Source organism: Pectinophora gossypiella, chromosome 4, assembly GCF_024362695.1.
Source record: "Pectinophora gossypiella chromosome 4, ilPecGoss1.1, whole genome shotgun sequence".
Classification (NCBI taxonomy): domain Eukaryota; kingdom Metazoa; phylum Arthropoda; class Insecta; order Lepidoptera; family Gelechiidae; genus Pectinophora; species Pectinophora gossypiella.
In genome coordinates this window covers 11,942,564-12,014,652 of record NC_065407.1, presented here as the reverse complement: position 1 = coordinate 12,014,652, position 72,089 = coordinate 11,942,564, and the positions used below count along the sequence as shown (strand labels likewise).

The 72,089-nt window shown below is 37.6% G+C and overlaps 2 protein-coding genes and 4 non-coding genes across 6 annotated transcripts; 3 read left to right on the top strand and 3 right to left on the bottom strand.

The window, feature by feature from the left end:
• Nucleotides 1–2,279: 2,279 nt before the first annotated feature.
• LOC126366043 (uncharacterized) lies at nt 2,280–5,881 on the bottom strand. Its single transcript, XM_050008939.1, has 2 exons — nt 2,957–5,881; nt 2,280–2,894 (listed from the first exon to the last, which is right to left on the bottom strand). Exon 1 carries the CDS (start codon nt 5,432–5,434, stop codon nt 3,425–3,427), a length of 2,010 nt encoding a protein of 669 aa, XP_049864896.1. The 5' UTR covers nt 5,435–5,881; the 3' UTR covers nt 2,280–2,894; nt 2,957–3,424.
• Nucleotides 5,882–59,538: 53,657 nt separating this feature from the next.
• LOC126366449 (uncharacterized) lies at nt 59,539–60,366 on the bottom strand. The gene has a single exon (XM_050009556.1). The coding sequence runs from the start codon at nt 60,364–60,366 to the stop codon at nt 59,539–59,541; it is 828 nt and encodes a 275-aa protein (XP_049865513.1).
• A 4,187-nt stretch (nt 60,367–64,553) lies between these two features.
• On the top strand, nt 64,554–64,641 carry Trnay-gua (transfer RNA tyrosine (anticodon GUA)). The gene is given in 2 exon segments: nt 64,554–64,590; nt 64,606–64,641. It is a non-coding gene; the product is annotated as a tRNA-Tyr (tRNA).
• A 73-nt stretch (nt 64,642–64,714) lies between these two features.
• On the top strand, nt 64,715–64,802 carry Trnay-gua (transfer RNA tyrosine (anticodon GUA)). Its single transcript is given in 2 exon segments — nt 64,715–64,751; nt 64,767–64,802. It is a non-coding gene; the product is annotated as a tRNA-Tyr (tRNA).
• A 71-nt stretch (nt 64,803–64,873) lies between these two features.
• On the top strand, nt 64,874–64,961 carry Trnay-gua (transfer RNA tyrosine (anticodon GUA)). Its single transcript is given in 2 exon segments — nt 64,874–64,910; nt 64,926–64,961. It is a non-coding gene; the product is annotated as a tRNA-Tyr (tRNA).
• A 3,067-nt stretch (nt 64,962–68,028) lies between these two features.
• Trnay-gua (transfer RNA tyrosine (anticodon GUA)) lies at nt 68,029–68,116 on the bottom strand. Its single transcript is given in 2 exon segments — nt 68,029–68,064; nt 68,080–68,116. It is a non-coding gene; the product is annotated as a tRNA-Tyr (tRNA).
• Between the last annotated feature and the right edge of the window lie 3,973 nt (nt 68,117–72,089).

The following is a 72,089-nucleotide window of genomic DNA, read 5'->3' as shown; positions in this document are numbered from 1 at the left end:
AAAGAAACAGAAAAATAATAATAAAATACAAAATGGTCGTAACAGTCATGTGGCGGTGGTGGACGTCCTCAATAAATGGACCTAGCTCAGCATAAGCCGCGGCGTGAGCCACGACCCTGGTATTCTGCGGGCCCAGACGAGTGAGGCATGGACATCGTGACTCGTGGTAATAGATCCCCTTACACGTTAATTCTTCTTTTCGTTAGACAAATCAAAGTATGGAGAACTCTAATTCGTTTTTTCATTACTGGAATCATGAATGAAAGGTTTTCCAACCAACCTCGCATTGACTCTTTGAGACATTCCTTTTACCTTAACTTTACATTCTTTACATTCGACGCTTTAAGCCCGCACGTCTCGCACTTCTGAAGCAAAGTTTCATATAAATTTTGTACAACAAACCTTAGCTGACGTTAACTTCGTATCTTTGTCTGATGCTCACGTGGAGGGGGGAGAGTGGGATGGGAGGGTGAATTCCAACTAGCTTTGTGAATCAATCAGGAATTAATTGCGAGCCCTCCAAGTCGAGAGTTGATTCATAGTGCTCCACTTGATGCAACTATATCACTCGTCGATTGAAACTGATTTTACGTGTATCGGCATTGTTACTTTTGAAGATGTAGTTCATTATTACTGTCTGGTTATCTATGTGTTATATATTTTTATTGCTTTTTTTGCCTATATTTTTTCATAATTAATTATCACGTGCTCAGCAGTGAAGGAAAACATCGTGAGGAAATCCACATTCCCGAGAAATGCATTTTCGGAGGTATGTGACCTAACCTGTATTGGAAGGTGAGACAGGCAGGCGCTTCTGTAAAAAACCGGACTTGTCAAATCTTCAGATTAGGTAAGCAGACCCTGTGAAAAACGGGATAATGCTAGGGAGATGGTGACTGTAATTTAAGTTTCGCACCGAGTTAAAGTCTAAGCCATGAATAAGTAGCCAGAAAGCAACTATCGTGTTGGTCTTATGATAAATATGATGTTAGGTTATTTATTATAGGTGGAAAATCATCATGTTAAACACAAATGTGAATTCAGAACCCATAGTGGATTCTAGAAAAAATCTGACGCAATAACAAGTGATTAGCACTTAGATATATCAGTGAGTATGTGTGTTTGCAAAAGAAGTTTAATTTTAGCATTTTATTTAGTTTGTTAGTAGGGCTGGCAGAGGCGGATCTAAAAGTTTGCCCTGGACATATACAGTTACCAAATTGGAGATGTCCTTAGAAAAGATTTAGTACGATCTACTCTACACAGCGCGCGTGTATGAAACGATTGATGATCGTGAAGGAAGCAAGAGAAGTGTCAGGATCGAAACAAATGGAATTACAGCTCCGCTTAGGCTCTGCTTACCCCGGTGGAAAATATGCTTGAGTTTATGTATTTGTATAATTTCAACGCTTATTACATTTAAAAAAGCCTGTTGCAAAACTGACAGTATAAAAGTAAAGTACGAAGTATATACCCAAAGCCATACGTTTACGTCTAAAGCCAAACAGTTCCACAACTCTCCGCGAAGTTAGCGAGTGGAAACTTTTAACAGTGCGATTGTTTTGATTCGACGCACCGCGAACGTCAAAGGTAAAGTTTCAAGTGGTTGAAGTGGTTCGTAATAGAAACGATTGTGCCATTGAACGTTTCTGGTTTTGTGGCGAAATACCAAATTAATAGGGTGTAATTTTGTTCAACTTTTATTGCTTATAAAAGGAAATTAATCTTTATAATTGTTATGCTGTTCTAATTTCAATGCTGCCTTCGTTGCATGGTTTCATGGAGCTTTTATTATAGTGGAATAAGACTTAAAAATAGGGTCCAGATTTAGCCATACTACAATAGCTAGAACCACACTAGGGGCCACAGAGCCGCACTGAAAATCGGCCCTCAAAATCGTGTAATGTTATTAGTGTTTCTTTTGCAGCGGCATTATGTTTTTATACAAAACATACATTTTACTTTATTTAAACACACACACAAATAAAAGGATCTCTGGTTTGGTACCCGTATCCATGGCAACCAGACGCAATGGCACGCTTTGTATCAAGTTAGTCTGAAGTCGAGAAGCAGCCGAGGTAAGAGCCACTCGTCCGAGGAATTCCGTAACTTAGCAACGGTTCGTGGAAACCTTAGTTGATTCCATTTGTTAGTCCGTTCTGATTCGGTGCAGTGCACGGTTATTTACTAGTATTAAGATTATTGGTGTATCATTTTCAATACTAAGAATAGGGTTAACTATATGTGGGATTTTGGGTTTGCTCAATTAAACAGTCAAGTACGGTTCAAACACTTATTTTTATTTTTAACCTCCGCGTAATTACACCACCATCGTTTTCGTCCGCCATCCGCTATCTCGCCTTCCCTTCTCACTCCTTCTATCACTCTCACTCATTCACACTCCTTCACTCAATCTATCATTTCTCTATGCATCCCTTCTATACTCTATACCTTCTGTACTACTCATGTTACTCGTCTACTTCTCACACAATCATCTCAACTCACCTGTCACTCACTCAGCCACACGCCTACACTCGGCCGTCCTGACATAAAGCTTGCCCTCAAGCTTTACAAATGGCTCTACACCAAAACATCAATGACTCTATTACAATGACTCTATTACAATTACTCTACTACATTGACTCTATGACAATGACTCTATTACATAAACAAAACATTCTCGTATAACAACTCATTCATACACTATCACACCTCCTAAAATTCTCGTTACAATTATAAATCTTAAAAAAAATACAAAAACTCTATAGGCAAGTCAATAGGTATTAAACACTGTTACACAATACTAAGTCTTATCCACCCTAGATATTCTCAAAATATTTTAATGCAAAAAAGTTACATTCCACACTAAAACTCGTCTAAGAAACAAGACATACCTACTGATGATGATGATGATGATGATGATGCAGTCATCTGCGCAGGAATACTTTTTACATACCTACTACAACTTATGTTTAAACTGAAACACCTTCAAATATATTTTTTATAAAAGAACATCTAAAACAAAACTATTTCCTTCAATTTTATTTAAACAATACAGCTTGTGTACTTCGACAACAATCTAAACATCTAAATATCAAACAAAACTAGATAAAGTTCTCATATGTTGTAATAACAAACTAACTATAAAATTCAGTACAAGTAAGTCTTATCAGGGAAACTGTAAACACAATAAATGAATTTCTTAACCAACAGTCTTAATTATTTCAATAAACAGTCTCAATATTCATTATCTTACTTATGACATGTAAAAATTTACACCCTAACTTTTACATAACAACTCAAACAAAAACAAAGCATGGTTACTGGGTCTGAACCTCAGTATAATTTTAAAGAAAATACTAATTAAAAGTGATGCGAAATAATGAAATAGTAAACAAAAAAAAATAAACCTCTTCAAGCCTCTCTAGCCAATGCCATAAGGATACATCTGCATGAAGTCTGCACTAGCATCGGACTTCTTCATCTTCTCAACGTCACAACAATCTCTCCATCTGACTTTAATAGACTTACAGGGTTCTAATAATTTTGGCATTAATTTCATACTGCTCCTAAACTGAGTCCTTTTAGCTGCTCTCTCTCTTTCCTGTGTACTTTCCTTTCTAATCCTATCATAATTCTTCTTATTTTCTTCTTTTCTTTTCAACTTCTTGACTGTTCGTTTCAATTCTTCTCTATTGTACGTGTAATTTTGGTTTTCTTCTCTTAATAACCATAAATTGCTGCTGCTTTTCCTCCTGAGTAGCACTAACAGGTTAGCATCATTGGAGGTACTGACTTTAACACCTTCTTCTCCAAGCCACTCCAGTCTTTCTAACTCAACCTCTTCTTGCTCCATGACTGTCAAACGTCTAAATCGCCGGGGAACAGGTATTTCATCCTTCAAAACATTCTTCAACTCTGTAGGAGATACTCTCGTCTTCGTCGGGGTATAGGAAGTGTCCAAGGACTCAACTTTGTCTTGTATGGAATTGCTCTTCACTTCACAACCTAAAAAGTCAACCTCAGCAGGAAAATGTTTGATTTTTGTTGACCACGAATCGTCAAAAGAAGGCAAAAAGGTGACTTTGTTGTGATCCAGTAACATGACAGTTTTCTGCAATAATTGTTGACCAATAATCATATCGTACGGCATTACATGAATTGGCACAATATTAAACTTTACGTCCGTAAAATATTTACCGTCTATTGTCACAACAGTAACAAAACAATCACACGATCGCACGTCGCTTGCGCCGAATCCCGATAATATCACGTCACACTTCTCTGGTTTATCGATGTTTAACTTCTCATAACACGTCGCAGACATTAAGTTCGCTTCACTTCCCGTATCAATAAGCGCGCAGACCGTTTTTCCATTAACTTGTACAGATTTTAACGGCCGATTTCTTCCATTAACTTCTTCGTTTATCATCATAACTTGCGAATATGCACCGGTATGTGATCTGTCAAACTCAACTCCATTCTTCACGTCATTCTCGTTCATCTCAGTGTTGCCAGTATTCGTATCTATATTCCTACCATTTTCTGACACTTTAATGCACCATTGTTTCGCCGACTGGACCGGTCTTCGTTCACTCACTTGCTTTGCCGACATGTCGCATTGCGACAGGGGTTTCGCCGAACCGCCAGATGTCGCTGTCGCTGCTATCACCATTGGATTTTTCGGGCAATGCAATGCAATATGGCCGAACAATCCGCACTGGAAACATCTTAATCCTTTTCCACGATGTGGGCACTGTGATGAAACATGATTTTCTTCGCCGCAATTATAACACTTCACACGTCTATTTTCCTGTCTTCGTCTTGCTGTATTATTATCCTGTTCTCTTGTCGCATTATGTCGTTGCTTCACACTTTTACACACATGTTCATAGATTTTAAGCTTCTCTTTCAGGTCTCCAAACGTCGATACGCCATACAACATAATCTTGTTGTTTTCATAGTCTTGTATACCGTCTACAATATACTGTATAGTAATGTAATCGGGTAATTTTCCTCTTCTGCCGAGCTCCTTCATAGCTAACATATACTCGTAGCATGTTTCGTTATTCGTCTTCTTCTTCGTACTTAGGATTTCGTGTAATTCTTTTTGGTTAATTGTATCAGAAAATTCCTTCATAATCGCGGTTTTCAAATCCTCAAACGTCTTGAAAACACGCTCCGACTTCAGCCATAGCTCCGCCGTCGAACACAATGATCGCCTCGCTATAATAAGCTTTTGTATAGGCGTCCAGTTGAAGATCTCGCCATTATCTTCAATTTCTTCCACCCATCGTGACACAGTATACATCTTGTCATTTCCCGAGAATTTAGGTATGATGCCGTCGTACATCATCGAGTAATTTGGTACAACCGGTACCGATTCTGGATCTGGTTGTCCACGTCGTCCGCCCTTCATATTTTCCGTCGTCATGATAATCGAAATTAATCGAGCCGTCTGATCGATAATTTCGCGTCTTCGTCGTCGTCTAACTAGCCACTCGGTGCCGTCTGCGCCTCGTGTCCGTCGTGAAAATTTTCGCCGTCTGCGAACGTCGTTGTCCCACCGTATCCTGTCCAATTAATGAGCACCCATCCCGGACGAGCCCCCAAAATGTGGGATTTTGGGTTTGCTCAATTAAACAGTCAAGTACGGTTCAAACACTTATTTTTATTTTTAACCTCCGCGTAATTACACCACCATCGTTTTCGTCCGCCATCCGCTATCTCGCCTTCCCTTCTCACTCCTTCTATCACTCTCACTCATTCACACTCCTTCACTCAATCTATCATTTCTCTATGCATCCCTTCTATACTCTATACCTTCTGTACTACTCATGTTACTCGTCTACTTCTCACACAATCATCTCAACTCACCTGTCACTCACTCAGCCACACGCCTACATATATTACTTTTTTCAGTTCTATTAACCAAAGGTGTGTTCTTATTACAGACAGATAGAGTAAAATAGAGTAAAATTTTAATACTTTGATAGGAGTTGTCATTTATTGTAGTCTTCAATTTGTTATTTATGCTTAACCCGGTGGGAAATAAGCGTGAGTTTATGCATGTAACATGTGGAATCTATTTAAAGAATAATATTTATAAACTACAATCATCTCAAACACTATCAAACATCTGTTGACAATCATTAATAATAGTAAAATGTTGTTAGTACTAAAGCTAGTAAAAGCCGAAAAAAGCTAGTAAAAGTTATATCGTAAGTAAATCATAGCTTCATAAGACTGATACAACATACGATAGCGACCGTACGTTGAAGGTTCGTAGCTAATTGCCTAAGTGGTATCGACAATACGACCGAGTAGACGCCAAATATTTTACTTTTTTTTAAAGAATTAATTCTGTCACCTAGCTGAGGTAAGGGAGAGGGGGGTAGCACACCCCCCGCACTCTACAAAAATCTCATTCTTATCGTTTGAGCGAGACAGACAGTGCCCGCACGCTTCCCTAGATACTTCTTACCTGCTTACGACTCATCATCATCTCCCTAGCATTATCCCGTATTTTACAGGGTCCGCTTACCTAACCTGAAGATTTGACACGTCCGGTTTTCTTACAAAAGCGACTGCCTGTCTGCCTGTCACATACCTCCGAAAATGTCTCCTCGAGAATGTGGGTTTCCTCACTATGTTTTCATTCACCGCTGAGCACGCGATAATCATTTATGATCCAAACATGAATTCGAAAACAAATCCGAAAATCATTGGTTTAGGCCTGTGCTGCTGCTTCTTTTGTGATCTTAGTGCTTACGACTAGACTAAAGTAAGACCCAGAGGGGGTGAGGTAGGTGCCTGATTCAAAATGGTGTGGGACGGAGAATTCTATACGTAGGAAATCCGTAACTTAGCAACGGTTTGTGAAGACCTTAGTTGATTCCATTTATGAGTCGTTGCAGTGCGCAGTAATTTACTATTCTTTATTCTATAGTTAGTGTATTCTTTGTGAGACTGTCCTTTGTTTGGTAAGGCCTTTTCAGGCTTGAATCACCTGATTGACCGAAAGAGATGATTCCGTGCTTCGGAGGGCACGTTAAACCGTTGGTCCAGGCTATTAGCCGTAAAAACACCTCAACCAACCCGCATTGGAGCAGCGTGATGGAGTATGCTCCATACCCCCTCCGGTTGATTGAGGGGAGGCCTGTGCCCAGCAGTGGGACGTATTTATGGTGGATATGTTATGTATTCTATAGTTGTGGTTGCTTCACACAAATCTGATCTATGTGTTGGACGAAACCAGTCTCGAGTCTAGAGGTTGTATCGTCGATGCTAAGTGGTCTCTCCCGAACCCCTAGTCAGCTAGCCCTTTGGCTAACTCCTTGAAAGATAAGGGGTTTGTTGTTCGTCTCCAAATCTCCCGCCTAAGATAACAGTGTAGCTATTAACATCTTTGGATTGTTAGTGTTTAGTGCCCGCGGGCTGTTTGGGAAGGGGTAAACGCACTTGGGGATTATGTGTAAACTAGTATATTATAATTGTGCTGTGAAAACTTATAACTGAACGACGAAGCTGGACACAGGCCTCCCCACAATCAACGGGTGAAAACTTATAGTTTCATAATCATTCTGTAAATAAGTAGTATCACTTTATGTTCAATAATTTTAGTAAGTACAGTGCAGTGATACAATGCAATTGCATAAGAAGAAAACTTCTATCACCACTTGATGACAAGAACCGTGGTAGCTCAGTTAGATGAACGCTTCAGTCACACTGTGAGGTCGCAGGTTCAAATCCCAGCACAAGCTAAACCAATTATTATTCAAATTCATGTTTGGATCATATCACAAGCTCAGTGGTGAAGGAAACATTGTGAGGTAACCCATAGGTATTACCGAGAAATGAGTTTCGGATGTATGGTTCCTAATCTGTATTGGGCAAGTTTCCTCTTTGGGGTGGAAGGTACGATGAGTTAGACCGGCGATCAGTTTTGTAAAACAATGGACTTCTTAAATCTTCAGCTTAGGTAAGTGACTGGCAAGTTCGTGAGAAACGCGATAAAGCTAGGAAGATGATGACTTGATACCACGTGTTTGATAGTCCAAAGCTTATCCGGCGGATAGGCTATCACACAGTTTATCAGCCAGTTAATTCAATACGAACAAACAAAACAGTTTCTCCTATATGAAATTAATAAAGCACACAGATTAATATTAAATGAATCACAAATTACACTAATTATGTATAGACACACACGAGAAAGTGAAAAGAGGGTCTTGACGTGTCTTGACGCTATCCAATCACATCAAATATTTACAAATACGTCTTCAAAGATGTGAAAATTCGCTAAGCAACTTTAATATTACATGTGCTGGTATTCTGTTGATGTGTTGTGTTGCGAGAGAGCGTAAGCTGTTGAGAAATATTCTAGTAGGTATGTTAAACGATGCGAGGGTCTATATAATTCAGGACGTTTGCGAAGAATCTTTTTGAAGCGGTTTCATTCCTGATCCTGATGAGTTTGTTATCAAAGTTTGGGGTCATTAATAAATCACTGAATTTTCGACTAAGCAACTTCAAAACATAATATACTTAATTGTGAAGAAATCTACTAACTTCTTATTACGGAACTGTATACATGAAGGTTTAAGTAGTCAAAAAAGCGAAGAACTAAGGCCAGGCGCGCACTACGAGTTTTTCACCGCGCGGCAGAAAAAAGCAGCGGCATAATGTCGCACTGTAATACTGTATCAAACAGTTTTAAATTGTATTGTGCGCACTTGACGGCAGAGCCACCGCAGTATTAACGTGCAAAATTATGCCGCTGCTTTTTTCTGCCGCGCGGCGAAAACTCGTAGTGCACGCCTGGCCTAAGTAATATATACTATTCGATAGACGGCCTCTGTAATCCAGCGGTTGAGCGTAGGGCTTATAAAAAGGTGATTTTTTAATATCGAACGTCTAATTTGATTTTCTAAATCTAGTATTCCATGGTACTTTCCTTTGGAATTGTATTTTAATTTATCTCCAGCGATCAGCGCTATTCATCATCTCCGTAATGTTATCCCGTTTTCAAAGGATCTACTTACCTAACCTGAAGATTTGACAGGTCTGGTTTTTTACAGAAGCGACTGCCTATCTGACCTTCCAACCCGAAGGGGAAACCAGCCCAATACAGCTTAGGTCACATACCTCCGAAACGTATTTCTCGGGTAAGTTTCGTGGGTTTTGATCAGCACTATTATAATGGTATATTAATCATGAAACAGTAACACCATTATGTACATTAGACATACATTACCCGCGAACATAGACACATCAATAACGCCAACTTTATGATGATGAATAATTCACTATATCTAAACATATAACCTGGCCTTACAATCAGTTACACCGTGCCATCCGCAATAATTTTCCCTCAAATCTGACGCAAACATGACCGATATTCTCAAACCAATTTGCATGTCCTGCCTCCTTGAATAAATTAGACGAGCTACCTGCCCTCCTAGTTCTCCTCTATGAATATGTAAGACAATGGCTTCCAAATCTTAGCCTCCAATTAGGAAGGGTCATTAAGTCGATGGTTGATTACATCTGCCGAGACGAATGGGTAATGGATATGCATTAAAATTATCGTCCCAACTAGCTTGACAAAGGTACCTCGGGGCTTTTAATAATTTATAGGTGATTTCAAGGCCCTATCTCACTATGACTCCAAAGTTGCGTTTCCATGGTTTCCTAGTGAGATAGGGCCCTTAAAATACGTTGATACCTACTTGAGCAGGTTAGTAAATAATTCCAAGTTTCCAGTCTTATTATTATTAATTATGTCGTTTCCATATCTCGGGCCTGTGGAGTCCCGGACTTTTTAATCTAAATGTGATGGGACAACAATTATTATTAATATTATTTTTTAAATAATAATAATATTACAGAAAATTGCATACGTAGTACAGGAAATGGCAAACCCGTAAAAGTCCATCTCGATGCCTGGTTTTCGCAGTAGGTAGGTGCGTCACAATTTTTCCTTATATTTTTTAAAATATAAAAAGAAAGGGTACAGCAAAATTACACAATACAATTCACAAAAGAAAATAGTGAGTATACCTACGGCACTTTATAGCAATATCAATATAATAATATTCTTTTTAAACGGTCCTTTGATACGATTCGGTACTTAGTCACTTTCGTTTAAACCAAAAATACATGTAATTTTATGTTAAAATTACCAGTTTGGGCTGCATATACGTATTTTTTGACAATATGGCCGTGACAATCTATCATATTTTCAATTCCACACAAAACATAGTTTTAACGAACCAACCGGTTTTCGGCATCGGACGCTTCAATATCGGAATACCAAACCCTATTCCATTAAGTGTACAAGAGCAGGCTTTCGTAATGGGTATTACTAGAAATACAGCCGACATGTAACGTTGAATTCAACAGTCCATAAGAGATACTTCTGATTTTTTTTTTGACGTGACTTATTGTAGATTTGTCGCAGATGGCATTAAGTACTTGGCCGGACAAATATGGTTACAAATATGGTCCATATCTCAGGTCCATATAGTCCAATCAATAAAGTGGTTGTAGAGTGCGTGAGAGAGATCCTAAGCGATTTCTTCAGGAAAATGTTCAGGGTGTTTAGGGACGCAACATACTAAAAGTGCCCACGTCCAGGCGAGCCGAAATGGGGAGAGGGAAGAAAGCTCCCATTTCTGGGTTTTTTGCGAATATCTCAAAACGGTGTGTCTCAGAGAAAAAAGTTCTTCCAGTGGATGATAGGTTATAAACTACATGAAATCGAAAACAAAATCAGAGACTGGCAAAATCTGACCCTCGAAAACAATGAGCAAACTTTCATGTTCGTGGTGATAGTTAAACAGGTTTTTTTAAGTAGATACTAGAGAAAATCTATCACCTATTATTATAGGTGATAGATATACCTCATTATGGACTTTCCAGGTTATTTTCCCCAAAGAAAATATAGTCGGCGCTGTTCAGATTTTACTTGATAATATTCCATTTTCTCATCGCTCGGAGTATATAATTATTCAAAAATATAAAGTAATGGCAGAGGCATTTATAAATACAATTGTTGTTTAATATTTGGGTCAGATACGATTAGAATTATGATGCTACCCATATTGATTCGAATAATTATTTAAATGTATGTGCGTTTATAATATATAATAATATCCGAATGAATGGATTGGAAGGTCAGATAGGCAGCCGCTTCTGTAAAAAACTGGACCTGTCAAATCTTCAGGTTAGGTAAGCGGAACCTGTGAAAAACGGGATAATATTAAGGAGATGATGATGAGAAAATCACATATTATTATTGTATAAAAGATTATTTTGAAGATTAAAGAAAAGAAGAGTTTTGAGACTGTAAATTTATTTTTGTTAATTATTTTAAGTTTGTTTTTATTTATAGATTTAATTATGACGTTAGTTGAGTTAGTAAGTAGGTTATATCAGTTAATTAAGTACCTACCTACTTACCTCCTAAATTTTCGCTTGCTTATATCTAGCGGATCATGTGAAGTTTTATATACTTAGAACATAAAACCTACAAACTGTTTACTAAACTATGAATCCTGTACGAATAAATGATTTGATTTGATTTGAAATGGCGCTTGAGAATTTCACTATAACGCGACTATATGTCGAAATGGCCAGTTACATGTGTGTAAACAGCCGTATATGTCTAGCAATATCAATATCGGTTATGCGGCCAGCGGTCAACGTAGCCGGCACTTACCCGCCGGTCACCGTAATCTCGTTACACCGTTTAATCGATTCGCCATCCGCTTGAAAGTCGATACGTCTCTCTCGTTATTCGATTACCCTGTAATTATCTGCAACGTGTTATCACCTCTGGCAAGGAAAAGTTACATATTCAAAAAGGGAAGGTTTCAGGTGAGGGTGGTGAAAAACTTTTAGTTTATCCCTTGTTAAGTCAAGCGATAAGATACTGTCGCACCCTTTTGCGATGAGATACGGCATAGGTAATATGAATTCTCACAACGTTGCTGTGTTAAAAAGTTAAGGTCTGTATAGCATACTAACCTTAAATTAGAATAGGATGTAGTCACCAAGATTATTGGATGTTTTTTTTTTATTTACTAGTTTTGATTATATTAATTATAGGCATCGAGCTACGAGAAATTGAGCTGCTAATATTCAGAACAAGAAAATTAAAACAAAATACTTAAATTAAATACGAGTACTCGTGCTACCCGATAATAAATAAACATCGTCCGCCGACGCAAATCCACACATAAAGTCACGTTTTTTTAAAACAACATACACTGGTAGTTCAAGTTGAATACGCGTTATTCAACGAAAAAAACTAAGCCATTAATAATTATTTTTTATTAATAAAAACCAAGAAAAAAGTAAGGTACTTACCTGTACACTCGCAAGCAAAATAGGCGCGATAAATAAACCTAGCTTAGCGTCATGTGTTTTCTAACGAGCTAATTATTCCGCTGTGCTCGTCGAGTGGTCGTACCATAAATATAAAGAGCAAACACGGTATTAGCACTGGTCACGCTGCACTCTGTTTGTCCTACGGCCTAAAACAACATGCGTTTGCGGCCACCGGTGAATTTGTTGCCGTTGGTCACTCGCTGACTCAGTGTCCGCGATATGTTGACAGTACAGTCAAGTGCTGAATAACTTTAAACTTTATTTTAAATTTATACTTTATTTTCAATCGTTTTCAAGGACGAAGGGATACGTCTACGAAAATAAAACTTTAATTAACTACACTAGACTTAACTAAATAGCACTTCACTAAATTATCAGAAAATAATATAATTTATTGATAAAGTAAATACAATTAATCACTTAAAATAAAAATTACAACTCAAAAAAAATGCACAAACAATGCAGGTCAATCTAAAATACCGCGCCCTCTCGTACCTGGTTCAAAGGTGCCCACCACTAAATTACACACACTAATCAAGAACGTAACGGCCCCCGTAGTCCAGTGGTTGAGCGTTATGCTCACGATCCGGAGGTCCCGGGTTCGAATCCCGGTGGGGACAAATCACAAAAATCACTTTGTGATCCCTAGTTTAGTTAGGACATTACAGGCTGATCACCTGATTGTCCAAAAAGGAAGATGATCCGTGCTTCGGAAGGCACGTTAACCCGTTGGTCCCGGTTATTACTTACTGATGTAATTACGTAGTCGTTACATGAGTCATGTCAGGGGCCTTTGGCGGCTCAGTAATATCCCTGACACCAGGGTTGATGGGGTTGGTAATCCACCTCACAATGCACATGATAGAAGAAGAAGATCAAGAACGTACAGGATTACTCCTAAGATAGGCATAGCGCCAAGTCAGCAATATAAAGCCAACCGAGGGATTCTGTCCTTTCTAACATGATGAACAATTGCTATAGGCGATAAGCTGAAAAGTTACCAACGTCTAATTGATGTTAGGACTTCGGATCAACAGTGGTTGTCTTCTGGTTACTTGTGACTCTGCGCTGAGCGTGAGTTCATATATGTGCAAAATCGTCAACTCGATGTTTAGCAGCTAAACGCCTTTAGTGTTTTCCTTAGTCTGGCAGATTATTTACCAAATTCGCTCGTCAAAATCTGGTATTTTCATTTACCTTAACACTTTCGTTCATGACTGTCCAATACGTGACTATGCTTAAACGTTATACAGAGTTAGGATACTTTTTTATATAAAATATTATTTTATTTGGCAATTAAAAGTAACAAAATAATTTTCTCGTATAAAGATGTTATTTTAAGAGATGTTAATCGATATAAATTATTACAAGTATTATTCATAGATACCTTTTCGTGGGGTTGGTTTTATTTAATTTATGGAATTACACATTTGTTATATTTACATATTCTTAACTGAACTTTAATAATATTATTATAATATTGAGTATAACGTCGAGAAAATGTACGTATCAAAACATTGTTGCTTTGTGAAATAGAGTAAGACGAGAAAGGAAGGAACATTCTGAAACGCAACTAATTCTTTTTTAAATATTTCATCGAATAAGGATAACAATCTAACAATTCCAAACGCGGCACACGAATGCAAATCACTGTTTGACTTTGAATGCAAATATTGACATCAACACCGATAGGGCAGCGAAATGAAAACAGTCACGGTTAGTTTTAGCCAGTTTTGGCTAATGTTCGTATGGCAACATTGGATATCGGCAAGTGACACGGCCTAAACAAACGGTAATTACGGGACCACGGCACGTGATTCCGTCGCAATTATCTGTGATTGTGAATAACGTGTCTACATTTCACCCTTTGCATGTTATTTACAGACAACCTATAAGTAACACAACCTAAGCTCACGACTATATCCCAATTGGGGTAGTCAGAGGTACATCCATCGCAAGATGAACTAAGTATCCACGCCTCACCGAACTTTCTGATAGACAACGTGTAGTTAATTAAAACTACATAATATAGGTCACGACTTATATTCTCTCTCTCTCTCTCTCTCTATTTAAGAGCTGCGCTCTTGTCGGTGGAGTAACCGCCATTCCTCTCTTCTTCCCGCCAAAACCTTCACCTCCCGATACGACACGACCTGCACCTTCTCTTTTATTTGTTTCATAAATGTTATCCTAGGTCTACCCCTTCCTCTTTTCCCTTAAATTTTTCCTTCTATAATGTTTGTTATAAATAAATCGTGTCGTATCAGGTGGCCAATCATATAGACTTATATTATGTAGTCTTAATTTACTACATAACATACACAATACAATACAAAAACTCTTTATTGCAATTAAAATAAATATTAAAAATAAACAATTCTAATCAGTTAAATAGTACAACAGGCGGCCTTATTTCTAAGGTAACAATCTCATCCAGGCAACCTTAAGGCTTGGGCTTGAACATATAATATATTAGGATAGCGATAATAATAATAGTCTGAAACTCAGGTCGGAACTAAGGTATGAAAAAAAAGACTATATTGCTTAGTGTACATTTTATTAGTAACAACAAATTTTTTTAACGTATCTTGATCTGTTGGTTTGCTTCAAAAGACATAAACAAGAATGATACCAAGTAGCTGTATCGATAAAAGCCTTAAAATTTACACTTTATAGAAGAAGATTTATACGTTCAAATAAGATATTCTACCTCCTCCAGCGATGCATTGTGGATGCAGCGAGCTTGCACACCAGCGTGGGGCGGATGACTGATCGTCTCTTCGTGCCCACACGACACTGCTCGATTATGTACATAGCAGTTCTAAGAAGAACTGGCAAAAATTCTAGTTTTGCACTAAGGACAACATGATATCATAAGAAAGGATTAACAGCCTCCGTGGTCCAGTGGTTGAGCGTTGTGCTCACGATCCGGAGGTCCCGCATTCGAATCCCGGTGGGGACAAATCACAAAAATCACTTTGTGATCCCTAGTTTGGTTAGTACAGGCTGATCACCTGATTGTCCAAAAAGTAAAATGATCCGTGCTTCGGAAGGCACGTTAAGCCGTTGGCCCCGGATATTACGGTCGCCAGAGCCTCGTCCGTTATCTAGCAGGGAGCACCGCGGCGTCCAGTGGACACCGCCGCCAGCGACTCATAATGAAGCACCGACGCGCGCAGGTGAGGTTGGCAGTTGGGCCGGATATAGGTGTTCTTTCCGTAATAATACTTACTGATGTAAGTACGTAGTCGTTACATGAGTCATGTCGGGGGCCTATAGCGGCTCAGTAATTACCCTGGCACCAGGGTTAAACGACACACGATAGAAGAAGATAAGAAATGATTGCAATTTTCAAGATTTTTTGGTAAATTAAGTTGCAAATAACGTTCATACAAATGTTACCCTCCTGTTATTAAGAGTTTATAATATTATAATAAACGTAAGCTTATGCACACAGAACCGAGAAAATAGGAGTTGCGGAGCAAGACGCGGTATGTTATTTGCGGTCTCATATAAAATCCCGCGGCCAAGCCGCTTGTCCCGCATTTCCGGATAATTGATTATAATTATGTAATAAGTATCAAAGTCGGTCCAAAAATCACAAACCACAAATAAACAGTAAACAATACAAGTACTTACAAGCCATAAAACACTCCAAACGGCGCACAAACTCTGCTGTCCCTCGAGATCTTCAACTTGCTGACCCTCCAACTTACCCAGTAAATACCGGATCCGGATCACAAACTATCAAAAACTTAAGCAGTACTCCCACTTGCGGCCGCCGGACCGGACAGGACCCCAGTTGCAAAGTCAGTGACCAGGGACCACATGCCGCATCCATTAATTAAATGTGTTTTCCATGTTGCTTGCATATTCATCTTATTAGTAAGTATCATATTAATCAACTATAGCCTCATAGGGGTAGGAAGCAAGATAATTTTTATATAATAATTTTACTTTTGCCTTTGCCAATTGTTTTTGTGTCTGAGATCATCATAATACCTATACATAGACAGTCTATACACGTTCCACCATTTCTGGGCACAGACCTCTCGTCGAGGGGGTATTATGCTTAGATGACTAAGAATGCCGAGTTATAATTATTTACCTGTAAATACTCAAACCCTAGCAACTTGAAAGTTGATATCCCGTAATACGCAGACTAATATGAAACTAACAGCCAAGCAGCTAAGACAGTGCCTTAGCTTAGAGTTAACGTCAAACACAATTTACCAACTCGAAGCTTTCCTAACATAGCTCCGTCAAATTCTTAACCCGTCAAGGTGAAACTTAGTCGAGAGGTTTCCAAGTTATACTTAGAGCAGGAGTAACAGATTGGCTGAAGCCATTGCACGAGTCACTTCCAAATTCAATTAATCATAGTTCGGATTAGTTCCTCTTTGACGACCTGTGGCCAGACGTGACTGTCTTGCCTAATCGGTATTCGATATTCGTTTTTGGAATTGAATTCCATATTTGAATTTCATTATTCTATCTCTATAGTTATAGTTTCATCTTCACATAAGACTTATTTTATTATTTGACAGACGATCAAAGTCTTTTGCTTTGGAACGTTGGTAGAAAGCCAAAAATGTTGTGTGAATATCGTCGCGAACAGTTATAGAAAAATATTTCCGATATTTATCAATACGAAAAGATATTAGGTTAACTTTTGAATAAATCTACATAATTATAGCTAAGTACCTAGAATAAGATCATTCTATTTAACATGTCGAATAGCAACCAATCACTTGACTTATACATCAAAGAACCTTTCACTCTTTGCATTGGAACGTTTCAAGAATCCTTACTAGTAAACTGCCAATTACAAACTTACAGAATAGGTAACTTGTTGGTCAGTAGAGGCTAACAAGTTAATTTGAAACGGAGGCGGGCTCCCGGGAATCGAACCCCGGACGCTGTAAGTAGCAGATTTATTAAGAGCCCACTCCTAAATGCCGACGGGCTTTAAAATTAAATCACGCTTTAGTTTCCAACTAAACCCCTATTGGCTTTGTTTAGAGATAGTGGCGCTGGCAAACTTGGAGCGCCTTATTATTTGAAATTAATACCTATTTCAACAATAGGTAAAGACGTTTATGTAACAATTATTAAATTCAAAACCCGATGATAACGGAAACTGGTCCTTTCGGAGTCTGATAATTTAGTTTTCTTCATTATTTTAAAAAAATTCTACACTTCCATAAGGTTTAAACATATATAAACCACACTCGACAACTCTACACCACTACTCTGTAGATTACTCTGGCCCCATCCCACTCGCGTCAGACAGAGTACTGCGGGATGAAAGGCAAGAGGGAAACCACTGCCCTATTTATCCCTAAAAAGTAGCATGAAGAATGCTACACCGACAAGAGCGTGGCTCTTAAATTTGTGATAAAACCACACTTGATGCCTAGTCCTATCACGGAGTATACAGTTTCACAGGACAACAGGCGGTCCCATCTGATATTATTTAAAAAGTAGCGCAACTATAACTTCATCATCATCATCACCAGCCCATTAACGTCCCCACTGCTGAGGCACGGGCCTTCCCTATGGATGGATAGGGAGATCGGGCCTTAAACCACCACGCGGGCCCAGTGCGGATTGGTGGTTGGGCCAACTATAACTTATAATGAACAAACTACTTACCTAGTTATTTTTCTCTCATGCGGGTTATGAAGTCATTGACCCGCATCAATCCTGGTTTTAGAGTTACTATCAAGCCGCCAAAGATCCCTATCTACTTACGAGCAAAATCTAAACTATTGGATACCGTAGTTCCTTTATTGGTATAACATAAACATTAATAATATAACTAAACGGCCTATATAGCCCTAAAGTTTCCACAGGTGATGGAGTTGTCCATGAAACATGCTTTAAACATAATGACATTAGTTGACAGGTGCGTTCAGGAAGCGGGAAACGAATCTTTTTTTTAGCTTTAGATATGAGCTTCGAAAATTGTGACGATGCATACGTCCCTCTTCTGGGCTCCGGCCTCCCCTCAATCAACCGAAGGGGGTATGGAACATACTCCACCAAGCTGCTCTACTGCGGATTCGTGGAGGTATTTTACGGCTAACACCCGGAATGAACGGCTTAACATGCCTTTCAAAGCACGAAATCATCTTACTTTATCGGACAAACAGGTGATTCAAGCCTGCATTGTCCTTCCCAAACAAAGGACAGTCTCACAAAATGATTTCGGAAAAGTCCCCATCGGGAATCGAACCCGGACCTCCAGATCGTGAGCGCAACGCTCTAACCACTGTCCACGGAGGCTGCCTTTATTCGTACACTTTTACGAGAACAAAACCGTATACCTACGCAACACAGAACGGAACTCTTTCATTTGTCCGACGGCAAGTTCACAACAAATCCAAACACTAAATAAAAGAAGTCAGAAAAGTACCTATTTCTTTCTTTCATCGGCGCCGACTTCCGGGGAAAGTAGCTAGCGGAACTGCTAGTACTTCCTTTCACCGTTCCTAAAACCAGCACTGGTAATATTATTACGAATTTTCTAGAAAAATACATTAAAACTTTTTATCATAAACAAGTGAAGCGAGGTGGAGTATGCTCCATACCCTCTCAGGTTGATTGAGGCTTGTACCCAGCAGTGGGACGTATTACTATTTATGTTATGTTATAATAAACTAGTGGGAAAATAAATTAAATTAATGTTTTTTTATGATACCTAACTACTTTATGGTTGTACAATATTGAATATATCAATATTACTTTTGCCTTAAATTCTACAGCTCGATTACCGTTTATGTCCACTAGGGTAAATATTCTCAAAATAGTAATAATTTTGTAAAAAAATGTTCTATAATGAATAAGCTCATGACTAAATCCCTATTGGGGTAGTCAGAGTTTACATCCATCGCAAGACGAACGAAGCAAATGGAATTCTATGTATAGTATCTGCGTACCCCAGTGGAAACTAAGTACCCACACCTCACAAAGCTTTCTGTTAGACCAAAGGCATTTCCAGTTTTGTAATAAAACGATAAAATACAAACTAGTTAAATATTGATCATATTCACGTAATCAATGCATAAAATAGACAGGATGACCTAAAACATAGTTAAACAACTGACCTGTTAATAATCCAGTGTAACTAAACAGCTTAATAAACAATTTTGTTAACGCAACTATAACATAAACAGAACAAGTTATAACAAGGGAATATTAAATAAACAATCAGGGTATCGATTTCAGTTGAACAACAATATAATCGACCCTAATTTATCTCGAGTTTGGACAACGAATACTAAATTAATTGTTAGTCAAGACAAACAAAAGGTGAAGCTAATTCTATACAACTACATATTTCTATTAAGAAAAGGCACAGGGAATGATATCGGTAAACTGATTTTCACTCACAAAAACTTGTGTCATAAATTTCCGTATGGCTTCATGGCTGGCGAAATGTTTGTACTAAATTCTCGTAAGTATTGTTAGACTGTGTTTGTAATACTGTAATTCCTTTAATGATAATATAGACTTTTAAAATCAATCAATCACTCATATTCATTCAACTTATTCAATAGTGTAATTAATTAGTAGTATACTTCCGAGGTACAAACTGTAACAATAGCGGAATATTGCATTGAGACAAACCTGCAAGGTTTTTAGCAATGCGATTCAATTGTATCATAATGTAAAATGTTTTCAACAATAAATAAATAAAAAAATAAAAATAAACATAAAACATAAACAGCCTATGTACGTCCCACTGCTGCGGACACAGACCTCCCCTTAATCAATCGGAGGGGGTATGGAGCATACTCCACCACGCTGCTCCACTGCGGGTTAGTGGAGGTGTTTTTACGGCTAATATCCGGAACCAACGGCTTAACGTGCCCTCTGAAGCACGGAATCATCTTACTTTTTCAGACAATCAGGTGATTCAAGCCAGAAAAGTCCTTACCAAACAAAGGACAATCTCACAAAGTGATTTCGACAATGTACCTATCGGGAATCGAACCCGGACCTCCAGATCGTGAGCCTAACGCTCTAACCACTAAACCACGGAGGCTGTCAATCAATCACTCACAATAACTTAATAAGTACCTACCTAATGTAATGAATGACCCGTAACATCGCGTTATATTGAAAACTATGTATGTCTGTGTGAAATATCGCATGTGATTTTCTTCAAAAAATCCTCGATTATTTTAAATTAGTTTAAATTTGAATAAAAAATTACAACACATTATTTACATGGATTGAAACTAGCGTGTAAATTACAAGATTCTTTAACAAAAAAGCTTCAAAAAACGACCTACCTATTTTGACATATTGTGTATCAAAATAAGTAGCAATCTAAAAAATAGAATATAAATAGAATAGTTTATAATTTTTATGTATTTGTACTTTTTATTTTTTTACAATTTTTATACTTATTTATTGTTTATTATTATTTATTTTTTCTATGGACGTTATTATGGTCTGAAAATAAATTATTTGAAATTGAATTAAAACATGTATTGTCAACGACACCACGATACCGCACCACTGTGGTGTCGTTTACAATTTTTTTGTACGTAACCACACCACAATAATGAGTTCTAATACAAAACTTACGACAGTTAGTACGGTTTCGTGGTGTCGTTGAGAATACATGAGCGAAAACCGTGGTTAGACAGATTATTGAAAACGGCCATATAAATATAGAAGCACTGTACAAAGGCGTATATTGAGACATCAGTTTTGCCAATCCAAGACAATGACCGAAAATAGGGTGCACTATCTGTATATTAATTTCCTGAGAAGGAATCAATAGGCATAGTAGCTGACAAGACATCGGATGAAGGCCTACGAACGTGTTTGATGTTTTGCGAGGTTGACAATAATAGATGGGGCGACTAAATGACAGAAGGTACGATAACTATGTTTATGTAAATTAGTGAAGTTGTGAATGTATTGTGATAAAAAATATTAACTCGTGCGTTACTGCCCCTGTTACATAGCTGGCGAGGAGTAAGTGTATATATAGTACACACACACACACACGCACACACGTTATATGTTAACAAGGGCACAAATTTAAAACACATAATAACGGGTTCTTACCGCGTTTAAAGCAGGGATATGAGACTCCCGATATTTCGACACTGTTGCAAGTGCCATGATCACGGGATGACTGACCCGTTATTATGTGTGGCATATATTCACATATTCCACAGCAGGTTCAAAAATCTAGGGTTTATTAATACACAAGTGAAAATAAAAATACTCTGTAAAAATCCGTCACACCCTGTTCGAAGAAAGCCTGTTCGATTCTAATTTCAGGCTCGGGTTCTAAACCAATGGATTCGGCTAATGAGTTTGAATTATTTTTTTAGAATTTTGGACCATAGAGAATTGGTTTTATGTATGTCACAAGTCTAGGCATAGTCACATTAACATCGCGAATAGTCGAGTTTTGATCCAGAATCCGGATCCGGCGCATGGAAATAATAAAAAAACCTACATCATTTAATGTAAGTATTTTAGACATCATGCTTGACGCAATTAAATTCCAAGCTTAATCGTTTACTAGAGGTATTTCAATTTATTCCCAACGAAATTAAATACTCGGCGAACTAAATTGCGAATAACAATTTCGGGTAGTTCGAATTCGGTCTGGCTAGACCGAATTAATACTAAACACCGCTATCTGTAGCGGGCAGGTGGGCCGGCTCAAGTTTCTAACTCCATCGGATTGAGCCTGAAATATAGACTGACAGGCTTCGCCCGAAATCGGAGTAAGGAAATCAAAGTAGATACAGGTATTAACATACCTGGAAACACCTGGGGAGAAGAGTAAACCCTTCCACTGCATATATGTAGTTTCGTAGCTAACTTGTCGCTTTATTATAATATTTTGTTAAGAATAATTGCTTCAGAGTCCCAAAACAATGTACAACTGTCTGAGCAAAAGGCGTCGTTGTCACTCGTTTATGTCAGTTTTCTGTATAAAATTAAAACAATTTTATATTTGAAAATAAGTTACTTTAATCTAATGTACAGACACAAGAAATAAGTTCAACAAACAGACCCACTACTATTTAGTCACACGGCCTCACAGGCTTGATATTACAGTGTTTGGTCGGCAAAAGTTCGCCACTTTTTCAGTAGGCAACTCACTAAAATTTTAATCCAACTGAATATTTCAATATCACATGTAAATCGAGTCGTAAAACTCTTCAATATCGTTCACTTTATAACACTGTAAAAGGGAATACACACTCAACGTACGTATAATCAAATACGCCGAGCGTCAGTCGAGTTGGAATACGAGTAGAATTTTTTCGCTCTTAAAAATTGCGATCACGTTTCTAATATAGTGAAAACAATATTCTAGTGACCGGGTGATTTCTGCACAGATGCTTGCCCTTCCAATATTATGTACGGTAGGGCAAACTTTTTCATAGCTTTGAAATATGAGTGTCACATAAAATATTTCGGTAGCGGGTTATTTGATTTTGACAACTGAGGTATACCTTAGTTATTTTTTTTTAATCTTTTTATTATTACTTTTTATTTATCAGGGACTGATAAAGCCACCCCCGAAGAAAAACTCAGTACAAATGAGTGTGTAGTTATATAACTTACCAACCAAAACTTTCCATTCTTGTATCTACTACATACACGGTTTCACCATGTTATGTGGAGTAACTGCTTTGACATGTTTTAGGAAGAAAAATATATTAAAACAGTAACAAAATATCGTATAATATTTTCACTAACACTGGTGACCATTACAGACGGCGATACGGCTCACCACCACCTATCACGTTGGTCTAACAGAAAGCTCGGTGAGGTATGAGTACTTAGTGCGGTGGATTTGCCTCTGACTACCGCAATTGGGATAAAGTCGTGAGCTTATCTTATGTTACATCCTAATGCTTACCTATAGCCTATTCAACACAAGAGTACCTTCGAATCAAGAGATGTAGTTCGTGATAAGGAGAAAGAAGTCGATATAAATAAAGTAAGTATTTAGCAAACAGAACATTTATTACTGCCTAAAATTCCGTGTGCATAAAATCGCTCTACCTTCTTTCGCGATAGCGTTGAGATATCATAATTTGGAATCGCATATATCGCTCGAATTCGCGTTTTTAATGCTCAAGGGGTGTGCTTCGATCGGCATCGATATAAAAACCACATTAATCTGCACTTATCTCGGCTATATTATTTAATGACGCGATGTTCCGCGGTTATTTGTAACATTTATGGGGGAATAGAACCGTTAGATGATGCATTTTAAGATAAGGACTGTTTTACGTGGGATGTGATGTCGTTATTATGCGTGTAAGTGAATGTTTTATATATCTTTTCTCGGTGTCAGTGTTATTACAGAGCTACCAAAAGCCCCTGACATGGCTCATGTAACAACTACATCAGTAAGTAGTAACCGGGACCAACGGCTTAACGTGCCTTCCGAAACACGAATCATCTTACTTTCGGACAATCAGGTGATCAGCCTGTAATGTCCTAACCAAACTAGGGATCACAAAGTGATTTTTGTGATATGTCCCCACCGGGATCCGACCCCGGGCCTCCGGGCTGACAGCGACAGTCGAAGAAGATATAGGTAGTAGATAAAATAGTTTTTTATGCATTATAAATTTAGAGGTAAAGCACAAAAAAAAAACAATAAACAAACAATGTACGGACCCGCAAGTTAACTATAACCATTTATCACGCAATACGATTATTCCACAAAACTGTTTCCTTACTGGGCGATTTGCATGAAATATAAAGGTGACCGCACACATAGTTCCGTTGTTTATAGCGGTCAGCCGTTGTTTTGTTCGGTCGTTTCGTTGTTCCCTTTCGCATTCCTGTCTTCGTTCCTTTATTGTCTTACTTTCCGCTTATGACAACTAAGAGATTTATGTTTCGGCAAATTGTTGTATAAAGACATTGTTTGCTGTGTGCTGAAATCTGTTTAGGAATATTCTCGTGTTTTCGTTAGCTATACATTTGGTATTGGGTAACAAATGTACTTAGTCGAACGCTAGACAACACTTACTTAAATCACAATAATAGTAATGGGGCTAGCTATCGACTGTCAAATAATGTTTTAGCTAAGTAATTAACTGATGATCACTTGAATAGGGAAATGAACATTAAATATCTCCTTGCCGATTTTTTACGCATACCATGAAAAGCCATCTGATAATCACATAGAACCCACTGATGAAGCCTTATGCGGCTTTTTGGCGGAAAGGTGCACGACATAGTTGCTTTCTTCATTGAATAATCTAAATAATTAATACGAAGTGGTGTTTGTTTTGTGGTTAATGATCGCATTAAGTTAGTCGGAAAACATTCGCGATAGTGTTATTATATCGGAATACTCAATAAACAAAGTGCCAAGAAGCCGCTTCATAACTCGAAAGTTTATGCAGACTTTTGAGTTAATTCTTTTGGTGGTTGGAGTAGGTCTGCTCCGCGGGTGGGGGGCTTAGGTTTCATCATTTATCGTCCATCATTAAGAAAAACAAAATACATAAGCTGACTTGGCTGTATGAGCATTGTTTCCTTTGCCTTGCCCTTCGGGAAAACCAAAACAAACAAAAAAAATAAGGCCTTGTGCTTTTAAATATTTTTACATGTCACAATAAAAAGTAGTTGAAGTGGTTGGAATCACTATAGTATAGAACACGAAATAATAGAAATACGAAGATAATTTTATGTATTGGAAAGCTTGAAATTGTCATTACAATAAGATCAATAAAATTTAAAACAGAAATATTCACGAGACAACAAAGAATTCTAAAACAATTATCACAATTACGGGTACTTCCCCATCTTGTCATTTCACACCTGAATTGACACCACATTTTCTCGATGCGACAAAATAAAATTCTTTTCTATTATTCGATTATATCGAGAACTGTCAATTGGCTGTCATATTGGGAACAATCGGTGCTCGATCACTTTTTGTCCCCGGTAATGCCGGGAAATAATGAAGGGAAGGTATTGAAGTCCAAAGTGGAATTATTAAAAAACCATTAGATATAGGGCAAGGAGCGTGATGGATGGACTCTCAAATCCGATCCATTTCAATTTTACCGTCCGGATGTCTCTTTATAAAGGGTGTGGACTGTCCCTAGGGTTGTTGGACTGTGTGGTAATGTTTTAAGTCGAGCGTGGTCGGCTTAGAAGTATGCTGTGTATTGACGCCTGTCATTGGAGGTAAATTTAAATGTTCTTTTTTTAAATAATTCTTTCGAATGAGTGAGGCAACCTGGCATCTGCTCGTAAAGTGTTTAAAAGACAAAGTAACACACTAATACCCGCATTGTTGTAAAACAAAGACTAAAAACAATACCAGGTTTAAAATGTAGTCCTCGCCACGAAAAAAGTCCTCTGATTTTAATGGAACTACTTAATATTGATAACTCATCATAATAGGGTAGTTTCCAACTAGTCAAATCACTTACTTTTTACTAAACGTCAAAACACGAAATTGCTATGAAATTGGTGTGAAAAGGCAACCTGTTACGTCATAGAAAAACGTGCCAAAATGACGCACTTATTATTACATTATTTTTTCATTAAAATTCATAAATAAGTTAAATATTCGTTATACAGGATATGTCCTTTGCCGAAGGTTGTCTGGAAGAGATCGCTCTTAGCGATAAGGCCGCCTTTGCCCACCTTAGAATAAGTTTATCCTGTAAATGTTTTGTGAATTTGTGTGCAATAAAGTGTTTTATTATTATTATTATTAAATAGTAATAAGAAAACGTTTTTGTCACCTTTAGTCTTTATTTAGTAATCAGGGATTAAAAATTCGCATCAAAGCTATTCATCTAAAAAAACAATATTGCTATTTGACATTTTGTTTGCATTGCGCACTTACTTTTAAATACGCGAATGTCAAATTGCTATATTGCTTTTTAGATGAATTGTTTCGATGTGGCCTTTTTAACCCCCCTGAATTTCATAATTTATTTTTGACCTAGAAAACTATCCAATTCTATGCAATATCTGTGACACTAGCGCACGGCCGAGGAATTTCTTTCATGGTCTTCCTTTTGTTATAAGGCGTTTTACCACAACCATCTGTATTTGTAAACGACTTACTCATGGCAACGGATCTATAAAACATACACACTTACACAAGCTTACTTTAAAAAAACACATACATAGTTCGCACTTTTAAAAAGGCGCAAAACTTTATTACCTAACCTTTTCGCAGATAAGACCAGAGCACAAGAAAGAATAATTTGAAAAAGAAAAGCAGCCAGTGGTTTTATTTACTATTAAAGAGTTTTTACAACGGCAACACTTTTGGAACATTTCCGGGAACGGCACATCACTGAATCCCGACCCGGTATGCCCTAAAAAAAGATAAAGTAAACTAAGTTACCGTTACGCAATAACTGGTACGCCATTACTCACGAGTAACTAGGAGTGATGAGCTGATAAATCACACCTAGGCGCCGATTTATATCGCAATAACACATAACTGCCGCCATAAACATCAGGTATTATCAACTCTTTATGATATTTTATATCTTGCCGAGATTCGGTCTTGCTACTTTCGGGTTTCTAACTACTGTTTATGGTACGTATTTAGAAATGTTTTATTTTAAATCAGTTAGAATTAAGCTTCCAAAAAATATCAAACTATTATTATTATTGTTATTTTGTTTCCTTGGTACAAGAATAACAACATATTTAAAAGTAAATAAATAGTAGTAGTATACATAGAAGGCAGGCTTATTTAGCCCAAAGTATAAAACCAGCATAAAAATGATAACTGCGTGTATACCTTATGCTACGCCGTAGCCAAAGCGCTACGCGAACGCTACGAATACTAAAAGCCCGTCCGTTAACCGAGCTCAACTGTATAAAATAACCATCTACGAAAACCGTCGTTTATCCCCAAAAAACTCTCTTTGTGAGCCAAACTCTACACTCTACATCCCTCTTATGATACGTTTATGTACTTTGAGATTTTATGTGGACGTTCTAACGCCGCGCACGAATTTTATTGGGTTTATAGAATTTTATGACGCCATAATCTATGGAGTGGCCGCTGTTTTTCATTGTTTATTGAATTTAGTCCTTCTGTTAAACTGTCAATGGGGACGGAGACTTATGTTAGAGTTTAGTGGTGAAAGTACTTTTCTTTTTTGGTGTTGTTCGTATTTACAATTAAGTACAACTCTGTGTGCGTGTGTAACTGTCACTTTCACAGACAGAATGTTTACAGGCGTTATGTCCCGATCCTAACTGTCATACTATTATGAATGAAAGGACAATAACCGGTGGTCAGTGTCCGTGAAAGTGTTAAGCAAGGAGTCATTAATTTATAAAGTGAAAATTTTCAGTCTCTGTTTCTTTTAAACTATAAATTACTGCAACATACAATACTACAAGTACAAAAATTGCCACTAAGTATAGTTTTGGGTTTTGCATAAAAACAAGTAAAACACATGCTTTAATTATTTTAAGTATGCATATGCGTTCTTTTTTATGTTATTTCATAAATAATAAAATTACAGTTAAATAAAACAGCTGTAAATAGCGGAAACTTTAAACAGAACTATGTTGATATCAACGCAAAAGCGCGGGTCTCAGCGGAAAATCTGGCCGAGCCTGTGTTTGAAGCGGGCTTTAACAGTTTGACGGCGCACTTAATGTATTTATACCGGGCACCGGCCAGCGGCATCTGTGGCTAATGATATCGCCGGACCCCCACCCCCCTCTAGCCCACTAGGGGGGGCAATAGCCCACCATGCAGCCCCCATGACTCGGTCATTAGTTAAACACGCACAGTCGCCCGCATGTCGCAAGTTTATCTTTGGCTGAGCTGTAGGTATGTGGACTCGATTAGCCCTTTGATCAAATAATCCAACGATAAAATAGGGTTAGAGGAAATTAAATTACATTAAATGTCATTGTTGGTGTGCTCTCGCTGTGAAATTGGAGATGAGTGGGTAGATCAGTTGACCCAGCTAGATAAACGTGAAGCGTGGTTCTGTTTAATTAAATTTCTCCATGCAATTGTAAGTATATTACGTTACTTATTACTACTTACTGACGTAAGTACGTGGTCGTTACATGAGTCATGTCAGGGGCCTTGGCGGCTCAATAATAACCCTGACACCAGGGTTATTACGAAACGATACAAGACAAGACGTTACTCTCTTAACCAAGTGCAGTATCAGAAGTGTTTCATAAAATAACAGCCTCTTTGAAGGTCCCGGATTCGAATCCCAGTGGGAACATACCTAATCACAAAATAACCTCGTGGTACCTAGTTATGTTAGGACATTGCAGACTGATCACCCGATTGTCATGTTTGATAATCAAATACGGATCTAACGTTTTTACTATACGCACCACTGCGTGGCACTTCCAGTGGTGTCAATGGTATAACTTTTCCGTGATGCAAGTGCTTCATTGGCTAAAAATCTAACTGCAGACAGCGAAAACATGCAGTATTTTTTTTGTACATTTAAAATCATACACACATACATAAACTTACGCCTACACACATACACCCACCCACACACAACACATACAAACACACATACATTTAAAATCAAGATACGAATTACTAATAAATTACATTAGAACTAAGAACTACTGGTGTAAACTAATACAGTGGACTCGACCATTATAGATGATGATGCGGCCACGGTTGATCTATCAAACAGCTCGGTGAAGCGTGGGACCTAGTTCATCTTGCGATCAACTAAGTTCTTTGATTAGTTGATCTTGTTCAGCGTCGTGGTTCACGCCGCGACTTGTGCTGAGTGAGGCCCTTTTATCTCAAGTCAGGACATTCCATCACCTTATATAATCATTTCGACGAACATCCGTTTTGCTTTTTTGTAATTGTTTTGTGAAAATTTTAAATGATATTATTGTCTTGTTTTTGTGTGTCGTCCTTTTATTCAAATTCAAATTATTTATTTCAAATTAATATCGATAATTATAAGTAGTTTAGATTAGATTCCGTTATTAAAATTTAAATTAAATTAAATTATATAAAATCAAATAAAATTAAAATTATCAATGTCCTAATAAATAGAATAAAATTAATATTATTAATAAAAATGTTATAATAAACTGTTTCTATTCTATTCTATTTTATTCGATCGATGTTCCTTTGACAACTCAAATTGGAAATATAGTTGTCTACTTATGTTGTCAATGTTATGTTAAGCTGGTGGAAACTTTCGAAAATATTCCACTTAAACATTTTAATTACATGTGAGTAAGGTCGGGTAAACTACGTGGAGTGGACAGGAAGATTCGCTCGTTACTCCCAGGTGGTGGTGAGACAAACCACCGGTTACTCTAATTGGCGGTCGCCTACTGCCGTCATACCACTTCGTGCATGGATTAGACGCTCTGACTGAATTTAAGACTTTTCGGTAAGTATGTAAGTAAGTTATTTTATTACCTTTTCTCAACCGTAATACTTACTTAGATTTTAGGGGCAGATGTAGGTGCGTCAAACCAGAATGGAGATAGCGCCTTGAGGTCGACACTTTCCTACACGTCTCAAAACAAATTGTATGAAATATCATATTTTTTACAATATTAAATCTGTACTGACTAACGCTAACTATTTTATTATCATCGCTCGAACATAAAGAATTCAAGTAAGTAGGGTTCGTTTACTTTCAAATTATCTACAGCAGATTCTCTCCAGTATTGAATTGTCCGTCTCTTCTATCGTGAAATCAAAACAGTCCAGAGCCATGTCTTGTTTATAAGCATAAAGGTATTACCCGACTTGTGCGAAACGGGTGCAGCCCGCTCGCCGTGGTCACTCGATTAATACCGACATTAATCTCAGTCCTCGCCCCCGGTTGTAATTTATGCCGTCGTTTTGACAATTGATGGCCAAGACATTTCGTTTACACTACGATAAAACACTTGAAATTTAAATTAGAATTTTCAGGGTAAAATTATTGAAAGATAAAAAAGTTATAAAAAGTAATTTGTGCTTTGTTCTCTTCTTGTTGTCATATTCTGGTTATCCTGTGTACATTAAATAATTAAATCGATATTTTTTTTTTGGACTCAAGTTATTCAGTTGATAGCATAGAGCAACACGAGCCTAAGCTAAGGAAGTGATCTCTCGAAGTAAATTTCAACACCTATTAAAGTTCACCAATGACACACACACACCTTAAATCTAAGTAATTGGTTGCAATATAAAAACATACTTAATTTTCAGACTTTTAATTAGGTACGGTCACGAGTACTTTGAAACCATGTCACATTAACTTTTTTGACAAATTAAACCGTAAGTCTCATTAAATGTCAAACATGATAGTGCGACAGGGTTCTAAAGTGTGTACATGATATTGCTCATGACTGTACCCTAACTGGATTTATAAGACAAATTAAAACTCCATGTTTAACAAGTTTCATAGTCAATTAAAAATGTCAATCACAAACGCAAGCAGCACCACGGCGGTTGGGAGTGCAGCTGAGCGGCGAGATGCGGCGAGAATTAATATTCGTGCGGCCGTCAGTGCCAGGGTTCACGCATGCCTTGCCTTCGGCGACCCGGCCGAGACTTCATTACCCACAGTTTGGCAATCCAATGGCACACTGTAGTAAGTGCATTAAGCAACTAACTTGGAACGAGGGAACTATAAATATCAGATATTTTAAAGAAATCTTCTTCTTCTATCGTGTGGGTTGTGAGGTGAATTACCAACCTCATCAACACTGGTGACAGGATTATTATTGAGCCGACAAAGGCGCCTGACATGGCTAATGTAACGACTACTTACTTACATCAGTAAATAGCAACCGGGACCAACGGCTTAACGTGCCTTCCGAAGCACGGATCATCTTGCTTTTTGGACAATCAGGTGATCAGCCAGTAATGTCCTAACCAAATTAGGGATCACAAAGTGATTTTTGTGACATATCCCCACGTGAGGATCGTGAGGCTAAAGCTCAACCACTGGACCACGGAGGTCATTTAAAGAAACCAATAGCACACTGTTCTGCATTAAGCAACCAATTTGAAACTAGAGAATTATAAATCTCAGGAGTTTTTCAGAGATCAGTAGCATATTAATGAAAAGTTGAAATATCAGCGTCAACAATCAACAAACATTTCAAGGGGTTAAAAAGGCCACATCAAAGCAATTCATCTCAAAAAGCAATATTGCTATTTGCGCACTTACTTTTATGCAAACATCAAATTGCAATATTGCTTTTTAGATGAATTTATGAATTGCTTTTATGTGGCATTTTTAACCTCCTAGGACCCGGATATCGGCACATACTACACAGTCGATTAATTGTTTAAAATAATCGATGCACGAAGGTTCGCGCTCTCAAACCTGTCTTAAATTTTGTACCGGGTCAGAGACCTCTGCACTCCTCATTTGTCCGGCCAAGTAGTTAATGCCATGTGCAGAAAATCCACAATAATTCACTTCAAAAATAAAATAAATCTGACGAAGATAAAAATTGTTTATTTCAACAATTTCATCATGAAGATTCACCCCATTTGCATTGCATTTAGCAGTAAAGTTAAATGTTTCTTTATACTACACTTACCAAGTGGTGATCTGCAAGGGAATTAATATTGGCGAGCGGCCGTCAAGGGCAGTGGTTCACGCATGCTTTGCCTTGCCTGTCCCGACCACACTCATTATATTAACCACAGATTATGAACTCTTCGAAGAATTTATAAATTGTATTTCAATTGCATCATACATATCCCTAGGTACAGGTCCAGTTTTTTACCTTCCAAACCGAAAGGAAAGGCAGTCTAGTTACAGGTTACGCCACTTTCCTCCGAAAACACATTTCTCGGGTATGAAGAGTGGAGTAAGTATTTTGATTTTCTTAATTGCTGGAGCAAATAACACACGATAGAAGAAGAATAAAACGTATAAAATGTATTCTAGAAGAGGTATGCAGAGGTGTTAAATTACCTACCTATATATAAAATGAAAATTAGAAGTTATATACTAAAAAAGTTATGTTTCAAATTAGAAATGTTAGAAATTTGAAAAATAACTTTTTTAGTACATAACTTCAATTAATTATAAAACTTAATTTAATTATTTAAATATTTAACAGGCCGGAACAAACATTCCGAACACGGATTAGGTAAGTAACTATGCGAAATATTATCAAAGGGGAACTATTATCATCAAAAACTCATTAATTCCTTTACGATATTAGTTTTGGCTGACAAAATTATAAATTCGACGTTGACACAAGGACCCTACTGATACGGAATAAATTTTCAACTTAATTTAACTAGACAAACACAAAGCGCCGAATAAAGGGACCAACTTCATTCCATTATTGAGGTGGAAACTAATGATAAGGTAGTTACTTTACTACGAGTTACGAATCAAAAATACATCCCTTTATATTTTCACCTTAAAATCAGTTGTATAGTTGGTTATAATACATACACAAACATACATAAACTCACGCCTATTTTCCACCACGGTAAGCAGAGACTATGAAATCCTAACAGACTTCTCTTGCTTCCTCCACATTCATCAATCGCTTTATACACGCACGCTGGTTCACAGTACGGTCACGAGTACTAATATGTTAACACTTTGAAACCATGTCACAATAACTTTTTTGACAAATGAAACCGTAAGTTTCATTAAATGTCAAGTTTGATAGTGCGACAGGGTTCTAAAGTGGGTACATGATATAGCTCATGACTGTACATACGTGCGTGTATGTGCTTCTAGGTCTTCCTCTGCCAGCCCTACCAACAATATGGCTATAATATACCTGATTGGTTAGAAATATGAACGAAATGAAATGATTGTTAATTTTTTTTAGTTTTGTGCTAGAAATAAAGCATTTGCTCTTTGCTTATAGGTATTTAGTACAAGACAAGTACTTACCAACACAAATCAATACAAATACGTCTTTATTTTCATTCTACACCATTCATAAAAAATAATAAAAAATTGATTATTTCAAACGGACGTATGTTCTACAAATATACCACATCCAGAAATTCGGAGGGTGACAATATTTACGTGCGCCGGGTTCGGATTTCGCGCTCGAGTGTACACCGCATCTGTCGCCGACTGTACTCTGGCCCGCCTCTCGTCGTCCGCGCCGTCAGATATTTTGACACGCGCGGATATGCTGGATTTTAATTTAAAATGTTGCTGTAAAAAAATATTAAAATAGGATATTATGTCACATTAAAAAAATAGGTAGATTAGTTAGACGAATCTTTAAAGGTAGAGTGAATGAGCATGTAGTAGGTAAGCGTGTGCCACCTTAAACCACATCTATACTTACCATCAGATAAGATTAGGGCGATTCTAATTGTAATAAAAAAGTTCAGCAGTATAGAAGTGAAAAGGTAACAGACCGAATTATCTACTTTCGCATTTGTTTTTACGTGTTACGTAAAGAATCAATCGACCCTAAAATATGGTACCTACTTGTCTCTGTTTCGTACAGAGAACTTGTTTTTTTCTGTTCATGCATAACATACATGGAACAAAAGTATCTGCACTCGACACTATTTATTACACAGGGCGTTAGTGACATCGTAACGAAAGCTTTGAGGGATAATTGAGCCCATGATTCTGAATGGATATCAAGTGGAATTTTCCGTCGCAAAAGGATGGAACTGAAAATAATTTAAAAAAACACAAACAATTTGATGAGGAAATTCCGCTTGATATCAACTCAGAATCGTGGTCTGAATCATGTCCCTCAGTATACGTTACGGTGTCACTAACACCCATACGTACTTTTATGGCTACCTATATATACTTGTACTTACGGAAAATTCCACTTGATATTCATTCAGAATCATGGTCTGAATCATCCCCCTCAGTATTCGTTACGACGTCACTAACACCCTGACTCCTCATAAAATCGGAACACTTCCAAAGTTTTGTTCAACAAAACACGAGTTTAATTAAAATGAAGAAAATTGAATTTGGAATATTTCTTTAAAAGTAGACACGAATCTATTAAAATATTTTTCCGATAATCCTTACGAAACGTAACTTGCGAGGTGTTTCTCTTTTTTTTTTAATTGAGTATTTGTGTAAACAGTGGTCACTAATTAGTCGGATCTTCAACATCGGGTAATCCGAAATTAGTTCAGTATCAAAACGTCCAGGGCCAGTTAATATGATTACGTGTCGGTTACGTTGTAAATTGAACGCGACAGTCTGCGGTTTCATAACTGCTGCTATCAGCGGCACGCACGTTACACGCTAATTCAATTATCATACGCTTTGGCCGGTTACCTGCTGCAATTCGTATATTTACAAAAATATTTCACATTGAAATTAGCTTCAAAACGTATCTTCGATTCTGTTCCGCAAACAAATCCCCTGGTAGTTGCGAATACATACCACTTAGGGACGGTACTGAAAAGTATCGGCGCCCGAATGACGTAATATACGAACAAAACATCTCTAAATACATTTTGTTGATTTTATTAGCGGACGTTTTATTAGTGGTCTCTGCTAAATCCAACGGAAAATATGCGTAATATGTTAAATATATTATGTATTTTTTGATGGTGCATCAGCGGTATGGTGCTAAGGCGTGATGTTTTGATCGATAAAACCGGCATAATAACCAGCATGAAATGCAGGTACTTACACGAATATTCTTTTTTACTTTTTTACAGTAAAGTAATACAGTTGTTAATCCTAATTTAAAGTGTCCCGTTACTACCTTTTTGGAGGCACATAGATTAGCATTTTTTTTAAAAGCATTGTTGGCTCGTAATTAGCGTGAATATAATTTAATTAACGTCTACAGGAAATGCGTACAATGCTACAATGGCCAGGGTTTGTTTATATACTCAGCATGACATTGGATTTTATGCGATACTTGCATTTGCACTGTACTATGGTCCTGTGGTACACCGGCTTGCTTTTCAATAGGGAAGCGCCGGTTCGGACTCCAGTATCGGACTTGCACCAATGGGTTTTTAATTCATTTATATTAAGTGCAGTTTTCACTAACACAGTTCGCCCGACCATTATAGACAGCGATATGGTCGAACAGAAAGCTGAAGGTGTGGGTACTTAGTTCATCTTGCGATGGATGTACCTCTGTCTACCCCAATTGGGATATAGTCGTGAGTCGGGGAACACTACCGACAACGCTTTTGTGTGCATCAAGTTTTCCCAAGTGATCTCGTCTCGGTCCGCACTCCTATATCTTTTCCAGCCATAGACCATCCTTACCTTAGCGTCAAAATGGCGAGACCAATTGCTTAATGTTGAAATTGTATATTGTTAGATATACTACCTATCCACTACTATTTAATACCTAAACTAAAAAATCTAGTACCTTTCTCATTCAAAAGATATACACGTTAAACACTATATCTATCTACTTACTTTACTTGCCATCTATATATTTTTATTATCATGATACGAGTAGACTAGTTACTATGTCAAACTAATTAAGGAACCAAATTATGAAATTTGTGTTGCCATGTTTGACTATCTTACTAATAGTCATCTCATTTCTTTGTACCCTGAAAAATTTTACTGCGAAGCTACACATCAAATACACAAATAAAAAAATACGAAGAAATCTATCAAGTAAAGATCAATACACACACTGGCGATGCTGTTACCGTTCCGAGGCAGGAAGTGGTAGTTTATATGAATACGTAACGCACTTTTTGGGGGAACCTACATTCCCGAGAAATGTCTTTCCGAGATATTTTACCTACTCTGTGTTGGGCTAATTTTCCTTTCGAGGGTTGGAAAATCAGACAGGTAGTCGCTTCTGTAAAAAACAGACATAGGTATCTAATATTCAGGTTAGGTAATCGGATCCCGTGAAACAACGGGATAAAGCAAGGGAGATGGATGTCATTCTGGGGGGTTAAAATGGCCACATCGAAGCAATTCATCTAAGAAAGCAATATTGCTATTTGACATTTGTTTGCATTGCGCACTTACTTTTATATGCGCAAATGTCAAATTGCAATATTGTTTCAAAGATGAATTGCTTCGATGTGGCCATTTTAATCCCCCTGGACTCAACCCGTGCAATCACATCATCTTTAGCTACCTTTAGGGAAAAATAGGGCAGAGGTTTCCCTCTACAATCACGAATTCTACAAAAAATCCCCCCTTGCCTCGTGTGTATTAAGCTTTACCAAACTCAAAGTCGGCGTTATACAAACAGAACATTAAGAAAATCTCTAGCGATTTGATCTGTAAGCGACGGCGCGTCAGCTGCTAAGCCGTGCCTCTTACGTGAATCGTCCGAACACAGGAGAGGCGGCGGAGCTATCTTCAAGCCTTTTGTTCGCTAATTCCTCAGATGAACGCCGTACTTTCATGAAGAGTGTATACTGCCTCCCACTTTGGACGAGCTAATGACCTTTTATGTTCACTTAGTCGTACCACAATGTAGGCCTATGCCAATTGGAAATTTAAAGTTAAAGGTTTTTACTTAGGGTTATGTAAATAGTTTTTTAGCGTAAATACAAGAAGTTTAAAGAAAGATAATATTTTGTTATTGGTTTGTTGCTTATTTATTATTTTTTTATCCCATATTCTGGAAAATGTTTGTATGTTTTGTTTTTGTGCAAGAAAGTACAAGGTATTAGTAACATCGTAACGAATACTGAGGGAGATGATTCAACTCATTATTCTGAGTTAATATCAAATGGAATTTTTCGTCGCAAAACTCTTTTTTTTTGTATCTAGAACTTTCTCTTTTTTGACGTGGCTTATTGTAGATTTGCCGCATTAGTTACTTGGCTGGACAAATGCGGAGCGCTGAGGCTTCTCAGCCTGTACAAAATTTAAGACAACAAGCCTGAGGGTGCCAAGTTGGGGCACGTACCTCGGCTCAGGGCGTCGTCTGAGGGGATCATATTGAAAGAATTAATCCACCGTAAAATCGTCGACCATGCCGACGGGGTCGGTATCGAGGTCCTGAAGTGTCGCGAGCTGATTAGCCGCCTCTATAGCTAGAGTGATCGAGTAGTCAGGATCAATATTACCCTCCCTCCTCCCCACTCCTCTCCTCCTCTCTTCCCTTTTTTGCCTTTGGGCGTATCTAGAAAAGAACAATACATTTATACTTAGTGAAATAAAATTAAGTCGCAGTGGTGTGGTAGTGCAGTATGCGGTGTACAGCCACCATAAGAGCCCCGTATTGTTTTGACGTCATCAGTCAAGAGACGCTAAAATTGTAACAATGCCAGATTAGCAGTTGACGCTTTATAAATATTCATTTTGACGCAACAATTCGAGGGCCTACGGAGTTGCGTTTTGTTTTCGCGACAGATGTGTCGGGATCAACGCTGGAAAGCCTCCCCGAGTTCATAAATGGAAGTTTTCGAAATTATAATAAGTACGCTTGTATTTTGTAATTAATTTGATTACTTATATAATCAATCAGTATCAGTTAGTATAACTGGATGATAGAGACTAACAAAAAACTATATAGGCATAATTTATTACCTACTGAGTTACTTCACACAGGAAATACAGAAATACAAAACATAAGAGATATGGAAAAAGTACAATAGACGGCCTTATTGCTGCTGATTTGGGGGGTGCAGGTTAACATTATTTCTTTAAGGTCGGAAGGCCCATATATACAATTCAAATCCCATTGTTCAATACCATCAGCAGTATCAGGGTTTTATAAGGTTTCCTTGTGCAACTCTGCGCTACCTTGAAAGTATTTCAGGCCAAGTCTCTGTGGTTTATGTGGATGATAGGACAGTTAATTGGCTATCTTAAACAGAAGTAATGTTATCTCCAATCTAACATAAATATTGTTATTGCACTAACTTAAGTTATATTGCATCATTTACTTAAGTATAACTGTATTGCACCATTCCCGACTCCAATATGTAGCAAGTTCTTTCACCCTAAGGTTGCCTGGAAGAAATTGCTATTTAGCAATAAGGGCGCCGATTGTGCTTATGTGTTATCTTGTCACTTTTCTAATTGTTTTAGTGTTTATAAAGCGTTTTGTATTATATTGTATTGCATTGCATTGCATTGCATTGTATTGTAACTTTAACAAAACACAAAACAGCGAACTAGAGACTAAAACACAAGTCTGTTTACACGACATTACACTGTACCATCTCAATCAGAAACGCGTACATTGAAACGTCATTATGCGTGGTGAATACCCCGACTAGTGACTACCGACTAGGTACCCACATAACTTGCATAGTGAGGTAGTGGAGCGCACTATCGCGGTATCTTCACGCTCGGCCAAGCAGAATCCTTCTGCTCCATCAGACGCGCCAATCCGTTTCACGCACTTGATGTGCCAGAAACACTTTTTTTAAAGTAAATATTCTGATGTACGGGTGTTGAAACGTTCCGTTTTCGTAAATATAGGTTTAAGCAGGTGCTGAAGCAAGCTCTACGAATTTAAACTACACAAATCCTACGAAATTAATGATGGTACTTACTTATAATATTATATGTGACGTAACTAAAGTTTTAAGTATTCCAAAGGCAACGTAATGTCGCCTTGTGTGTCTGTCGGTCCGATTAAGTTTGATTAAGGTTGATTTCATAGTCAGCCTGTATGTTTATAAAGAATAAAGTTTTACTTTGGATATTTGGTAATTCTGGTAAGCCGTTGTAAGTAGTTGGTAGGGAGCCGTGGTAGCCTAGTTGGTAGAACGCTAGTCTCTCACTTTGAAGTTACAGGTTCGAATCCAGCACAGACATAAACCAATGGTTGTCGAATTTGTTTTCGAATTCATGTTTGGATCACAAATTACGTGCTCACCGGTGAAGGAAAACATAATAATAAAAAATAATAATAAAAAAGTTTATTTAGGTAAAACCTACGACACACATATACATTTACAACATTAAAATATACACGCATTAATATTTAGTTGGAAAACATAAAGGTAAATGGGTGCCGCAGCACATCGTGACATCGTGACGAAACCCATTTTCCCGAGAAGTGCATTTTCGGAGGTATGTGACCTAACCTGTATAGGGCTGGTTTTCCCTTCACGGTTACGAAGGTCAGACAGACAGTCGCTACTGTAAAAAACCGGCCTGTCAAAACTTCAAGTTAGGTAAGCGGACTCTGTGAAAAATGGGATAATGCTAGATGATGGTAATTCTGGTACGCACAAGTAGACAATCATTAATTTTCGCTCTTTTAAGCGCGTTTTTTTTTTTGTGCCGGGAGCCTTTTTTACGTACTATCCTTTAGGTAAGTACTTTCTTTAATTAATAACAAAAGCCCTTTTCAACTTTTATTAGGTAGAACACATCAAATAACTACCAGATGACGAAGTACCGGTACACAAATAACAACATTAAATATTTAGTAATTGCTAGCGATCGCTTTCCTATTTTATTACTGACCGGAACCGGAAGCAGTCTCTGTATACATTCATTAAATTATTACATCCCTGCGTTCTACAGCAAAAACTTAACAATGCAAATTTACGAGAGAGAAGAGAATAAACAATTCATTTATTATAGAAATACGCTCAATAATTTCGATTGAATATTGACATGCTCTGTTTATCATCTCATGAAAGTTGCTGTTTTATAACAAAAAGAAGACTAAAGAGGGGTCAAAGCAATTCATTCTGAAAAGCAATATTGCTATTTGACATTTGCATTGCGCACTTACTTTTATATGCGCAAAAGTCAAATTGCAATATCGCTTTTTAGATGAATTTCTTCGATGTGGCCTTTTTAACCCCCCAGGTTTAAAATATAAGTAGTCCTCGATACGAAAGAAGTCCCGCGGCCGCGGCGCTAGTATCGCAGGTTCTCCATTGAATTGGGTCGTGTACTAGGTTCTAGATAAATTATGAAATACTGATTACTAAATAAAGACACGTCTAAAACTAACGTAAAAAATTAAACAAAAAAAACATACCTAAGTGCGACATTTTATCACATTTTTCTATGACGTCACTGTGCTTTTTCAAACAAATTCCATAGTAATTTCGTGTTTTGACGTTTAGTAAAAAGTAACTGATTTGACTAGTTAGAAACTAGCCTATTATGGTGAGTTAGTTCCATGAAAATCCGTGGACTTCTTTCGTAGCGCGGATTATATTCTAACCTAATAAGGTGGTTGTTTTTAAAATAAGACTTGACATTATATGTCAAGTTTAAACAGACAGAAATTAATAATAAATTTCATATAATAAAAATATTAATCTAAATTTTATAATAATATCAATTACTTATTATTGTAATTGAAATGATAACTGCCAAAGTCACATGTCAAATTTTTTTTTTTGTTTATTCGGTTTAAATGTAGCTATTTATTTTTGGAAAGGGATGGAGTTTGTCCCGAACAGATATAATTACCCGTACCATCTATCTTACCCGCAAGAAGTTACTATCTCAAGAGTCGTGACCGTTGTCGGGTTGACAGAGATCGATGTGGGATAGCCGCCCACCGCTGGGACCGCTTAAATGACGGATGTGGAGTTACGACTCTCAGTGACATTCAAACATGTTTGTTGAGCATTAGGGTACTTTAAGTACTTATGTAAAACGTAAAGAGCGGAAAATATTTAAGGTCCGTTTCACCAGTTGCTGTTGAACTGATTCATTGTCTAACAGTCGGATAAGTACCCAAATTCTGGATGGAGAATATCAGAATCCGTGGTCGGTCTGGATAACGCATGACCTACATAGTAGTGTCACGGGTTCGAATCCCAGCTATCGGGTAAGAGCCGTCAGCGCTCCCCATTTGTCCGGCCAAGTAGTTAATGCCATCTGCGGCAAATCTACAATAAGTCAAAAAAAAAAAGTCCCAGCTCGGACTCTAAAGCACTAAATTCGACTTGAGTTTGAATTATGATTTGTATCATAGATAATAGGCTACTTGACAACCTAGTCAAATGAGATACTTTTTACGAAACGTCAAAACGAAAGTTTTCCTTGGAGTTTGTATGGAAATACTGTCCTGTGACGTCATCAACAAAAGCGGTCACACGTCGTACTCATTGTTACTTAATTTATAAATAAAATTCGAAAATTAAGTCGAAAAGTAACAAAATATTGATTTTTGATCATCTTAGACTGGCTTCTATTTCAAGATTAGCATTTTATAATTTATCTTTGAGACAGTCAAATACCTTTAATGCTAATGGGAGGCTCGCCCCCCAAATAGTTAGCTAGGAAGAAGTGGATGGGGTATTATGTGCCTCTGCCTACCCCTTCGGGGATACAGGCGTTAATTTATGTTATATTATGATTTTTAAATATATAAAGCTGAGATATTTGAGCCAGATCAAAATCGGATTCCAAAAATAAAACATATATTATACTTATTCGGGTTTTAAAGTGATTGCTTCTCAACTCGACCTGCAATTGTTTTCTGTCTGATTACTTGTAACTCTGCCCACCAAATCAAAGAGGGTAATTCATATAAGACCATTTAGAAATAAAGCAGATAACCAAACTGCAGACTTTTCACGAGCCATTAGTTTAGCTAACAACAATAACACAAGTAAATCAAGGCGGTTCGCGGCGGCCATATTTCAGAGAGTACAGTTTGGGAATTAAGCTACAATTAAACGGCAGTAAATTCAGAGTTTGGGTTCTAGTCGGCAGGGTCACTTGGGGCGCCATTTATCAATTATTTACGCCACTCGGACCCTCGCAGTCACCTGCGCTCTGATTGATACAGACCTGATCAAACATATCATCTCTCCCATATCTGGTGCAATGTCGTGTTAAGCATTCTGTCAGGTAGTAAACTAGATTTAATTCCACAAACATGATGATGATTCATGTTTTGATTTTTTTGTGATTTCTAGATTTGATTTTTATTTTCTAGATTTTACCTAAATAAACTTTTTTATTATTTATATTTTTATTATTATTTATTATTACATATTTTGTGAAATATATTTCTTTATAACATTATGCGTATTTATTTTGGTAAAGATAAATTACCTAAAGAATACGAAGATTTTAATACATCATCATCATCTCCCGTTTTTCACAGGGTCCGCTTACCTTGTTGAAAACATATTAATTTTAATATTTTTAAATATGGAAACACTATTGTGATCACGTTCATTCGCGGAGCTTTCGTTCTTCCCTTCTCTCAATACAACACAGAACAAGACCCCGACACCCAAGGATTTCCTCATACCTAACCTGAAGATTTGACAGGTCCGGTTTTTACAGAAGCAGAAGTACTTACTTAAATACTATGTAATATAGTACTTTAGTCTGTATGAACCAAACGAAAGAGCTTATTATAATTTATCCTCAACCATGACTTGAATTCTGATCAAGACGTCCTGCAACTTTACACCCCACATATTGCAACTACGCAGAACACTTCCTAAGTATAATATTTACTCTGCGACACCCGCGAACTTGCAAGGGAACAACTACTAATCATATTAGCTATATTAATTACCTCCTGCTATTGCCGAATGAAAATGTATGGCGGAACTAACTCCGGCGAAAGTTAGTTCGGTATAATAATGTTGTTGTGCCGTAAATAACAATGGGATCCTCATTTTGTTTGCTCTTGGTTTTGTTTACTTTCGTGGATTTGTTTTTCCATAAATCGTGTTAATATTGGTGGACGAAAGAATATTATTTTAGTTTAAGAAAGATATAGAGCTAGCTTTAGAAGCTAGCTTCTGACAAACTATAATTCAATAAGTTTTAGTCTCCCACAATGAGGTGGGAAACAAATAGATGGCGCTGTACAGATTTTTCTTCGTTCTTCTAATTATGTGAATAACTGAAATATGCACCTTTTATCTTTGTTTTTGGGTATGATGACCTTTTTTATTACACCCAGTCACAATTATATCTTCCACCCATTATTATTCTGATCATAATAAAGAGAAGCAATAAAGGTAGCAACATAATTATAAATACATAATGTGATTCAAATACCAAGCAACAATTTATTTTATATAATGCTTCTGCCACATTGTATTTTGTAATAATTATGTAAGTATAAGTAAAAAATTTTATTTCCTCTACAAAAAGAATCCATAACAAAAGACATTTGATTTGTGCATACAATTTTTGAGAAGAGGCTGGTGCCTAAACTAGGTAAAACCATGTACCCAAGTAATGAGAAAATAGATATTTATTGGTGCTAATTCCTGTAAATACCATCTAATTTTATTTTAAGTTATATCTGTCATTTTCTTATCCGCCGAAAAGGAAAGGGACGGGTAATCGACAAGCATAAAATTTATGGAACACACGTCAATTTTAAGCACAAATCTAAACCAACCGTCTAAAAATTTTTCATCCGTCAATAACCCGACACAGTTAAGTAGACAGCACGTCAAACGGATTGCATACCAGCGACGTACCTTTTGATTCGCCCGGGTTATTCATTCATTTACTCATTCTTCCTAAAATTAAGAGCTGTGAATCATCCGTCCCTTTCCTTTTCGACGGATATGAAAATGACGGATATAACTTAAAATAAAATTAGGCGGTGTCTGCAGGAATCGGGGCCATTATCACCTTAAAGCTGTACAACGCCATCTATATTGTTTTTGGTGAACTTAGGCTGGAAAGTCCTCCATTGATACAAATAAAATGTTATACGATTTAAGTACCCTATCTATCTCAAGTCCATTTATGTGATATCGTCCTAACGACGCGATGTAATCCTTAAAAATAGATAGCAAATTACTTAATAAGATATTTCAATAGAATTCAATAAGGGCTAGCGATTTCTTTCTTGTTACTCTATCACATAGAAGAAGAAATGCAGTTAGTCACCAGTTCATTAGGCAATGTTACATAAATCCACGTAGTGCGAATGTCAGGGTAATCTCAGCACATTGTTCGCAGCACGTTGCGTTAATGTAGTCCCATCCAATGACATCTACCGGCTACTATCGTAACTGGATTCGTAAGTGATAGGTTCGGTCTTTTGAAGTGGCCTTACATGGTGTCACATGTTTGTACATATTTATCTATAAGAACTGTAATACTATGTGACATTGGTTTGGGCACGTAAAAAGAAAACCTCCAGATTATGTGGGTAACGTTACAGCCAATCTAAATATACCAGGGCTTAGACCAAGAGGACGACCAAAAACAAGATGGGCGGATGTGGTCAAAAATTATACAAAAAATACAAAAATATTTATTTGTGAATGTGACGTGTTACAAGATATTACAGTGTTGTCATCGGTCTCAGCACATTCAGCCAAGAATTGGCATACAAATTTGAAATTGTCATTCATAATTTTACTTTTAAATTTTATTTTTAAATTACCTGTGTATGTGCAATGTCTCCGAGAACAACACGTCCGATAGAGCGAAGTGGAAGAGAAGTACGAAGAAGGCAGACCCCATCAGATGGGAATAATAAATGCCAAGGAGAGAGAGAGAGAACTGTAATACTATGTGACATGCAATAAATAAATAAATAATTCCTGATCATAGAATAAAGAATATTATTCTTTATTCTATGATCAGTATAGAACGGTAACTCCACGCCCCGCACCTATTCGTATCGGGCGCTGAGCTAAATTTACCTCACACTGGATCTTACTTTAGTCTCAATGGTCGTAAGCTGCTCAGGAATAAGAGGGATCGCGCGCGGATTGTCTATCTCGCTTGCTGTAAGGCGGCACAGGGTAAGAATAAGATTTGATCGAGTGTCCGGGGAAAACCCACAACATCTCTTGACATTCGCCATAAAATGATTCTGATTCTTATTCTGATTCTGATGGATATCATCATCATCACCAGTCCATTAACGTCCCCACTGCTGGGGCACGGGCCTTCCCTATGGATAGATAGGGGGGCCTTAAACCATCACGCGGGCCCAGTGCGGATTGATGGTTAATAATTTGGATATAAGTAATCATTTATGTAGACGCATATCGCTTGCTATCCAACGCTGAAACGCAGCCAGTTTTATGAAAACGTGCGCCAGGTACGATTGTAACTGTTAATTGTATATAATTTGTTTTATTTTTACCTTTGTTTTGTTTGTTTAGTCTATTTGTGTACAGTAAGTAACTGTTTTGTTTATGGTGTTAATGTGTTTTTAAGTTGTTTAATGTATAACAAAAATGTTTAAATAAATTCAACATTTTTGTAGACAGTTGTTTTCCCAAGACCCCAGCAACACAACTTCAATCGATTTTTTGTCCACTTCATAAATTCACTGGTGATATTAACCGCCGTGATTAAATAATGATTTTTATTAAGTATGTAAATAATATTTTTGACAAGAATTGGGGTTTATTATTTTAAGATTTAATAATTTGTGCTTCTTTTTCGATAGTCTAGTCTTGCCTGTCCAATAGTAGAGTTCAGTGGTCGCATCAGACGCGACAATAAACAACCAGTTATGAATGGACACCGTAAATCGTAGCAACACTTGCAACTAAGTTGTTATACCAACAACCAACTATATTGTTATAACTACTAGTCTTAATTACCTTATTACCATGTTGCGACTGTAAATTTCTGAATAAATTACATACATACATACATACATAAACTCACGCCCGTAATCCCTAGTGGGGTGGGCAGAGCCACAAGTAATCAAAGACAACTTGCAGCCACTGTTGATACGATGTCGTAAGCTGGATATGATGAACCTTATGGTGATAAGGGATCAGCCTATCGCCCATAACATTAGTCCATCATGTTAGAGGACACAATCCCTCTGTCGGTTTTTACGACATGCCCGGGAAGACAAGCAGCTGAACGTTTTCTATGTTTTTTATTTGCTCCCAGAACAGCATAGAAGCTGAATAAATTCAGCTTGTTTAAACTGGTTTATTTTATTTACCTAATGTTAATTTCACAGCCTCCGTGGTCTAGTGGTTAGAGCGTTAGGCTCAAGATCTGGAGGTCCGGGTTCGATTCCCGATGGGGACATTGTCGAAATCACTTTGTGAGACTGTCCTTTGTTTGGTAAGGGCTTTTCAGGCTTGAATCACCTGATTGTCCGAAAAAGTAAGATGATTCCGTGCTTCGGAAGGCACGTTAAGCCGTTGGTCCCGGCTATTAGCCGTAAAAACACCTCCACCAACCCGCAGTGGAGCAGCGTGGTGGAATATGCTCCATACCCCCTCCGGTTGATTGAGGGGAGGCCTGTGCCCAGCAGTGGGACGTATATAGGCAGTTTATGTTTATGTAATGTTAATTTTGCTAGTAATAATAACTGTACAAAAAATTCAGTGCATTGTGACTCTTGTTAATTAACATACTTACTTAAATAGCCTACGTATATACGTCCCATTGGGCACAGGCCTCCCCTCGATCAACCGGTGGGATAATTATCTTACTATTTCGCACAATCAGGTAATTCAACCTGCAATATCTTAGCCAAGCAAAGGACAGGACAGTGTCACAAAGTACAGTGTCCCCATTTAGATTCGAACCTGGATCTCCAAACCGTGCACCCAACGCTCTAACCACTAGACCACGGAGGACGTCTGAAACTACTATAATTAATACAAGAACAAAATGCAGAAGTATAAGTAATTAATATATAACTACTTAATACCCCACTTTTATCATATTTTGTATACAGAGCCCGCCGCTTCGCTGACTAGGTCAATATGTTAAAGCAAAAGATAGATGAATTGTCATGTCAAAGTGTCCTTATCAATCTCAACCAGTCATGCATAATGGAGCGGACATAAATATTGAATCACATCGGAAGCGCATCAAGCGCACCGCCAGCTATTTATGAACGCGCACGACTACGAATTTCGATATCAACGCGCAAATAGCTGCCCCGTGCTGTTTACAAATAATTAATTGTCGAATGCAACTGTGGCCGTTCATATTGGCATAATAAATGCTATGCCATATTGTATCCGTGCAAATAAATACCATTAGTTACCATAAATCAGCCTAAACTACACCCTAACTTCTGCACAGCAAAGTTGAAACGAGAGACAAAATATTCCGTTACAGTGGCTTTTCTGGCCCATACATGAGCAGTGCCGAATAGTCGTAACGGCGTATTTTAAAACGAATTAATTTTATTCATCGAGAAATAGAGGATATATTGGCTTGGATTAGTTAAACGATCGGAGTTGGAAGTAAAGGGCTTAAACTACACGCTATTGCTATTCGAATTTCCTCCGTATGGTGTGTATAAAAGTTTGGTTATTGTGTGAGGGTGTCGATTGCATGTGCAGTGGTGTAGCGAGTGTGTGGACAGGGTGACACAGGGTGGCGGATTCGGTGCAACGCGTGCCCGTGAATAATGCGTCGCTAACGGCCGATTAACGTCCACTATCACGGGATCGACCGTTTTTATATTGGCTTCATCGATACAGGTATTAAGCGCAGGTCAGGACAGTGATGTAGGAGCTTCTGCCACACCCCGGACACTTCATACAAAGCACCTCGTTTTACACAGACACTACATTGACGTTGTCGTACGGTCACGAGTACTGAAATGAATACATTTTGAAACCATGTCACATTAACATTTTGACAAATTAAACCGTAAGTCTCATTAAATGTCAAATATAATAGTCCGACAGGGTTCTAAAGTGGGTACATGATATTTCTGATGACTACACGTGCATCTGTGTGTGTGACGTCTGACACCCATACGATTGGGGACTCAACTATGACCGAGGCGGGTGAGGTAAACATAGTTCTGCCGCTGGTGGGGAGCGGGGAGTAGCCGTATTATTATACGTAGTATTATATTTGAAATACTTATACAACCCTAGCAGGAAATCGTTGACCACGCCGGAGGGGTCGGTATCGGCCTCCAGAAGGGAATATATTGTTAAGGCTTAATAAGCTCTTGATGCGGCTGCAAGTTATTTTCTAGTAACATTGACACTGCTCACATAATAAAGCTAAAATCGATAGGTAATTTTACTGTGGTAATGTATATTATTTGTGGCCGGCTAATGGCAATAGCTTGCCCCCTATTACATAGGTCTTAAACTGGAGTGGGTATGTATAATATACATCTCTGCCTACCCCTTCAGGGATGCAGGCGTGATGCTATGTTAACATTACTGTTGCATAATCCAGCTCATCATCTCCCTAGCATTATCCCGTTTTTTACAGGGTCCGCTTACCTAACCTGAAGATTTGACACGTCCCGTTTTTTACAAAAGCGACTGCCTGTCTGACCTTCCAACCCGCGAAGAGAAAACCAGCCCAATACAGGTTAGGTCACATACCTCCGAAAATGCATTTCTGGGGAATGTGGGTTTCCTCCCGATGTTTACGTTCACCGCAGTGCACGTAATAATCATTTATGATCCAAACATGAATTCGAAAACAAATTCGACAAAGACAAAACCCATTAAGGTATCAAGCTATATTTAACATGATTGGCGTATTAGAAGCAGTGTAATCTTACACAAGACAACTTGAGTTTATTCATGTAAGTAAGTACGTATACTTATCTAACATTCATTATACATTGTCATTGAACGACCATCTAGATAGTATTATATTAATCAAGTAAACAGTCACATTATCGTTGGACGGGATATCTAGCTGATGATATAACAGGACTCGACTAGCCAATCCGGTAACTAGATATATCAGCTAAGGATTAAAGTAGATGCCAAACGGTAAATCAATGAAGCCCGTCTAGTCAGGTTAATCAAACGTATCCACAGGGGTTTAGGATATGCAGAAGGTACAGTGAGAAACAGAACCCTTACTCTAAGTAGAATTTAGAAAGCACAGGGATTCTTACTTAAATAAAAAAAATCCAATAAGTATTGCTTCTTTAGATGAAATAAAAGGCCAATAAGGCCTTCCGTGGCTGGCTTTGCAAAATAATTTGTGTCTCATTAACAATAGCAAAAGGCGCAAATCAGTTTCACCAAAAAATTCAGATACGTCATACGAACATACAAACATTTAGCAGCAGTGTAAATGTTTGTATGTACTGTTGCTAAATATTTGTATGTTCGTCAGTTTTGTGTGCGTTTCGTTTGTGTGCAATAAAGTATTTTTGAATTGATTTGACGAATTGATTCTATATGGCCTTTTTAACCCCCCAGTTTCGGACAATAAAAGATAGTAAATAATAAGATTTAATAGAATATAGCGCTCTCCATTTGTCCGGCCAAGTAGTTAATGGCATTTGCGGCAAGCCTACGATAAGTCACGTCAAAAATAACTTAGTTGCCCAGTTGGAAAAACGCTTGACTTCACTGCGAGGTCCCAACTTCGAATCCCAACATGGACCTAAACCAATGACTTTCGAATTTGTTTTCGAATTCATGTTTGGATTATAAGTGTTTAAGTGTGCTCTACGGTGAAGGAAAACATCCCGAGAAATGCATTTTCGGAGGTATATAACCTAACCTGTATTGGGCTGGTTTTCCCTTCGCAGGTTGGAAGGTCAGACAGGCAATCGCTTCTATAAAAAAAAAACTGGACGTGTCAAAACTTCAGGTTAGGTAAACGGACCCAGTGAAAAACGGGATAAAGCTAGGGAAATAATGATTATATTGTATGTATTCATACATGTAAGATTAAATTACTTAAGTTCCAAAACTTAGTTTTGGAAGTGCGATTACGTTGTGTGTCCGCTTGTCCAAAGCAATACCTGCGCCGTGTGAGCACATTCCAGGCATAACACTCCGGAATTACCCGGGCAAATGAAACTAGCTCAATAAGTATGCCTTCGATCACTGGCTGATGTACTGTGTACTTTATGCACAGGGAAACAATTACTAATTGTGGTATTTAATGATAGTAATTATAATTAAATACAATGATTGATTGTAATTATAATTAATTACAATATTTTTTTTCTGATCCAAAAGAAGTGAAAAGCGGTCAATGCGCTAATTACTAAATCAACCTGAAAGCTCTAAGATTTAGCTAAATTCTTCAGCATCGTAACTGCTGACTGAATTTTGAGTTTTAGATCGGTAAATGGAAGTATAATCACTATAATTAAAACAGACCAATTTTTATTTTGTTATCAATTTGAATAATTAAACGCGTATAATTTAGTGATATAATGATAGATGACATCTGAATTGTTGAAATTAACTAAACAAATCTTTTTTAACTAAACATTCTGTATAACTGATTATAATTCCATAAAAAAACTAGGATACGGAAGGAATTTGATTTGTCAGAATCTTTTAGCCCAAGTATTGAATGCCATCCAATAAAAGGTTATATGTCAAATTAAATTAATTTTTACTTGTCACGCTGTCTAAAAGGTACCTAATATTTTTTTAACAAAAGTGTTTACGAACGAAACGTCATCAACGAAAATAAAAGACTCCCTTTTATCATTCAAACACAATTGCCCCATAAAAACGCATTGCGACGACAGTGAAAAATGACACTCATCATTTCAACACCATTTTTATGGGCACAATTTCTTTCGCATAAAAATAAAAATCGACGCATCTTTATAAAACATATCTTGAATTGTCATTCATGGCGGTGAAACGCGTATTTGTCACCCGGCGTGTGGCGCGGTTCGCGTTCCAAATAGAAATGCAATTTTAAACAAAAATCCCGCCAGATTCGAGATTCGAACCCCCACAATAAAAAATAAATGCGAGCCACACGCACAAAGATATTATGCGGCCAGTGTTTTCTACCCAGCGGGTTTTAGATATGGTTGTCACCGTTACTACATAATACTGGTAAGTAGTACTGTGAGCACTAGGTATGAATATTTACTAACTTTTTCTAATCATATAGTTTTTTTTTTTATTTCTTCTGTGGCGTAAGAAACTATCAGTGAAAACTATTATTAACTAATGCAGCACTGCACTCGTTGTACAATTTAAGGCTAAGTATTTATCTTTGAAAACCTATTTACTTTAAAATCTGACTTATATACCCACCTCTATACATTGTCACAAACATATCAATACGAAGTTACAACAAACAATAAAAAGAGTTTACGATATCAAAACCGTTCAAATCCCGCTCCCCAAAAAGCTAGTATCAAAAGGGTATACCAATAAATATTGGGTTGGAAATCAAAGCAGAACATTCGGCCTACCTGTTTCGTATTCTCTGCATCGTCGTCGTCAAGAAGACATCAGCGTAGTAGCGAAATATTATAATAGTATAATGGTGTCAGGTGGCGTTGTTTTACAGGGCGTTGGGTGGATGTCTGCGTACAGCGGGGTGGGAGAAATAGGTGGAATTAAGCTATCGAGTATCGATAAATACCCGACACGTAGGTAAGTATTTAAGTCATTTCGCATTCACTGAATCAATAAATCACTTATCTCATGGTTTACTTAAAGCATGTCTTACCTTGTAATCGAGTATTAATAATAAAATAGTAAGTACGTACAGAAATAAAATATACTTATGTGTCGCATTTTTAGGACCACAGCAAGTTTATACCACATACTTAATGTTATATAGGTAGAGTACAAATATTTTTTCCTATAGGTACTTTTCCACACTTTCATGATTCAAGTATATTTGATGAAATAGGTGATATAAATAACATAAGATTACAATCACCTACTTTATTGCACACACAAGAAGTACAAGTTATAGAAACAAAAGAGATATCATTAGAGGCAGCCAGTATTGAACAGAACGAGCAGTTGAGTAATAAGTGATTATAATTATTTCAATAAAGATAACATTTTGCAATAGCCCCAATGCGCGGCAAGAATTAGATCTGTCAAAGTATGTCGCCTAGTGTTGTTCATTAGCATAGTGATGTTATCAGTCGATATTAAGTCGATCGATTTTTTTCTAACATTAGGTAGCAAATAAATGTCCAATTAACGTAAATTTATAATACATAGTCTTTGACTTGTCAAGCAAACACTTAAATATAATTATTATAAATATTTTGACCTATTTTTTAATATCGATAAAGTTATTTGCACAGGCACATCACTGTTTCAGGCTTTGTCGTCGCGGCGTCGTCGGGACTCAGGCGACACACTAAGCGGGGTTTAAGCTCGTGATATGAAAGTAAAGTGACATCACTAACTCTACACTTGAATATATCACTTACAGTTAGATAATTATATTATGTATTATATAAAGTCTAGCTGAAAAACAACGTTTTATGGTTATGGTAGTCACAATTATTATTTTCCAAATTAAATACTCAAATTGATTCTTATTTAGGTATTATACCTATCTCTTGTATTAATTTGTGTTATAATGACGTGGTGTTCATATATTTTGGAAAAAAAGAAAACTTATTGAAACTGTCTAGCGTCGCCTGAATTTGATTGACTTATACTTTTTTATAATTACCTAACCTGTATTGGACTGGTTTTCCCTTCACGGCCTGGAAGGTCAGACAGGCAGTCGCTTCTGTAATAAACCGGACCTGTCAAATCTTCAGGTTAGGTAAGCGGTCCCTGTTAAAAACGCTAGGGGATGATATTTTTTTATTATTATTTATCCATACAAACATATACAAAATGCATGTACAAGAAAATGTAACGTGCGCGTGGTGCTTCGGTGAGCGGGTTATACTGCGACTCGGATTGATCGGGAGTCCTTATTGTAGTAAATCTATGTTAAAATTGCGTAAATAAATTTTAATATCGATACATTTTATATACCCATTTAAAGCAACACAGTAAATGAGAATGTTTGTGTTCATACAACTTCAAATCTGAGGTTTTATTGGCGGTTGGATTGTCGTGTGCTTAGTTTTATTGCCGCGGGAGTTTAGATAGAGCCTTTGCGGCGAGAATGCCAAACAGAGAATATTCATGTATGAAAATCAACGCAGGATAACCCTGTTTTTACGACTGTTGCGCAACTATCAGACTGGGAGCGTGACTCAACTTTATAATACGGATGGAGTTCGAATATATATAGACAATGGTGCTGATTCCTGTACACACCATCTAATTTTAAGTTATACCTGTCATTGTCTTATCCGCTGAAAAAGAAAGGGAGGGATAATCGACAGGTATAAAATTTATGGAGCACACATCAATTTTAGACAGAAATTTAAAAAGAAAACACAATTAACAGCACACGTCAAACGCGTTGCATATGAGCGAGATGCCTATTTTATTCGCTCGAGTTATACATACATTTAAAAATGAACAGTTGTCAATCATCCGTCCCTTTCCTTTTCGGCGGATAAGAATATGATAGGTATAACTTTAAATAAAATTAGGATGTAATGAATTTAAAATCCGATAGTACAGGTATCTACTACTCATTCTGATAACTCGGATAATTCACTGCACCGCACTAAAACTGGTAAAACGGACCCTACATTAAATATTATTAGTAGGGTAAAAATATACACATCACCTGTAGGCAAACAAGACCTTAAACACGTACCAAATGTCGCCAAAGTATTTATCAAAACAAAAACCGACCTAACTCTGTAAACACACTAGATTTATCACCAAACCATGTCATAACAAACCACTTAAATTAATCCAAGCTGAAAACCCTGCGAAATGAAATGTCTAGTCAAATAATGTTGATTAGGTAAACCGTGTACCTGCCTGAAAAGGCAATTAGGGATGAAAAATGATCATTACAGTCGTTTATAATTAAAAAGCTACACATCCGAGCACTATTCAAGTGACTATGATTAATATTTGGCCATGACAATCCTATGTCGGGGAGACGTAACAATGTGCTCATTAATTTTTAGGCAAATACCTATTGTGGATATACATACCTCATGTGTGTTTATATGCTTGATAATGTGCGTATGTGACTGAGCGTTTTTATAATAAAAATATTCTTCTCATAACCGAAGTTTGGTGGTAGGGCTGGCAGAGGAAGACCTAGAAGGACGTACATTGACCAAATTGGAGATGTCCTTAGAAAAGGTTCAGTATGATCTACTATGAACCGGCGTGCGTGTATGAAACGATTGATAAATGTGGAGGAAGCAAGAGAAGTATGTCATGATCGAACCAAATAGAATTCCATAGTCTGCTTACGCCGGTGGGAAATAGGAGTGAGTTTATGTATGTATGTACTTCTCATAAAAATTTAAACACCGTATCCAATCGTAGGTTCTCCGAATATGGGATTAACTAGTTGGTCGAACAAGTGGGGAGTGCTGAGGGTTCTCACCCAGTAACCCGTCATCATCAATAGGTGGTAGGTATACGACTACGACTCTCTATGATAACTCGGAAAATTATATTCAAATATTTTTTTATTATAAAAACGCTCAGGCATAAGTAAAATTCATAAAACAATAAAAAATATATACTTCTCTCGTGTAGAGAGGTGGATTACCAACCTCATCAACCCTGGTGTCAGGGTTACTATTGTGCTGCCAAAGGCCCCCCACATGACTCATGTAACGACATGGATCATCTTACTTTTGGCCAATCAGGTGATCAGCCTGTAATGTCCTAATTAGGGATCAAAAGTATTTTTTGTGATATTTCCCCACCGGGATTCGAACCCGGGACCATCTATCTTAGACCGATTATCGATTATTAGATTTGGATTATCTTACCCGGGTTCTATTTCTAGATTAGCATTTTATAATTTATCTTTGAACCAGTCATCTCGCCTATTGGTACAGTCATGAGCAATATAATGTACCCACTTTAGGACTCTGTCGCACTAACACATTTGACATTTAGTAAGACTTACAGTTCAATTTGTCAAAAAAGTTAATGTGACATGGTACCAAAGTGTATACATATTAATGCTCGTGACCGTAAATCACGCTAGTTGATAATAGCCTCAAGTCTGGATACGTCAAGATAAATTAAAAAAAAACTTGTAAGTAGATCGTTTAACAGCACATTGAGTAGATACATCGTAAACGACAATAATTGTTTTAGTACTTATACACGTGGCATGGACACACGGATAATCCATATCAGTCAAGTTTAAATCGCTTAAAACGAAAATGTCAAATTGTAATCTGTGTAATTAAGTGAACGTCAGGGTGGGTTTACAGAATGGGCCCGCCGCCGCTCTCCGTGATTATGATGTTACATTTACGTCACTATAATATTATAGCACTCATATTATATGAATATCTTGACAATTTTACATGTAGGTATGTACTTTAGGGAGTTTGGGAAGTTGTTTATTTCTAAGTTTATTTCTTTACGAAAATGTAGAAATCGGTTTTTCAGACACTATACCTAGTTAGATTATGTTAAGGCTCAAACATTTGCATAGGTATTTAAAAATGTATTTTTCATCTCACTTTGCAGCCATACCGTAGAAGTTAACTACCTACCTAGCGTTAGTCAATGCTTCGGAGGCACGTTAAGCTGTTGGTTTTGGCTATTTTTTCCTTAGTAAATATGTAATCGTTACATGAGACACGTTAAGGGTATTTGGCGGCTCAACAGTAACCTTGACTCCGAAGTTGACAGGTTTATAGGTAAGTATACCTACTAAGTATAAGTAACTACGAATGTATGTGTGAAGTGTATCGATAATTGCTAGCTGTGGAGTTTGGAATAAAACAACTGATTGCGATGAGTGAACAGGAAAGACTGAAGTAATTTATTGTAAATATATTAACATTGATTGTGATCTCAATAAAGTTCATTGACATGAGCCCACATTAGTTCCCCCTTTTGAGAAAGAAAAATCATAATACGAAATTCAACTTAACTAACAATCGATAGGTATAAAACACTTTAAAATACGTAATTCTTATTTCTAAAACATTTTTTATAAAATTGTTCCTGGATTTTCTATGTTACTGTTCACTTTTTAGGTTAATTTCTTCATACGGTTTGATGGCCATGGTTGCTGCAACATTTCTTCATTGTTGGTGCTGGGGCGGTTTCCTGCGCCCTCCGGTTGTCCACGTGACGTAGTACCTTTTTGTAAAATCTCTTCCTGCACTGTTTGTATGAAAGGAATGCCAACACGATGATGAATATTACGAACATTATTCCAATGCCGATGTTGGTTATTGACGCGTTTGATCCGCCCGCTCCAGCGGCGGTTTGCGCCACGACGATCTCTTCCTTTCCACCCCAATTTCCCATTTTTCCTAGGATAGCAATGGTGGCAAAGTTAGTGCGAAGATAAACTTGTAGTCGCTAGGCTGGATTTTGTTGTAATGGTATTTTGCGCAGCCTTTTTTGTGGATTTGGTTCTATTGCGAAATGTACGACTGGGCGAACGACCCGGCCCGATCGCGTTGTCAGCGGTGGTGTCTTATTACAGCCTGTGTGTTCTACTTTCTGGTTGTTGTTTTCTCGAGTTTTGTTAATTTTTGTTGGTTCTAAAGGTTCATTTACCTCTTTTTCTGTAATAATGTATGCAGGTTTTAGTCTGTTGATGGTAATTATTGCAGTTTTCGTTGGTAGTTGTATTTTGTAGAACTTTTCGTGTTTCTCTAGAACTTTGTATGGGCCTTCGTATGTAGGTGTTAGAGGTTTTCTAACGGCGTCGGTTCTGACAAATACATGTTGACAATCTTTCATATGTGGATGTATGTACGGATTATGTTTGGTGGCGTTGTGTTCGCTGTTGAATGGAGTTGCTTTTGCCATAGTGTTTTGAAGTGTCTGGGCGTAACTATCTGGTGATAAATCTTGCTTTTTCGGCTCGATTATCATTCCTGGCAGACGAATATTTGCTCCGTATAACATTTGGGCTGGACTTATGTTTTCTTTTGAGCGTAGTGCTGCTCGTAATCCGAGTAGTACTATGGGTAATTCCTTTGACCAATTTCCGGTGTTTCCGCGAGCGATGAGCGCGGTTTTCATTGATCTGTGCCAACGTTCGACTAAACCGTTTGCTTGTGGATGATAGCTGGTTGTCCTTGTTCTTTTGATTCCTAGTACTTTGGTCAAATCGTTAAATAAGTCTGACTCAAACTGTCGTCCTTGGTCCGTTGTTATGGTACTTGGGCATCCAAATCTTGCTATCCATGTATTTAAGAAGACTTCTGCTACTGTTTTTGCGGTAATATCCGAAACTGGTACAGCTTCTGGCCATCTGGTTGATCTGTCTATCATTGTGACGATGTATTTATTTCCGTTTGATTCCGTTAGCGGGCCGACTATGTCTATGTGCACGTGATCTAGTCGTGTTGTCGGCGGAAACGTGCCGATGGGGAGTACGTTGTGCCTATTGGTTTTGCTTTTTTGACATGCCTCACATGCTTGTGCCCACTTTCCTATATCTGTGTTCATTCGTGGCCAGAAGTAATGTTCTGTAATCATCTTCTTAGATAGTCTGACGCCTGGATGCGTTATGTTGTGCATAGTGTCGAAAACTTGTTTTCGAAGTATTTTCGGCACGTATGGTCGTGGGTTGATTTTTGTGTCTTCACAAAATAGTTGTTTTTTCTCATTCAATCTGATAGTTTTCCAGCTGAGGTTGTTTTTCTGTAACAGCTGAGTGAGTTCAATATCACTTTGTTGGCTATCTGCCATCTCGCTCCAATCTATGGGAGTCGGGCAATCTATCTGTTCCACTCGCGATAGTGCGTCGGCTACCGGGTTCAAGTTACCGGCTAGGTAACGTATGTCTGTCGTGAATTGCGCTATGAATTCGAGATGACGTAATCGTCGCGGGGATGCCGTTTTGCTGGTAGTGTTTTGCTTTGTTGTGAACGCATGACATAGTGGCTTATGATCGGTGTAGATTATCAATTCTCGCCCTTCTAAATACGGCTGGAAATGAGTTACTGCCATGTATATAGCTAGTAATTCTCGATCATATGTGCTGTAATTTGACTGTGTCTCGCTTAGTCCTTTTGAGAAAAATGAGAGTGGCTTCCAAGTTCTGTTTTCTTTCTGTTGCAATACAGCGCCCACGCAAGTCTGTGACGCGTCTGTCATAAGCGATAGTGGTGCATGTATTGATGGTGACGTCAGAGTGACGGCGTTACTTAGGCTTGCCTTGCACCCTTCGAATGCCTCGATTGCGTCAGGTGTCCAGTTTATTTCTGACTTGTCGTTTTTCTTTGAGCCGATTAGATATTTATTTAAGCGTGCTTGATATTGTGCTGCTTTGGGGATGTTTCTTCTGTAAAAATTTATCATGCCTAAAAATCTTCTCAATTCTTGTACAATTTTGGGTCTCGGATACTTGTTTATCGCTTCAACTTTCTCTGGTAGTGGTTTGATGCCGTCTTGTGTTATTTGATATCCAAGGAATTCTATTTCGTTTTTACCTAATTCGCACTTGGCTCGATTTATTGCGATACCGTGCTCGTCTAATCGCTTGAATACTTCGTGTAAATGACGTCGATGTTCTTCTTGCGATTTTGATGCTACTAATATGTCATCTATGTAGGTGAAGATGAAATCGAGTCCTGCTAATACTGCGTTCAGGAATCTCACGAACGTTTGTCCCGCGTTGCGTAAACCAAACGGCATTCTAGGAAATTCGAATAAGCCGAATGGTGTGATTACTGCGGTTTTTTCAACTTCTTGTACTGGGATTTGATTATAGGCCCGTTGAAGGTCGATTCTTGAATAAATAGTTGTTCCGGGTAGCAGGTTGACGAAGTCTAAAATTCTTGGTATCGGATAGCGATCTGGAACTGTTATGGTGTTTAGTCTCCTGTAGTCACCACATAATCGTAGTTCGCCATTTTTCTTTTTTGCAACGTGTAATGGGCTGGCCCACGGGCTCATTGATGGTCTACAAATGCCAGTTTGTAGCATGTGTTCTATCTCTTTTTTTACTCTCATGTATCTATCGGCTGGTAGTGGTCTTGACTTGCTAAATACAGGGTGTCCCTCAGTAATGATTTGATGAACCACGTTGTGTTTTGGCTGTATCAGTGCGTTTAGTGGCTTCAATATGTTTGGATAGTGCTCCAGTATGTCTGCGTATGGTTCAGTTAATTTCACAGTTCGGAGTGTCGGTGCACCTGAGTTCATTAACTTTGCGTTTGTGAGAAGCCCAGTTGTGCCGTCTATCAGTCGTTTGTTTCTAATATCCACTAAAATGTTGTGCTTTTCCAGAAAATCGGCTCCCAAAATTGGTTGTGTAATATCTGCGACGATGAAAGTCCAAGTATAAGGCCGTCTCAAATTCAAGTTTAGTGTCAGCGTTTTATCACCATATGTTTTGATTTGTGTACCGTTTGCCGCGTATACTTTGTACATATTATCGGCTAGTGATTTGTTTCCTTTTTTGGGTATTGCTGATATATTAGCGCCGGTATCAACCAAGAAACGGTACCCACTTTTGCGGTCGGTAACGCATAGGCGGTTTGATGGTAAAATAGCGCTGACGGCCGCCTCTGTCAACGCCGAACCTAGTTTTCCGACTGTTTTCTCCAATTGCACGGCGATTCGCAGTTGCGTGCACGATGTCTGTACCGCAGGTGATATTTACATAACCACTTGGGGTTGTCAGGCGTTATCCTTGGGCGGGAGATGGACCTAGGGCGTGAGCGACTTCGGTTGCGCCCGTAGTCTCGATGTTGCTCTCGTCGGTGCATGTTTGACTTTAGGGCTGCTACCTCCATGGTTAGTTTACTGATTTGATTCAGCAGCTCTGTCATAATCTGTGGTTGGCCGGCGGCTATTTCTGATACCTCGGCTGATCTTCCTTCCATTATCTTGTCGGCTATGGCTGCCAAATTGTCAAGTTTCTGATCTTGGCTTACCATCAAAACAGCTCGTACGTGATCTGGCAGTCTCGATATCCAGAGGTTATGTAGAGCTTTCTCAGTCACGTGACTATTTCTCGCCAGGTCTCTCATACGTCTCAACAGTTGTGACGGTTTCTGATCGCCTAGCTCTACTTCACTAACCAACCTCTGGAACTGCCGCTCAGCCGATTCTTCATACACAGCTAGGAGTCTTTCCTTTATGGCGTTATATTTATGTGTGGCCGGTGGGGAGACAATGATGTCCGTCACTTGCTTTACCGCATCCTTGCCGAGTTTGGATATGACAAGGCCGTACTTTGCTTCGTCACCTTGTTTTTGCGGAGCCATAATTGTTTCGAACTGCGCGAACCACACCCTTGGCATTTCCGTCCAAAACTCTGGGAGCTTCGACGTGATGCCTAGTGCTGCCAGTTCGGCGCCTGCACCGGGACAGCCACCGTTTCCTTCGCCGTCGCAATCTACTGGCATAGTGTCGTGAAGGAGACTATGTGCCTCTTGAAAACCAGATCAGGGATTTCCGCTTGTGGAAGGCTGATTAGGTTGTGCAGTGCAGTCTCCGCGACACTAAAATCACACGCAACGGTAACACGCGGCGCGAACAAAAATATCGGGGTCACCAGTTATAGGTAAGTATACCTACTAAGTATAAGTAACTACGAATGTATGTGTGAAGTGTATCGATAATTGCTAGCTGTGGAGTTTGGAATAAAACAACTGATTGCGATGAGTGAACAGGAAAGACTGAAGTAATTTATTGTAAATATATTAACATTGATTGTGATCTCAATAAAGTTCATTGACATGAGCCCACAGGTTATTGACCTTACAAACTACACGAGAGAAGACTATTATTTTCATACCAAGTTTTGTATTTCATTGCACCTTTTGAACTACTAGTTCATTTACCACGAGCCAAGAACCCTCGACGCCTGTTGGCAGACTAAAATAACGAATAGACATGTTTGAAGACGTCAATTGTCAGCGTATTCGCACCCGGGAGACAAGTTCGCGAGTTAATTCCCGCTAAATGAATTATTCCTTCCCTCCGCTCTATCGAGGGGACAAACTTGGCTGAATAGTTGCGTTCTTGGCAGTGACGAAACTAGGGGGCTATGACACCTGCTTTTGGGTGACACCTGTGATAAAAGAAATTTGCTAACCATGACAATGTTTTTTGACATTAAGTCTTGAAGAATAAAAAAAATGCTATTAAAAATTCTAGATTAAGTAATTTAAATTCATCTTTTTTGGGGTTATGTATACGTTTTTACAATAAAACACTTTCCGTACTTAGATTCAAAAATGGTATATTGACCGTCAACAAATTTATCCATGATATTTACGTTGAATAAATGATTTTATTTTTTATTTTATTTATTTATTTAGATAGGTATACCAACAGTACAGTATATGATTCTGATTTCTGAACCCATTTCAACCGATTATTATACCAATCGTGCCCCTAACACTCGTAGCGTTATCATTTGTAATTAACGTTATATTAGTTACATCACATGGTTGATGAAAGTCTTTGCTACCGAAAACAGCACAAAAGGACAAGTTTTACTAATTTATACGAGTCATACTCAAGAGTCACTGTGGTTTGAGAAGCAAACGGAGATAGTCGGTTTGAACTCCGGTGCCGAACTTGCACCGATAATATGAGTTATTAATTTATCTTTAAGTGCAGTTTTCATTAACACTGTTGGTTCGACCATTATAGACCGAGATACGGCTCACCGCCTATCATTTTGGTCTAACAGAAAGCTCGGTGATGTGTGAGTACTTAGTACATCTTGCGATGGATGTACCTCTAACTAGCCCATTGGGACTTATTCGTCACCTTATATACAGTCATGAGCAATATAATGTACCCACTTTAGGACTCTGTCGCACTAACATATTTGACATTTAGTGAGACAGTTAATATGACATGGTACCAAAGTGTATACATATTAATGCTCGTGACCGTACCTAAGAGTTTAATGGGAATTTTCATTCATTTTATTGGGGTGTCACTCTCCCTGTCTAAGTCACTGGTCTGTGCTATTATTGTGAGGAACAGTCGCGGGAGTTGCACACTGTCGTGGCAGCACCACACAATAGTTGAGCCAAGGTAGCATTTTGAGTTGATTGACAGACAAAGACTGCATTTACGTAGTTCGACGGCACTGTACAAGTTTCGTATCAATAGATGCATGAGAAAATAGTTGGTCGACTATAGAGATAATGTATTATGATATTATTATATAAGAGTAAGGTATAAATGCTCGAACGTAGACAATGATGCTAGTAAACACATGACTCATTTATTATAGTGTAGGAAAGGGAGGTAGTGGACCCCAACATTAATTCCTAAGTTTCACCTAATGCTACACCTAGCAAAATTTCAGCTACTGAGGGTTTTCATACAAAAAAATGCCTCATTGCCTACACTAATAGTTTCTACATCGTTTTAAGTTTACGCGGCTATTATCATAATTAAACCACATAATTACGGGTTCTTACCGCGCTCGAAGCAGGGATATGAGACTCCCGATATTTCGATACCTACTGTTGCAAGTGCCATGATCTCGGGATGACTGATGAGATTGGAGTGGAGTAGATCCATAATTTTCTACGGGCAGAGGGCTGTCTACCCTCTTTCTTTGCCGCTTGTTTATGTATTTGATGTCTATTCACACTAATAGTTTCTATTCTGAGATTCACTCTTGATTCTATAATTATACAATAGGTACATTATATACTTCAAGTACGATTACGATACTAGGATTTTACTTCCTTATTCCGTTTTTGTTTCACTCACTTTTCAATTCAAAACTATATATGAATGAGGACTGTCATAATCTGTACTTCCAATACAAAAATATTAACTTGGTGTTCTGACTAAAAGAAATAATTACCACCTTAATACTAGCTAGTTTTTTATTTGCATGTATTTATTGGTAAGTTGTATTTATAGTTTGTACACGCAATCTTTCAATATTTTTTTTTACATTTTTCCTCACCTTATGGTTGTCTGGTAGAAATCGCTTTAAGCGATAAGGCCGCCATTTGCCATGTATTTAGTTAAGAGACTTTCTGTAATGATTTCTTTTTATTTTGGTGCAATAAAGTGAATTTGTATTGTACTAGATACACAACAAATACTTTATTGCACACACAGGAAATACAAAATACAAAACAAAAGAGAAATAGAACGGGTACAATAGACATTAGTAATGATAGTAGCTGTGACGCTTACAATAATACCTAAAATTGTTTCAATACCTAAGATGTTTACGGTGACTCAGCACTACTCTCCTGTGATTGCATAATGATTCACAAAACTCTTCAGATAGGTAAGTAGATCTTATCTACAAACTCTTCTTAGGATGCCGACTTGATAAGCAGTCTTCTAACGTCCAGTTTACGATACTTAAACATTATATCTTCGCCTTATACTGAAAACCACGTAAGTTCCTTTTTGAAAAACCTGACTATAGGCAAGCTAGTGTCTATGCAGGTAAAAATTACGACTACAAATTGAAATATATCAAAAGAGGATGAAACTAATTGAAATTGAAGAAAGTCATAACAGAAGGACGCACTTTAACCAAACTGGAGATGTCCTTAGAAAAGGTTCAGTACGATATACTCTAAAACGGGGTGCGTGTATGAAACTATTGCTGAATGTGGAGGAAGCAAGAAAAGTGTGTCAGGATCGAAGCAAATGGAATTCCATAGTATCTGCTTACCCAGGTGGGAAATAGGCGTGAGTTTATGTATTTATCGAAAGGGCACTTACGTGGTTATCATAGGCAAAGATATATAACCAGCACATTAGAATACTAAAACCTAGTAGGAATTTGAAATGGATATCACAGTCTACGACATCCAATGCCAAGTATGAGCGTGCCAGCAAAGCAGCTTACTCGACGGCGCTCGACGTTCCTTAAATCCGAATACTCAATTAATATGTTAATGTATATGAGGGTATGACAAGGGTGCACTGCACGGTGCAACGATACCTGTCTTAGAACTGTTTTGAATGGAAGGTGTATTGTTTTAGAATTATAATATTAGATTCTATGGTGTGTGTGTGTGTGTGTAAGTGCCATTCTAACAGGTATATAATACATTTTTATGAAAAAAAGAAAAAAGACGAAGACACGTGTGATTCCAGGGCGGGACACTTTGAAAGTAATTTCTAATGGGTAGAATTATCATGAATCAAATAACCCACCAGAGATGCTCAGGTTGGTCATCCACCCCACACTATAGAAAAAAAAGAATAACCCTGATACTACGGCTGATAAGCTCGGTCAATAATCTCACAATTCATGACCCAGGAGACTCGACGTAAGAAGAAAAAGTAGTTACCGTGCTAGAAAATAAAAACTTTTTGGTATTTTGTTTCAAAGTGTCTGTTTACTATTACCTTTGATGTATAATTATGTTGCTATGGTAACCTATTGCAGACTCATTGATTGCAGGTTACTAAATAATCCACTTACTATACTGGTTTTGCTTACGTACTCGCTGGTAGCAATGGTGAGGAGAAGGGCGGATGTGCGTTGCGAAACGCATACAAGTATAGTAGAGCGCACCTTTCACTAGGTTAATTTGCAGCAACAGTCGCGAATGTATACATAAATTTTAAACGTATTTTCAAGCCTTCGATAGCTCAGTTGGTAGAGCGGTGGACTGTAGCTGGATTCAACTGTCATCCATAGGTCGCTGGTTCAAATCCGGCTCGAAGGAGTTTTTTTTTTTATTAAACATTGTTTTGAAAAAGCAAGTGAAAGCGTTGTTTTATTTAAACAGCAATGATAAGCCTTCGATAGCTCAGTTGGTAGAGCGGTGGACTGTAGCTGGTTTTAACTGTCATCCATAGGTCGCTGGTTCAAATCCGGCTCGAAGGAGATTTTTTTTATTAAACATTGTTTTGAAAAAGCAAGGGAAAGCGTTGTTTTATTTATACTGCTATGATAAGCCTTCGATAGCTCAGTTGGTAGAGCGGTGGACTGTAGCTGGTTTTAACTGTCATCCATAGGTCGCTGGTTCAAATCCGGCTCGAAGGAGTTTTTTTTACAGCTATGTCCACGCCTCGCTTCATTCAACCGGAGGGGGTATTAAGCATACCTACTCCACCACGCTGCTCCAGTGCAGCGGCGGTGGATCCGATTGGTGGGTTGCTTTCTGAGTAATCTAAGATATTTATTTTTAATGTAAAATGTATATGTATGTATGTATGTGTGTGTGTGTGTGTGTGTGTGTGTGTGTGTGTTCCCCGGTGGGAAATAGGCGTGAGTTTATGTATGTATGTATGTAAAATGTATTTTATAGTTCTAGGAAGCACACATTACACTATATATCGCTGTAATCTACATTATAATATAGACAACACTATATATACTTAGCTATAATCACTGAATATACATGGGGGTGTTTCAGGTAGCTGATGAGCCCTTCAATTCAATATACTATATTTATCATTATTAGTTTTATTACATTTACTATACTATTTCTACCTGCATTTTTCATAAGTTAGAATCAGAGTACTTATCGCATACCTATACTATATTTTGATACGTTTATACAAAAATAGTTTGAAAATTAAAACACATAATAACGGGTTCTTACCGCGTTTAAAGTAGGGATATGAGACTCCCGATTTCAGTCATCCCGTGATCATGTCACTTGGAACAGTGTCGAAATATCGGGAGTCTCATATCCCTACTTTAATCGTGGTAAGAACCCGTTATTATGTGTTTTAATTATGATAATAACCGCGTAAACTTAAAACAATTTAAAAATAGTTTGTAAGAAAGTTCTGCTGCTCGAAGTTGAAAACGTCTTTAGTTTATTGGAAGCAATACTAATACGAGCATTACTAAACAAACTACTTAGTCGATAGTTCAAAAGTCGAATGCCAGTAGTAAGTAGTCGACGAAGCCACTAGCCACCTAGTCGAGTCGGTTCAAACTCTATTACTAACATAATGAGAGTATTCATTAGCGAACACTAATTCTGTAAATTTTTAACATTTTATTTAAATAATTAATACATTTTGTTTTGATTACTACTGACTACTTTAACGATTATTGTGAACGGCCATTTGCAAAATTTTATACTTCATTTCTTTTACAAAAATGAAATGGTGATTTCTCATTTAAAAGCGAATTAAAATGGGGTGAATTATGGTGGTGTACGCTCCGTTATCATTACCACACTCCTAAGTTTATAAGGAACGGACTGATCTGCTGTATAAATTTAGAAGAAAAAATACCTTCCTAAATAAAAATGCACCTAGAAACAAGTTTATCGTTTAAACTTATTTTTTGTCGCCTTATCACAAGGTCGCAAAATGAAAACAAATTACCTACTTACCAATTCTTACTAAAACTTGTTTACGATACTTTTAATATCATGCTAAAATTAGGTAAACTTGTTTAGGTATAGTGTTCCTTTGCACGCATTAAAATAGTAGCCCGGAAGTAGTCTGACGTGTCTTCTAGTGCTTAGACAGAACTTTCACTAAACCACAGTAATGTAACTCTAAAAGTTACTCCAATACACTAACCATTACCACATTTCTTAGTAGACTTTGAAATTGGGTTGAACAAAAGAAGCTATGAAAACGAAATAACAGAAAGTTTCCTTTCTAAATTCGAATTTAAAATTTCGAACGAGCTCGCGGCGTTCCTAATTTGAATAGAAACTGTCGCGGGCAGCGATAGTGGCGCGTTCCGAGTCCTCCGTATCGGACCACCCTCTTGTACTTTAACGACTTTCCAAAGAATTTAAATGGTGAATTACATCGTTTACTCACGTAATGACTACGTTACTTACTCGTTTGAGTAGGTATGTAGTAACTAAAATTGTATTTAATAGCAAGTTTTAGTCGAGAATACTAACCACGTATTCTGCGGCTAGCAACAAAGATATTATCGCAGTTCACTCTGAGATTCCACTACTGGGCATATACTGAATTTCCCTCTCATATCTCATTACTCATAGGCAAAAATTATTCTCCACCTCGTATCTTCAGTGCGTACAAAACCGTCATAAATGAGACAAAGTAGTTACCTAAAGTAAACTCTTATTGACAGAATATTACAGAATAACCCCAACGCACAATATAGTTTTTCAGATATTTTGTAATAAAGTGTAGAGACCCAGGAAGTTAAAATATGCAAAAGACTATGATAACACGTAAAATGTAAAATTATTATAAATAGAAACATTAAGTTCACCTGTGCAGCCTCATCGTTTGTTCATCAAGTTTTTTTTTCATCGAGATATCTATGCAAAGAGTATGCAGATGTAAAAAATATTTTGTAATATTATAATTTTTTTCTTAATTTGCTTTTCATACTCCTCATGAATTTTCATGTGCGTCTCTTTCTCATTTTTTTTATTTTATTTTTTTAGCTTATATCTTCATGAATAACCTAAGAATAATGCTTCGAATCAGAAAAAAGAAATTAGAATAAGCGAATTACCCAGTAAAAAATAATTCCTCGTAATTAAGTTGCATTACCTACATACATAAACGGACTAACATTTACCACGACAACTTTGACTGACTCAAGTCACTATCAAGTATTCACCGTCATAAATTGACAGCAATCATACGAAAGGGCTTTCAAAGATCAAACGGGAGCCCTCGAAATATTTCAGGGCGGCCCGCACTTAGCATAAGGTCAAACTGACATTTCGTACAACATTGCCTCTACTGATATAATGTCATGAGCTAACTGCCGTCACGCAACACGAACTTTAGGGATGTACTTACTAAAAAAGTCGATATTTAAGTACTTAATGTTCTACCTTTTCATATCTGTACCACAATGCAATTATTTTAGCGACTTGAATAAATAAATAAAAACAAAGGCAGTGCGAAATATATTAAATTATTTATTTAATCATTTTTACACAATAAAAAACGTAAAACTATCAAACTGTACGGGAAGGCTTATCTATTTAAGTTATTGATAAAATCATATTTATTCTCCCTGATAAAAATAAAGACAAAACATAATTATAGCTAGTAAATTATAATTATTTTTATTACAATAGATTCTAAAGACATATTATTGTGAAGATTGTGTCATACTACATACAAAATCATCTCCCAAAAGAAACTCCTTCGAGCCGGATTTGAACCAGCGACCTATGGATAACAATTGAAACCAGCTACAGTCCACCGCTCTACCAACTGAGCTATCGAAGGTACGAGGAGAGCGGCGAATTTTTTAATTACTTTCTTACTTGTTCAATATGATAATAGTTATTGTAATTAAAGTGTATTGTTAGGCATCTAGAACAATGACAGTTTATCATTAGGTGATTAAAACATGACAACAATGTTGACCACAGTTAATTGATTTTGTAACTTTATAATTATTATAATACCTATCTGATTTTGTTTCAAAAATATGCCACAAGGCCACAATACAAGACCCGCATGCATATGGATATTATCTTAATGCCAATTTGAATCCAAATCAATCAAATCTGTTCAGCATAGCGGAATTACCGCCGTGAAAAGTTAGCAGAGAAAAATATAATAACATTTTGTAGTGTAAGTAATTGGTGTCTTTTTTAAATGTCATCGATATTTCATGTCACATCCCTACAATTCACCACCTTTTAGCATAAACAGGGGCAGTATCCAGACTAAACCAACCTGTCGTAACCTCTGAAATATTAATGTCAAACTTGGAAAGAATGCTTGATTTAATTATAACAGTAATTTTTAATTGCTCGTAGACATGAAATGTGGTATTACGAATTAAGTCACTTTGTGTTTTACTGAGGCATAGAGTTTGGTTTTATTTGTAAACATAATCACGCCTTGAATTATTTTAAGAGTGGACTGAGCTACAATATAAGAAGAATAGTTGTACTAGTAATTGGTAATCAGACTTGGCATTGAAGTCCCAAGATAATTATGAAGATTCCTGTAGGTAGTTGAGAGGACCTTATCTCCTCTTTTATCTCTCAAATACTTGAATGATATTGTAAATGTGTTCCTCTAGTTATTAAATAACTAGTGATGTATACCTACATTGATATAAGGATTTGTTGCTGTTGCAGTTTCTTATTTTTGTCCGGCCAAGTAGTTAATGCCAATAAGTCACGTTACAAAAAGCAGATTCTTGTCATTTCTTCTCCTCAGCCATTGTTATGGCTTGCGAATTGACGTAGATTTAAAAATGTTGAATTGACCTTCTACAAGTTTATCTATGATAATTACGTTGAATAAATGATTCTGGTTTCTGATAGCCTAACACAGAACTAATAGCACGCACATACGTACGTTTTGACGCGTTGTCTTTGGTCCCGGCTACAATGGAGCAATATGGTGGAGTACGCTCTATACTCCCGTCTGGTAGGAGGCCTGTCCTCAACAGTGCGACGTATTACACTGTTTTTATTATGTTATGTAGAAGTTAAAGAAACAAGTAAAAAAGTCCTACTAAAAAATCCTATTAAAAGTTGACCTTTGCGGATCTTTGCTTCGTGTCACTGCATCCATAAAACTTAAACAAGCCTTTCTTAAGTATATTTACGAATATAAAGCTGTGTAAACGCCAAACAAATCCCTAAAAGTCGTATCAATCAAAAATACTCGTCCTAATTTACGAGGGCGACTAATTAAGTCAATCTTGTATAAAATCCCCTTTTCTTAGCGACTCGTCGAAGACGGGCATAAAATTCATGAAACCTAATACCATTTCACGCCGGAGTAAACCTTTCTCTCGGAATTAACGTCTATTTAAACTCGGCTTAAGTTAATCGATCGAGAAAGCCCTTAATTATGGCTTTATCTTGCGAGCGAGGATCGAAGTCAGTTTCAGTTGCCTTGAATTAAGTAGCTGGGAGTTGGAAAGTTACAACTTGTAACGTTTTTCAAGCGAAAGAAACAATAAATAAGACAAGTGTACTGAAAACGTGTTGTTAGTGGCAATGAATGGTTTGGAATTTTACTAAAGCTGTTGCGTAGGTATTGCGTAAGGTGTTTTGGCATTTCTTATATTATGATAGTTACACGTGCTTCTAGTATGATAATAAAACAATTAATAGAGATGTTTTATGTATGACTGAGGACTGACTGCCTCCGCGGTTGCGCGTTGGGCTTACGATCCGGAGGTCCCAGGTTCGAATCCCTAGTTACGTTAGAACATCGTCACCCAATTGTGCGAAAATAAGATGATCCGTTAATTCCGGTAAATGCTTACGGGTATAAGTACGTAGCCGTTACACGAGCCATGTCAGAGACCTTTGGCGGTCCAGAGTCGCTGAGAATGGTAATCCACCTCACAACCCTCACGGTCAAAGAAAAGAATTGAGAAGAATCATCCCCCTAGCAGTATCCCGTTTTTTCACAGGATGCGCTTACCTTATCTGAAGATTAGACAGGTCCGGCTTTTTACAGAAACGACTGTTTGTGTGACCTTCCAACCCGCGAAGGGAAAACCAGCCCAATACAGGTTAGGTCATATACCTCCGAAAATGCATTTCTCGGGAATGTGGGTTTCCACTTTTTCGTTCTTTACCGGTGAGCACGTGATAATCGTTTATGATCCAAACATGAATTCGAAAACAAATTCGACAATCATTGGTTTAGTTTAGGCCTGTGCTGGATTCGAACCTGCGACCTCAAAGTGAGAGGCAAGCGTTCTACCAACTGGGCTTCCACGGCTTCGCAATAGCTATGAATATGAACCTTTGTACATCTACTCTATATATACGCCACTTGCTTAAACCTCCTGAAATTCAAGTGCCGCTTAACATTATCTACATTATCCGGGAACACAATCTCCCGGCAAGAATTTGTCAAATTAAATTATCGTCTCAAGTCGCACGTTGGTCGGGTCGATTATGAATATTAATGTTAATACACGCCGCGCCTGCAGGTTCGTGGTTCAACGCTAACTCGCATAGACAAACCTCACGACAGGAATGTGACGTCTTCCTAGAGATAAATTGCTTTATTATTATTGTAAAATATACATAAATCAGAAATCAGAATCATTTATAAACTTGTTGAAGGTCAATTTAACATTTTTGAATCTACGTCATTTCGCAAGGTGTTATGGCTGAGGAGAGGAAATGACAAGAAACTGCAACAGCAACACTTCTTTTAAATCAATGTAGGTACCTATACATTACAAGTTATTTAATAACTAGAGGAACACATTTAATACCAGGCATTTTTATCGTTTAGGTAATCATTAATCTCATAATACGTTTTTTTTACATAAAGTAAGCACATATATATAAAAAGACGCCCGTAATCCTTAACAGCGTTAAAATACTTAAATAAATAAATATTAACATTATTAATGCGAAAGTGAGCCTATCTGTTGATTTTCACACCCTAAATACTACATCGATTTAGATAGAAATGTAAAAAGGTTTCAAAATCCGTTAACATTCAATAACGGAGCCTGTTTTAAGCATAAACACACATTTTTAGCTAGGTACCTATATCGGTAACCAAGCCAATGATGACGTCATAATTTGTAACGAATCCTTTTTAATGAGCTAGCGCGTTTGCATTGAGCGAACAAATAGACACCTACGTAAACAAAAGCCGATCAGAAATCTTCCAGCGCCTTCGTCCGGGAATAAAACAAATCCGTGCTAAGACCGTGTGACTTGCACTTCGGCCCGCCGGGACCGCAAACCCTAATTATGTCTGAAACAATGCCCTTATTTTTATCCATTTTGTGCTCAATCATAATTACCTACCTACTACCCTCCCTCCTCTGGGAGGCATTGTAACGGAAAATCATCGCCAACCTTCCACTCTGCTTATTGTGATACAGGGAAATATTTACCTTTGAGGTTTCAATGAAATTAGGTGAGTGATTTTGTTTGTTCTTGTCGGCATTCGGTCAGAGTGTATTATTGTGTCGTTTTCGTCCACTTTTGGATTTAAGATATTATTGGTTTAAGTAAATATACTATTACAATACTAATTTAAGAGCGACGCTCTTGTCGGTGGAGTATTCTCCATGCTACTTTTTAGGGACAAATAGGGCAGTGGTTTCCCTCTTGCCTTCCGCCCCAAAATATCGAAATATATACTATAATGTGAGCATTATAATCAACATACGTAGATCATCGCTGTCGTTGTCACTGCGGCAGTCGCTGCGGCAGCCCCCTCTGTAGTAAGAAATTATATATCTAAAGAT

Coding starts and splice junctions, on each gene's coding strand:
- LOC126366449 (XM_050009556.1), bottom strand. CDS start 60,366: ATGCCAGTAGATTGCGACGGCGAAGGAAACGGTGGCTGTCCCGGTGCA.
- LOC126366043 (XM_050008939.1), bottom strand. CDS start 5,434: ATGACGACGGAAAATATGAAGGGCGGACGACGTGGACAACCAGATCCA.